At 32.1% G+C, this 72,089-nt stretch overlaps 4 protein-coding genes across 12 annotated transcripts; 1 reads left to right on the top strand and 3 right to left on the bottom strand.

Annotated features, from left to right (window-relative positions):
- Positions 1–20,265: 20,265 nt before the first annotated feature.
- LOC130801910 (uncharacterized protein At5g39865) lies at positions 20,266–23,041 on the bottom strand. Its single transcript, XM_057665847.1, has one exon. It carries the CDS (start codon positions 22,179–22,181, stop codon positions 20,700–20,702), a length of 1,482 nt encoding a protein of 493 aa, XP_057521830.1. The 5' UTR covers positions 22,182–23,041; the 3' UTR covers positions 20,266–20,699.
- A 7,254-nt stretch (positions 23,042–30,295) lies between these two features.
- Positions 30,296–41,958, bottom strand: LOC130801911 (putative F-box protein At1g65770). 7 transcript variants are annotated; one of them, XR_009039679.1, is made up of 3 exons: positions 40,628–41,937; positions 36,230–36,318; positions 30,296–31,542 (listed from the first exon to the last, which is right to left on the bottom strand). XR_009039679.1 is itself a non-coding variant. In XM_057665848.1 (2 exons), exon 1 carries the CDS (start codon positions 41,716–41,718, stop codon positions 40,633–40,635), a length of 1,086 nt encoding a protein of 361 aa, XP_057521831.1. In that variant the 5' UTR covers positions 41,719–41,958; the 3' UTR covers positions 30,297–31,542; positions 40,628–40,632. The 7 variants fall into 7 exon arrangements, 3 of the variants coding, with proteins under 3 accessions (XP_057521831.1, XP_057521832.1, XP_057521833.1); XR_009039681.1 differs by lacking the exon at positions 30,296–31,542 and adding an exon at positions 31,556–32,307; XR_009039678.1 differs by lacking the exon at positions 30,296–31,542 and adding an exon at positions 32,314–33,026.
- Positions 41,959–49,266: 7,308 nt separating this feature from the next.
- On the top strand, positions 49,267–51,193 carry LOC130801001 (uncharacterized). Its single transcript, XM_057664749.1, has 5 exons — positions 49,267–49,722; positions 49,818–49,961; positions 50,035–50,593; positions 50,711–50,950; positions 51,051–51,193. The coding sequence occupies exons 1-5, from the start codon at positions 49,267–49,269 to the stop codon at positions 51,191–51,193; spliced, it is 1,542 nt and encodes a 513-aa protein (XP_057520732.1).
- A 644-nt stretch (positions 51,194–51,837) lies between these two features.
- On the bottom strand, positions 51,838–56,250 carry LOC130801912 (F-box protein SKIP23-like). 3 transcript variants are annotated; one of them, XR_009039682.1, is made up of 3 exons: positions 55,081–56,236; positions 54,032–54,263; positions 51,838–52,295 (listed from the first exon to the last, which is right to left on the bottom strand). XR_009039682.1 is itself a non-coding variant. In XM_057665852.1 (2 exons), the coding sequence occupies exon 1, from the start codon at positions 56,169–56,171 to the stop codon at positions 55,086–55,088; it is 1,086 nt and encodes a 361-aa protein (XP_057521835.1). In that variant the 5' UTR covers positions 56,172–56,236; the 3' UTR covers positions 51,838–52,295; positions 55,081–55,085. The 3 variants fall into 3 exon arrangements, 2 of the variants coding, with proteins under 2 accessions (XP_057521835.1, XP_057521834.1); XM_057665852.1 differs by lacking the exon at positions 54,032–54,263; XM_057665851.1 differs by lacking the exon at positions 51,838–52,295 and having other exon boundaries at positions 52,314–54,263; positions 55,081–56,250.
- Positions 56,251–72,089: the final 15,839 nt, after the last annotated feature.

Raw genomic sequence — 72,089 nt, forward strand, 5'->3', positions numbered from 1 at the left:
GATAATTACTCGACCGAAAATGACCCGACAGGAAATCGACCCGTTTTGACAGATTTAATATCAATTTTTAGAGTAAATTCAATGTTAGAATTCATTTCAAATAAAATTTTAATTTTCAAAGTATCTCAACATATTGAGTATATCACTTGAACCCTAAAACTCATCAATAGATCTCAAAAAACACGTATTTAACGTCTTTTTAGACATCGTAATTATTTTTCTTTAAAAACAGGACGTTATAATCATCTTAATTGAATACATGTATCTTGTTAAATCAGTCAAATGAGTTTTTAATTCTTCTACATTTCAGTAAGCAAATCAATATAATTTATACAAACGTTTCGCATGTTTGAATGATCTTTTCAAAAAACGAATGTCGCTACCCTAAATTATTAAACGCGTATCTTATAAGACGAAATAAGTACTTAGTTAGTTGTATATCTTTCCAACATGAAAATTGTGAAGATAATTTTAACGTCATTTTTATCTAACGTTACAATTATAATAAACAAAATAACTTTTATAAAGCGCGTATCTTACAAGTCTTTCAAAATAAGTATTAATTCCCCTATTTTTCTTACACTTAAATGAACCTGATATACCAACTATTTTTTGAAAATCGTACATGTAATTTCTCTAATGATTTTTTTTAGACATTTTAATGATTTTTTTTATGTTGAATTAGTCGATTGGATATTCTAATGTTTTATGGTAACCCGTTGGGTCAATCCGAACCTACCCGAAACCCAGAATGATCCGACCTGAAACTGACCTGATCCGAAACTGACCCGACCCGAAAATGACCCGACCAAAATTGATCCGACCCAAAACCCGACTGACCGACCGTTTTCCCAGGTTTAGTCTCATACAAAGACAAATTGTAACAAATATGCCTTTAAAAGTTTTTTTTTTTAAGGTGGACCGGAATTAGAGTTAACAAGAATCAGACCCAAATCTTTCCTTAAAAAATATTGGTTGACTCCAGAGAAGCAAGACCCAATGGCTTTTTCTCAATAAAGGTCTTCTTATGAAATGCAGAAGTTGGTAATTGTCAAAAAACAGTTGACAAAGCTGACTATTTCATTAAAAAAAATCATATAATTATAATTATATTACTTCTTCTGTTCTGAAATACTTGCTATATTTTAATTATGGGCATTATTTATTGTTTAAGCTTATTTTATATATTGCGGTTAATGTGTAAATAAAAATATAATAAAGTGAGATCTTATTTGAATCGTCTAATCGCATACTTTCATAATATTAACTTTTTATAATTTTTTAATGAGTATAATTTAAATTATTTAATATATCAATGAACAAAATAACATATTAAATTGCGTAAAAAATCAAACATAGCAAGTAAAATGGAACGAGAAAGTATTATTGTACTCCCTCCTATTCTCATTAAGTGTCTCATTTACTTTTGTGACACTATTCATTGACCATTATTAAATTGTATGTTATTATTAATTTATAAGTTAAAATATACTCATGTAGGATCTCATTTGATTCGTTTTAATATAAAGTTTATTAATATCAACTTTTTAAAATTTTTAATTATATATAATTAAATATATTAAAAATTAAATAAGTGTATTAAATAAAATGTATAAAATAAATGAGACACTTAAGACGGGAGGGAGTATTTGTCAACCAACATTTTCAATTTCATTACGCGTTTGTCCTTGCTTCTGGATATTATAATTTAGTATGAGCCAAATTTGACGATTATTTATTGGACTGCCAATGCCATAACACTTTTCAAGATTTCTGAGAACCTCTGACTGTAATAAAGGACTACTACTACTACTACAATACTTAAATTACAACTATTACAATTATTTAAAAAGATAAGGAGTTGGATAGTTGGATAGTTGAGTTAATGGATAACTACACTAGTTAATGATGAGAAAGTTAAAGGTAAAAACGAAAAAGGATGTTAAAATGTACGGATTCAATCACGTGGTTTGAACACTGTTAAAAATTATATTTTGGTAGCAGTAATTCATAAAAATTAAACTTTTCGGTTATAACTAGTAACTCACTCAAACTTTGAGACTATTATTCACAAATTACTCTTTTAAAAAATTAGTCCTTTTTTCTTTTTAGTCTGTCTAATTGAATTTGTTCAGTTTCTATTTTTACCCATCATCGACACTCCTTTTTTAATGTTCATACACATATTTAATTTAAATTTTTATCTCATTTTAGGCAATCCAATGTATGATTTTGATCATTTACATATTAAATTATGCACATATAACAATTATTTTATAGAAAGTTAATATCATGAAAGTATGTGATTAGACGATTCAAATAAGATTCCACTTCACTATATTTTTTCTTATACATTAGCCACAATTTATAAAATAAGCTTGAATGATAAATAGTATCAATAACCATCATGTACCAAGTATTTCAGAATATATTTTTTCAATTTTACTCAATTTTTAAATTTAATTTGATACATATTCTTTTGGGACAATTACTAACTCCATTCCGAACTCCATTCCTCGTAGATCTTGCTCCCATGGTCTTTAGTGCATTATTAACAATTACTAACTCCATTCCTCGTAGATGTCTTTAGTGCATTTATTAACAATTACTAACTCCATTCCTCGTAGATCTTAGAAACTCTATGCTATAGCTGGGATGTCAATTCGGTCCGAAATCGACCCTAGAAAATAATTTGATTCGAGTCCAAGAAAAAAGTTATCCGACTCCGACTCCGACCTTACGATCCGAGTTAGAGACGGACTGGAGTTGGACCTTATTAAAAATCCGACACTCTGACCCGACTCCGACCCTGAAGGAAATCCGACTTTGAATTTGACTTTTACTCTAATATTTTGTTTCCTTTAAAACTCTAGACGTTACTAATTCAAACTCTCTCTCATACTAATTGTAATTTTCAATTTGAAAAACTACTTGGTATTTTTATTTAGGTTAATCAATCAGAATACGACAAATTAGATCAAGAGAAATAAAATACGCCAAATCAAAATGCGAAAAAAGTTTGTTAAATTGTAGTAGTAGGACTATTTCTCTTGTTAAACTTGAAAGTACATATTTTTTTGTTAAATTGTATTTGAAAAATATAATTTGTTAATTTTGTATGCGTTAAAATCATTAGTACAATATCACAACGATAAAGGTTGATAATAATCCGACTCTGCATCCGACACCGTTAGAGGTCCGAGAGTCCGAGTCAGGGCAAACTTGGAGTTTGCATAATCCGACTCCGCGTGGAGGTGGACTGGAAAAAAAAATTCGACTATTATCCGGAGCAAAGTCGGAGTATTTATAATTCGAGCCTACTCCAACCCATTACCATCCTTAGCGCCAGCAAATAATTAGACATGACAGTGTGGGTGCCAATTGCCAAATCATTTCACAATTGATGTGGTATTGTGTTAGTGTCAAGAGGCAGTACTACATGCCTATAGGCCTTGGAAAACAATATCAATATTACTGAAGTATTGGCTTTGATTTTTTGAATTTGCTATCAAATATGATGTTTATTTTTAGTAATAATATTAAGGCGACAAATAAATTTTTTTTAATGATTTTTCTAAATAGATTTCAATAATAAATATGAATTTATCTAATTTTAAACCTAAATAATATGAATTTGCACTATTAGTCTCTATGTATTCAACCTAAATAAATCATACAAAACATAGCCTAAATACAAACTTATGTTAATTTAAAACTTTAAAATATAATTTGAATATATTTTTTTCTTTATATAGCTATTACGGTGTTTTCAAATAAAAAGATTAAAACATAACAAAATTAGAAACTTGGATATTCAAACAAAATTATATTTGAGTTTTGCTAATTCATATTGATATTCAAAAATATCCGTGAAAATATGTTAATTGTTTTTTAAATATATGAAAGAGAAATAAAGAAAAGTGAAAAATAAAATTTTAAGATATTAAAATTAAAAATTTTGAAAAATTTTTGATCCCTGAAATTGATATTTGATAGGCATACTATGTCCGATTAACAAAATAAAATCTAATGGTTCTACTTTAAAAAATATATTTTAACACTATTTAAAAGGTAAGACCTCATAATTTGATATTAAAACGAATTTTGTTATTAATATATTACCCACCCTTTTCAAATATCTGAAAAAAAATATATTATATTAAATGCTATGGAATTCTGAATGAAAAAGCCTAATTAGCATCTCTTTTGGAATTTTACTCTTTCTATATTTGAAATTATTTTAATTATGAATATATAAGTAGAATGAACTTCTTTGAGAAAATAGTAGAATGAACTTCTTTGAGAAAATACTTGGCAAAATGAAACTTTTAACAAAGTTAATATGTTATTGACTTATTATTGTAGGGATTATTCTTTATTAACTAACGTTGATAACAAATTTGATCAATAGAATTTTTTGAACGGAAATTTAACCTATAATTAACGTAATGTTTTTCTCTTCACTTTGTACCATTATATTATAGGAAAATTTATAAGAAACTACCTAATCTATAGGTCTATTTGCAAAACACTACCTTATGTGTTTTTTTTCAAAAAACTATCTAATGTGATATATTTTTTTGCAAATGACTATCACTTAACGGAAAACGTTAATTAACCGTTAAGTTTGAGGGTTTGACCAATTTGAGAGGTTAAGTTATCTATGTGGCAGTATCTCATTGGTCCTCGTATATTTAAATAAGTACTTGTTTCGACCGAATTTTTGAAAATGTTACCCCATAAAGGTAACCGCGATGTCCGTTTTTGAAAAAATATCATTATGATGGGTAAAAACGACGTTAAATATTTTTTCGGTTTACATATCGGAAAATAGGCGAATAAATACTTGTTTCGACCGGATTTTCAAAAGAGTTACCCCATAAAGATAATTGTGACGTTCTTTTTTTTGAAAAAATATCATTATGATGGGTAAAAACGACGTTAAATATATTTTCGGTTTACGTGTCGGAAAATAGGCGAATAAATACTTGTTTCGACTAGATTTTAGATAAAGTTACCCCATAAGGATAATCGCGACGTCTATTTTTTGAAAAAAAAAACGTTATGATGGGTAAAAATGACGTCAAATATCTTTTATTTTTATTTTGTTAATTTATGTGTTTTAATTTTTAATAATTTAAAAATACGAGGACTAATGAAATGCAGCCACATAGACAACTTAACCTCTCAAATTGGTCATAATTTTTAAGTAGTAGTCATTTGCAGAGAAATATATCTAATTTTTTGCAAAAAGAAAAAAAACATATAAAATAGTTTTTTACAAATAGACTTATAAATTAAGTAGTTTTTTATAATTCATGTTCAGGTCACTACATTTGATGGGTATTTTTAATATCCTTTTATGATAATTGTAATGTCTCCTTTCTTTGACGGAGAGAGAAAGGAAAATATAACTCCTTAAAAGATGACTTAATTTGATGTTTAAATTTGCTCAAAATAAAATGGAAAAAATAGCTGGGTTATGTCGATCTTATGATTTCTTAGTCATGGAAGAACTAGTGTCACCATTTCCAATTGTCATTACGCAATTCAACTTAGAACTTATTATTTATTCTTATTAAAATCAGATTAAATCAAATCAAATCAGATCAGATCAGATCAGATCAGACTAGATTAAAATTGTTCAGATCAGATCAGTATGTTTCAGATCAGACCAGACTGGATAGATCAAATCATAATTACTTATTATTATTATTATTATTATTATTGTAGCCTTTGTAGATGTTATAATTATAATAATAATAATAACAACAATTTATTTAATCAACTAATATTAATATTAAATAATTTATTTAATAAACTAGTAATGTATAAATAAATAATAATTCTAATAATAATAATAATAATAACACTAACTATATAAAAGCAAATAAGATTATACCAGATCAGATCAGACTAGACCAGACCAAACCAGATCAAATCAGATCATAACAGTTCATATCAGATCAAATCAGATCATAAGAATTTAAATCAGATCAGATCAAATTAGACCTTATTAAATTTAAATCAGATTCAATTAGATCAGACGAAAAAAAGATGACTTAAATATAAATAATGGTTGAATAAATGTATTCCAAATTCATAAATCAATTTCCATAAATCAAGGCATTAATTTTATATTGTACTAAATGCTTATTTTAGTCCTTTTCAACTATTTAAGGCTTTTGTAATTTGTATGTAGTATCAATTGATTGTAGGGGTCTATTAGGGACCATTGTATATCAGTAAAAAAAATATCTAGGACACGGTGTCCCTAATTTTTTTATTGGGATTAGATTAAAATTTGTTCAACTGAACTCAAATTTGTTAGGATTATCTTAAGTTTATTACTCATTGTATGTAGTATTTATTGAGTTTGAACTTATTAAAATTAAATTAAAATTGATTACAATTATAGAAACACTTATGAGAAACAGATCAAATTTAATGGTACTATTATAAATGTATTTTAACATAACTGAGTGGAATTAGGCTTCACTCATTTGAACTTATAGAACTATATGTATAAATTGAATATAAATTTGAACCAACAACATTTTCTTTTAGTTGATCAATTTTTTTAATACCTCTACAATCCTATTAATCGTCATTTGTCCCTTAGATTGAGACTCTCATATGCTTCCTTTCTTTTATTATACTTGCTATATTTGATTTTTTGCGAAATTTAATGTGTTACTTTGATAATTTATTATTATATTAATCGTATCGAAAAAATATAAAAAATTAATTTTATGAAAGTACACGATTAGACAATTCAAATAAGATTCTACTTGACTATATTTTTTCTTACACATTAGCCGCACCGCAATGTATAAAATAAGTTTAAACGATAAATAATGCCAATAACTATAATATAACAAATATTTAAGAACAGAAGAAGTGACAATTTAAGTTGTCTTGATGAGTATATGCCTCATTGGCTAAGAGGATAGAAATCCCTACAATCTTAACTTTTAATTAATCATAAATATTTGAGCTTTAAAGAGTGTTTGGCAAAAACATCACTCTTTGAAATAACAATATGCTACAGCGGGAAGAAAAAAATGAAAAAGCAAAATGGAAAAATAAAATATAAAAATCTGATTTCCTTCCTTCCCCTTCCCCCACTGTAGTTGTAACAGATCGTTTTTCTTAATCTTAAATATTTTGACAAATTCAATAATCATTTCGTTTTATTTTGTTTTTAATGTCGTTTCGAAATTTTATTCGAATTGTTTTTAAGCTCTTGATTTTCTTTTATATATAATTTATTTCTCTTAAAATAAATTATCTAAATATTAAGTCTAGCTAAATTACCTACAATAACTTAATCTTTTTATATCCTATATAAAATTATGATTAAAATAAAAATATATATATAATAATAATAAAACTATAAAAAAAATGTAAAAATGTAAAAAAAAGTGGGCGGCAAGCTAAAGCTAGGTGACAAAAAAAATTTAATATAGTCTTATCTTAAAGATAAACCCAAGAGTAAATATCTTGGAGTAAATCATTAATACTTGCACATGAAGGAAGATTAAAGTAATAAAAAAAATTTTAATCTTAGCCTATTTATACACAAGAACCGTGGGTAAAGAAAAAGGGAGGAGAAGGAAAAAAAAAAATTATTATTATTAATTCATAAGAGTTAATTCCTAAATAAATTCTAAAAATCCTAGAAAATTCCTAAAAATCCTCAAAAATTTCCTAATAATAGTATTTAGTATTAATTATAGAAATTCAAAGGGAGGAAGCTAATTTTGTGGCTAAAATTTCTACAACAAAGGAATTGAATTAATAGTGAATTTATTGAAGGTATAAATTCTTACATATATTTATTTACATGAATTTATGCCCATAAATTTTTATATGTGTTTATTATATTTAAATTTCATTTTCTGCAAATTTTGGTGAATTAATTCGTTGTAATTTAATTTATATGATTTATTCTTTGAAATTGCAAAAAACCGCAAAATCTGAAATAATTTAAATTAAAATAGTAAATATTAATATTTTTAAACGAAATTTTTTCTGTACATATATATATATGAGATATAAATTGTGTATTAATTTCGTGAAATACTGTTGAGTATAAATATTATTATTAATTTTTTCTAAAAAAACAAACCGCATAATCTGAAATAATTTTAATTATAATAGTAAATATTAATATTTTTAAATTGAAATTTTTCTGTACATATATATATATATGAAATATAAGTTTTGTATTAATTTCGTGAATTATAGTGAAGTATAAATATTATTATTAATTTTTGCTAAAAAACGCATAAAATAAGGAAATTCATAAATTTGTGTTAAAAATAATTAATTCTGGAAAAAAATAATTTATTTTAGTGTTACTGTATTTTCATTTCATTTAAATTAATTTTTGTAAAATTTTGCGATATTTAAATTTTAAAGAAATAAATTAATAATCTAAATTGTTATTATAGGCAAAAAGAAAGAAAAAATGAAAATAATAATTAAAATTTATTTATTTTGAGGAATAAGAATATATGCCAACTCATTAAATAAATTACTTATTTTAAAATATTTCGTGTCGATTTTTGATCTTAAGGAAATTTTATATTCATGTACTAAATCTAAAAAAATAAGCTATTAAGAAATTAATTAAATGAAATAAAATTTTATTTTCTAAAAAAATTGGATAAATGAGTTAGGATCTATAATAAACCCAATATGTCCTTTTTAAGAAATTTTTAGTATTTATTTATAATGGAACTATTTATTTTAACATTTAAAATAAATAGTCATTTAAGAAATTGGTTATTAAGAAATTAATTAAGCTTAATTAAAAATTTATCTACAAATAAATACTAAATACCCATTTCAGTTAAATAATAAATGATTATTTATATGTAAGTTGTTATAAATAAATTTCTATTATATGTTATTGTGATGTTGCATTTATATGAAAACAGTAACATGATAATAAAAAGGCTTGATAGTAAGGAAATGCCGAACCATGCTTCCGGCATGTAAAAAACGTGGGACGTGTTTTCCGGCACGTAAAATACGGCGAACACAGTAAGGTTGTTTAACCTTACCTGTGGCTCGAGCAATATTGTATTGGAGGAGTGACGACTCCCACTAAGTTAGGGGTTTTGGTTTACCTCACCCTAACAGGCCCTTACATATATCAAACAAAGATCATATGTGTTGCATTCATTAAATAAATAATCGGATTCCATGCCCTAACACTCAAGCAGAAGTGTTAGTAAATCACGCCCTGGTACTCAAGCAGAAGGACCAGAAGTTTAATATATATAAATGAATCTAATATAAAAATGAATTCCTTATAATACATAAGATACCTTGCATATTATTTATTGTGATGCACTTATTTTTGCATATTACTTGTTGCAATACATATATTCTCTATACTTGTATAATTACGGTAAGTTTTTATACTCGATTTTTTTTAAAGCTGACCGATTTCCATCGGCTATTCCCATATTTCGGGAGCAGATTCTGCAGGTAACTTTACATGAAGTTATTAAGAAGCTATTGTTTTGTTTATGTGAGATTAGGATATAATATGTATGCAGTTTATATTATGAACGATAATTATGTATTAAAGAAAGATGTAATACGTAAATTATTTTTTAATGATTTAAGTTTTCTTTGTTTTTTTCAAAAATTCTGTTTTGTTTTATTTCTTTTTTCGCAATAATCACGGTACGATAGACTTCCGCTTAGCATTACCTACTATTATATTATAATAAACCTATATTAGAAAAGAACGATCCGTTACACTTGGTATCAGAGCCAACGTTTTTCGAACGGTCGGATCTTCTTATCCGATACTAGGAAACACCGTGATAAATTACGTTTTGAAAAAAAAATTGTATTTTAAATGAAATTTTTTTTATGTGTTTTTTGTGCTAAAAAAAAGTGTGATTTGCGATTTAAAATATGGCTTACGCAACACTTCCCTACCTTATTAAAAGATGCTACGAGGTGGTAGTAGAGGGCATATCGTAAGAGGTGAACCTTTGAAGATCATTATGATGGTTTACACCAGGAGTTTGAAGTTGAAGGTAAAGTAATTTCTGGAAAATTTCCTATTGGTAATTTAACCGCAAATGTTTTGTTTGATTGTGGAGCGGATAGGTCTTTTATTTCTAGTGCTTTTCTCCACATATCTTCTACTTCTTTGAAACCTCAAAAATCCCATTTGTGTATCAATTTACCTGATGGTACACCTTACCTGTGTGACCGTATCTTTTATGATTTTCCATTGGAGATTTGTGGGAATCTTTTACCAGCTGACTTAATTCAATTCGATTTGGGAACATTTGATATTATCTTGGGTATGGATTGGTTGGAGAGATATTCAGCGGAGATTTTGTGTAAGGAAAAGGTTGTTAGAATAGAAACTCTCGAGGGAACGAAGTATATTCGGAAGAACTCAGGATCTCAACTAGAGACAATTTCTGTAACTCAAGCATCACAAATGATAAGACAAGGAGATGAAGGGTTCTTATGTTATGTTACTACTGAAGAAGTAAAACCTAAACCTAGTTTGCAAGAAACCCCGATCATTCAAGAATATTCTGATGTGTTTCCTGAAGAATTACCCGGTATACCTCCAAAAAGAGAAGTAGACTTCCATATTGACCTTATTCCTGATATCATCCCTAATTCTAAAACTCCTTACCGTTTTGCTCCAGCTGAATTGGCTGAGCTGAAGAAGCAGCTAGATGAATTGCTGGAAAAAGGTTTCATTCGACCTAGTGTTTCACCATAGGGAGCTTCGGTTCTCTTTGTCAGAAAGAAAGATGGGAGTATGAGGCTATGCATTGATTATAGAGAGATCAATAAGATTACGTCAAGAATCGTTATCCTTTGCTAAGGATAGACGACCTTTTTGATCAGTTGAGGGGAAATTCTATAAGAGATTGTCTAGTCATCAACCTCCAAAATATGATGGAGAACCTGATCCAGTTCGCTTTGAGGATTGGATTGCAGAAATGGAGAAACTGTTGGAGGCTATAAACTGCCCGTCAAGGATGAAAGTGAAATTAGCCGCATTCTACTTAACAGGCACTGCTAAATTATGGTGGAGGACTGTAAAACAAGCCGCCATAGATTCTACATGGGAAGAATTTATAAAGAAGCTTTGTGATCAATTTTACCCACCCTCGCTTCAGAGAAAGAAAGAGAATGAATTCTTGAGTCTGAGGCAAGGAACTATGTCAGTGATCGAGTACGCAAGTAAGTTCAGAGAGTTGGCTAGATTCGCTACCGAAATAGTGATCTCTGATCGGGGCAAGGGGATTAGATTTTTCGAAGGTCTGAACCTCAGGATCCAAAAAGGCACTCCTAGATATCAAGACTTTGATGTTGACATAAATTATCATCCTGGAAAAGCAAACAAAGTGGCAGATGCATTGAGTAGAAGGCCGAGGATATCTGTAAATGATATAATGACGGTATCTTGGGAACTATACCGAGAAATTCAGAAGTTAGATCTAGAAATTGTTCATCACTATCAAGTTGTTGAGTATTTGGGAGCAATGACTATACAACCGACTTCGTTCGAAAGAATTATAGAAGCACAACAAGAAGATCCCGAGGTAATCGAGTTAATCATTCGAGTTCAAAGAAAAGAGACAGAAGCATTCGAAGTGGGTGAGAAAGGTGAACTAAGAATGAACGGGAGATTATGTATACCAGACAACACAGAGCTGAAAGAAGAGATTTTGAAAGAAGGACACCAAGGAATGTTTCACTTACACCCTGGTAGAGATAAGATGATTGAAGAATTAAGGAAATTATTTTGGTGGAAAGGTATGAGAAAAGATATAGCTGAATTTGTATCCCGGTGTTTGATTTGCCAGAAGGTGAAATTTGAAAGGCAGAAGAGTCCTGGACTACTTCAACCACTAGAAATTCCGGAATGGAAATGGGATTCCATATCAATGGATTTTGTAGTTGGATTAACAAGAACGCAACGAGGAAATGACACAATTTGGGTAATAGTTGACAGATTGACCAAAATTGCAAGATTCCTGCCAATGAAGGGAACATGGTCAGTAAAACAATTGGCTGATGCTTATGTTCGAGAAGTTATAAGGTTACATGGATTACCGAGAACAATTGTGTCTGACAGAGACCCAAAATTTTTGTCACGATTTTGGGAAAAGTTGCAAGAAGCATTCGGATCGAAGCTATGTTTAAGTACTGCATTTCATCCGGCTACTGATGGCCAAACCGAAAGAACCATCCAGACATTAGAGGATCTTTTGAGATGTTGTATTCTTGAATTTGGTGGTTCATGGGAGCAGAAATTGCCTTTGATAGAGTTTTCGTACAACAACAGCTATCAAACCAGCATTAAGATGGCACCAAACGAAGCCTTATACGGAAGAAAATGTCGAGTGTCGTTATGTTGGGATTAGATGGACCGAAATGTGCCTGAAGGACCAGATCTTATCCAAGACTCTATTGATAGCTTGAGGGTAGTGCAAGAGAATATGAAGGCAGCACAAAGTAGACAAAAGAGTTATGCAGACAACCGTCGTAGAGCTTTGCAGTTTGATGAAGGTGATAAAGTATTTCTAAAGATTTCACCAACAAAAGGGGTCCAACGCTTTGGGATAAAAGGGAAATTAAGCCCTAAATGTATCGGACCTTTTGAAATTTTTAAAAGAGTAGGAGAGGTGGCATACGAACTAGCTTTACCCCCGGGTTTAGCTAGAGTTCATAATGTATTCCATGTTTCTCAGTTGAGAAAGTATATCCACGACCCATCACATGTGTTAGTTCACGAACCCCTCCAGATTGATGAAAACCTAGCTTATGAAGAAAGACCAATTAGAATTTTGGATCGACAAGTGAAAGAATTGAGGAATAAAAGAATACCTCAAGTTAGAGTGCTATGGTCGAACCATCATGTCGAAGAAGCAACCTGGGAAAGCGAAACTGATATGAGAAAACGCTATCCTCAGTTGTTCATTTAGGTTTAAGTTTCGGGACGAAACTATGTTAAGGGGGGAAGAGTTGTAACAGATCGTTTTTCTTAATCTTAAATATTTTGACAAATTCAATAATCATTTCGTTTTATTTTGTTTTTAATGTCGTTTCGAAATTTTATTCGAATTGTTTTTAAGCTCTTGATTTTCTTTTATATATAATTTATTTCTCTTAAAATAAATTATCTAAATATTAAGTCTAGCTAAATTACCTACAATAACTTAATCTTTTTATATCCTATATAAAATTATGATTAAAATAAAAATATATATATAATAATAATAAAACTATAAAAAAAAATGTAAAAATGTAAAAAAAAGTGGGCGGCAAGCTAAAGCTAGGTGACAAAAAAAATTTAATATAGTCTTATCTTAAAGATAAACCCAAGAGTAAATATCTTGGAGTAAATCATTAATACTTGCACATGAAGGAAGATTAAAGTAATAAAAAAAATTTTAATCTTAGCCTATTTATACACAAGAACCGTGGGTAAAGAAAAAGGGAGGAGAAGGAAAAAAAAAAATTATTATTATTAATTCATAAGAGTTAATTCCTAAATAAATTCTAAAAATCCTAGAAAATTCCTAAAAATCCTCAAAAATTTCCTAATAATAGTATTTAGTATTAATTATAGAAATTCAAAGGGAGGAAGCTAATTTTGTGGCTAAAATTTCTACAACAAAGGAATTGAATTAATAGTGAATTTATTGAAGGTATAAATTCTTACATATATTTATTTACATGAATTTATGCCCATAAATTTTTATATGTGTTTATTATATTTAAATTTCATTTTCTGCAAATTTTGGTGAATTAATTCGTTGTAATTTAATTTATATGATTTATTCTTTGAAATTGCAAAAAACCGCAAAATCTGAAATAATTTAAATTAAAATAGTAAATATTAATATTTTTAAACGAAATTTTTTCTGTACATATATATATATGAGATATAAATTGTGTATTAATTTCGTGAAATACTGTTGAGTATAAATATTATTATTAATTTTTTCTAAAAAAACAAACCGCATAATCTGAAATAATTTTAATTATAATAGTAAATATTAATATTTTTAAATTGAAATTTTTCTGTACATATATATATATATATGAAATATAAGTTTTGTATTAATTTCGTGAATTATAGTGAAGTATAAATATTATTATTAATTTTTGCTAAAAAACGCATAAAATAAGGAAATTCATAAATTTGTGTTAAAAATAATTAATTCTGGAAAAAAATAATTTATTTTAGTGTTACTGTATTTTCATTTCATTTAAATTAATTTTTGTAAAATTTTGCGATATTTAAATTTTAAAGAAATAAATTAATAATCTAAATTGTTATTATAGGCAAAAAGAAAGAAAAAATGAAAATAATAATTAAAATTTATTTATTTTGAGGAATAAGAATATATGCCAACTCATTAAATAAATTACTTATTTTAAAATATTTCGTGTCGATTTTTGATCTTAAGGAAATTTTATATTCATGTACTAAATCTAAAAAAATAAGCTATTAAGAAATTAATTAAATGAAATAAAATTTTATTTTCTAAAAAAATTGGATAAATGAGTTAGGATCTATAATAAACCCAATATGTCCTTTTTAAGAAATTTTTAGTATTTATTTATAATGGAACTATTTATTTTAACATTTAAAATAAATAGTCATTTAAGAAATTGGTTATTAAGAAATTAATTAAGCTTAATTAAAAATTTATCTACAAATAAATACTAAATACCCATTTCAGTTAAATAATAAATGATTATTTATATGTAAGTTGTTATAAATAAATTTCTATTATATGTTATTGTGATGTTGCATTTATATGAAAACAGTAACATGATAATAAAAAGGCTTGATAGTAAGGAAATGCCGAACCATGCTTCCGGCATGTAAAAAACGTGGGACGTGTTTTCCGGCACGTAAAATACGGCGAACACAGTAAGGTTGTTTAACCTTACCTGTGGCTCGAGCAATATTGTATTGGAGGAGTGACGACTCCCACTAAGTTAGGGGTTTTGGTTTACCTCACCCTAACAGGCCCTTACATATATCAAACAAAGATCATATGTGTTGCATTCATTAAATAAATAATCGGATTCCATGCCCTAACACTCAAGCAGAAGTGTTAGTAAATCACGCCCTGGTACTCAAGCAGAAGGACCAGAAGTTTAATATATATAAATGAATCTAATATAAAAATGAATTCCTTATAATACATAAGATACCTTGCATATTATTTATTGTGATGCACTTATTTTTGCATATTACTTGTTGCAATACATATATTCTCTATACTTGTATAATTACGGTAAGTTTTTATACTCGATTTTTTTTAAAGCTGACCGATTTCCATCGGCTATTCCCATATTTCGGGAGCAGATTCTGCAGGTAACTTTACATGAAGTTATTAAGAAGCTATTGTTTTGTTTATGTGAGATTAGGATATAATATGTATGCAGTTTATATTATGAACGATAATTATGTATTAAAGAAAGATGTAATACGTAAATTATTTTTTAATGATTTAAGTTTTCTTTGTTTTTTTCAAAAATTCTGTTTTGTTTTATTTCTTTTTTCGCAATAATCACGGTACGATAGACTTCCGCTTAGCATTACCTACTATTATATTATAATAAACCTATATTAGAAAAGAACGATCCGTTACAGTAGTCCACCTCCTGTCATGCTCGGTTCTCAATCACCTTCACTTTCCCTAGCACTGCAAGTTGTCCTATCTCGATTCTCGTCTCTAATTTCATGGTCCATTCAAATTATAACTCACTAGATCTTATTAGAGTTAAACACCACAATTCAATATTTATCTCCTAACTTAATTTTAACTGACTTTAAAATAAATTTTATAATTATGTAAAATTTAATATGAACACAAAATCCCATTTTAAATTGATCTAAAATACCTCATTAAAATGGACTAACCACCTGAATGAACACCTTTACAAAATAAGTGTTGTGTTATATAGAATCAGACTATTCCATCATTATTGAGTACTATATTTAGAAAATTGTTGGGGACAAATGGGGAGAGTTTCAAAACCAAAGAGTTTGCGATGTTTGAAAAACCGGGAAACCTTATTTACTCCAACCAAATTCATTACCAACTACATTTGTGATGTTTTCTTGATTCTACCACATAAGAGAGCTTTACTCAAAAGATTAGTCTATTAGTTAAAAGAGTTTATTTGCTTATAAATCCCTCATCAATCGCATACACAATTGATGTGGACAAATGTGGGACAAGTCTTATACCTTGCAATGGACCATAACAGATTTGGGAATGATTAATCTCTTAATTTCTTTTCAATTAGTTTTTCAAATTTAATTTTATTTCGTTATAATAAGTTATTATGTTTTACGGGTCATAAGTTTCTACTTATTTGGTGAATTCTTAGCAAATACTAACCACTTCAAGTAACTTCTAAAGTCACAAGAAATCCTAATGATGAGAAATCAAGCAATGACTTAAACTTTAGATTGCATTAGGATTAATTTGGCTCCCTTGAACATGGAGTGACCCTTGGTGGTGCACCATGCCCATTTGACATTAACATTGAGACATTTTCAATTAGTAGTACTCAAATCATAAATTTTCAACTAAATATACTCCCAATTAGAGGGAATTGTACTCATTCATCATAGAGTACGCAAATAAAACAACTAAATTACGTACTACAACAACTACGATAATAATCATATTTTTAAACCTTTCAAATAACAACAATAAGAGTAACATAAATAATCAAAATTGACAATCTCACTACCAAATATGAATTTCTAGTATCAAATCAACAGAGAAAGCATCAACTAAAGTACTTCAATAGTCAAGCAAACTATCAAGCATAAATAAGATCAATAAGAAAAAAAAACTTACTACCACCCTTGAAGAAATTCTGACGTAAATTTTGGTAATACTATAAAATTTTTAAGGCTATAAAACTATGAAATTTTGGGTTGTCGCAATCTTTCTCTCTATAGACCTTAACCATAGTTCTTATAGACGGAAAACACTGGATATAATAATAATGATTTCATATCCTTGGACAAAAAACTGATACCACCAAAAACCTTGGACAAAATGGGCTAAACTACATGCAGGCATTAGATCACAGACCTAAAATGGTGGTCCCCCATGAGCCATGGATTAATCCAAGACCAAGCATCTATGTTTGACCATAATTACTCTTGCCCCATAATTCTGCACATAATCAATAATCTAATTATAAAAAAATTCAAATTTGTTGTTAAAAAAAATAATCAATAATTTCAAAACTACACAACAAATAAATAACCCTAAGTACAATTACATATTATAAGACACACATAGAATTACAAGTTACATTCGAAAAATAAAGCTTACCCACGAAAAAAAAAAAGCAAAACCCACAAAAATAAGTATAAGCATAAATTTTCAGTATCTACAATGAAATTGAACAAGATTATAGTAAATAGAAACAAGAGAGCTAAATAAACTAGAATTTTGAGAACTATCACAAAATGAAGGCATATACCCATGATAAATACTTATAAACACAATATTTCAAGTATCTACAAAGAAAATCAACTAGATTTTACTAGATATAAGCCAAAAAATGAAAACAAACTTAAATTTCAAGCATAACACAAATATGTCGTGTGTGTTAGAGGCCATAAGAACAAGAAAAAGCATAGAGAAGACAAAATGTACCTTTGTAAAAATTGTAGTAAAGATTTCAAACTTTACTTTTATAAACAATCAAAGTTAGATTTTCATTAAATTTTAGAGTTACGTGAAGTTTTCTCTTCAAAACTGAATATAGATTATGGTGTTTGTAGTAAAAGCACTACTTTTGGGTAATGGATCAATGGAAAAATAAAACTTAAATATAGTCATAGTCATAGTTATAGTCATCAATTATGTATTTCTGCACAAAGTCTATGTCTCAGGGTAGATAGTGGATAAACCATACACGTACCCTCGAAAGAAAGGAAAAAAAGAATGTGGGCAGCCAAATATACCCTAAATAAAGAGAGCCCTGCAAAGAGAGAAATGTATGACACCAATACCACATGAGAAAAGTTACATGCAAATCACAACACATGATGGGCTAGGATGAGCCATTAAAATAGAAATTATGTAAAAAGTAACAAATTTAATTCAAGTAAATAATATAAATAGCTAACTGAGACCGAAACACGTAAGTGGAAGAAAACAATTAGAAGTCTAAGACACAGATACGACATCTCCAAATACTCATATCCCTCGTTAGGTTCGCAAAGAGTTTCAACTCACGCAAGTCAATCTTCATTTGCTCCTCCCACGTTTTCTTAGGTATACCTCGACTGCTTCTGCCTCCACTATTAGGCTTTCCACTATCCTCTCTGGTGCATTGATGATATTTCTCTTCACATGTCCAAACTATCTAAACATATATTTATGCAACTTTGTCGGTGTAGGGCAACCTCTAACCACTTTCTCATTGTTCCTAATTTTGTCCATTCTTGTGTGCCTTCGCATCCAACTCATCATTTACATCTTTACTACATCTATTTTTAGTTCATATTAGAGTTTTTCATGGGAGGGTTACCTGCTAGGCTTGAAAAATAAGTGGGATTGGACAATATTTCTCTAAAAAGTTTAAAATTTGGATGGATAATACCTACCTGCTAAGATAAATAGGCGGATAACATCAGAAATTTTTTTAAATATATAATATTTTAATGTTTTTATTTTAAAAGTATATGAGAAAATATAATATTTCAAGAGCTCAAACTCTAAGTGGCTTATGCCTTGGTTGGATTAATTCACTGTTTAGGATTACTTCACTGTTTTATGTGCCCCTTTTAGACTTTTGAGAATATTTTTGTATTTAGAGTATTGGGCAATCTGTAGTATTATTGTATTATTTTCATTGATGTTAAGACGTAATATTAGACTTTATATTATGATTCTATTTTTTGTGTAAGAATGTTTTTTTTAAAATTTTTAAAATTATATATGACTTTAAACTTTAGACTTTTATTCTTTAAGGTTATATGTTTGGATTTGAAAATTTTTCATATGTCATTGTAAGGTTTATAAAATTAGGCCACTTAAAATTACAATTATTAATTTTAATAATTTCAATTTCTTCTTATTTATGTGGAAAGGCTTACAATTCAAGAACAATATTTCATAATTTCAATATATAGTGTTGTAAATAACTTATTTAATTTGTTTTATCTATTTTATAAAGAATAAAATTCGATTAGAGTCAATATGTTTAGATAAATCTAATGAATTCATATAAAATCTTATAAAATCCAATAATTTTAGATAAATCAGAAAAGTGGTGACTAAGATGATCATACATTGACTTATTCAAAAAGTTAAGTTCAAATAATATCCAATAAAATGACATTAATTCAATTAAGTTTAGAATTTTAAAGAAAAAACAAAAAAAATCAGTTAAGCAACACATGAAACCTAAAAAGGTTATAGAAGTATTTATAATAGGAATAATAACAAAAGTTAAAATGTACAAAAAAGTTCAATGTTTTATTAGCCTTATTATGACCAATTGACCATCCAGAAAAGATGCCTACTCAACGAAATTCTTGGTGCATGTAAGAAGTGGCCATCAAGAAAAAGACATTTGTCCTTGTTCTAGATATTACTACTATCATTTAGTTTTAGCCAAATTTAACATTATTTTTCAGGATTTCTGTGAACCTCAATTATTCCTAGCAATTCATGGATCATACCTAGAACAAAATAAGTAAGAGATCAAGTTTTAATACATTTTGATTTCGATCAGTTTCACGTGATTTGTTTTGCGAATCAAAAAAATAAATTATGATCTATTTTAGGCTTTTTCAACAATTTTGAGCTAATTTCAAATTCAAAAGATTAATTAACTAGCAAATTAAGTTATATTGATTCAGATAGTACACCTTGCTTAAGGGCTAAGAACTTAATATACACCCTGGAACGTATCATTGAGTTTAGACTTTAAACCCAAATCAATCATTTAAATACCTATAAAATACTTCATTTGACCTTTTAAATTTGCTACATAACATACAAAAAGCTCTCACCTCAATTTGCATTACTTCCCAAATTCAAAAGGACAAACGTTGAAACCAATCTGCTTTCATCAGTTAGCTATATATATTCACCACAGAAAAAGAACAAAAGCAATGCAGCATTGTCATATTTCCTTTTTCTTTGATGGTTTGTATTATATGAAACACAATCTATACAACCTTAAAACAAGATCTGATAACTGATCTTTTATAGATCATAGATACAAACATACAGTTCAGTAATAGAAGTATTACAATCTATGACAGACAAATCAAAATGACTAGGGGTTGTAATTACCCTTGTAAAAAGACACTAGTCAGCATATTATCTTCATTCATCTTTAATTCACCTTGTTATGGCATATCACACTCTTCCTACTATACAACAAACATCTCATCAACACAACAAAATTTTTTGATTTTTGAACAATAACAAGAAATGGTAAATCCATCTTTACCAAATGTAGTACTCCTACGTTCTTCTTCACCATCATTATCATACCCAATATCCCGGTCGAAAGCAGTGTTTGGGTGAGAGGATGTGACAGACAATCCATACCCGTATTCCCTTCAATGGACGGACTAGAAGAATTCGGTCGATTTTACCTCAAACATTAGTACTCCTAGCTTAATAGCAACAAATCGGGCATCGAACGAGGCCATTTTCATTGCAATCAGGACATCTTTGAAATCCATACTCATCTTCTTCATACTCTTCCTCCTCTTCCTCACATTCATAGTAAATTTTACAGCTTCCTGAGCATGTTTCACACGGAACGAACCTAATATCACCACAAGCTTCACAAACATCTACTAGATTACCACCATCATCATCTAACCTTTCACAATGTTCTACAATTTTTTCGAGTTCTCCATCTTCGTGCATTTTTCGTATCTCCTCAACTCCGCCAATGTACCTTTCACCAATGAAAACCTTAGGCAATCCATCCTTAAACGCTTGATCACCTAATAGCTCCCTCAACTCTTCCTTAAAACCCGAGTGCATCGATACATCCCTTTCGTCTACCCTAACACCCAACCCTTTAAGGACTAATCTAACATAACAACAATTCTCATATGTTCTCCTCACCCCTCTCAGACTAGTGAAGTAAAAAATCACTCTCTCCTTTGTAGGACAATCCACATTTCCTTCCTCTATAGTTTGCGTGTCTCCATTATCAGATACACTGAAACTATCGTCCTTCTCAGAAATTATCCTGTCCACAAAACCATTAACATCAACAAACCCATTAAGCAACTTTTCATCTGTTAAATACCCATTAATCTTCTTTTCTTCTCCATTGTAATGATTTTGAATCACTTGTTGGTTTTCATTATCTCGAACGACATCACTAGGTTTTAGATGAAATGGGTTTGTAGGAGACAATTCTTCAAGTGCTTTCCTAAATACAGCAATAACTTCTGGATCAAAATCAGAAGCTAAAGCTTTTGAAATTGGATTTTCATTACTCAAATCATCATCTTTCTCAGCACAATCAAACCAAGGCTTTACATTCTTAGGGCATTCTAACATATTTTGCTGAAATCCATCAATTCTTGGAGAATCAACAAGAGGGTGTATTGAATCAGCTGAAACATGAAATGAAAAGCTCCTAAGATGATGTTGTCCTAACCTAAGAGGACTACTATCATCAAGACCTTCCATTAATTCATGAACATTGATGGTTTCAGGTTCACCAGGAGGTGTTCTAATTGGGGTTTTAGGAACAACCCTAATAATTTTTTCATCAATCATCTTAGACCAAGCTTTTGCTTCAATCATCCCCAATTCAAATTCTTTGTTTTTTTCAATACCCACTTCTTGATTTCTTCTAATATCATCATCAATTTGACTTTTCTTATCAAGATCAACATGATTTAATTCCTGTTCATCAGAATTATCCCAATTTTCCATCCCATAAATCAAATCAATTGGTTGGTCAAGCTTGATTGAGCCTAAAGTGGAGGAAGTAAGAGCAACAACATGATAGCTATCCCCTTTCTTCTCTGGTGGATGATGAACATTCATTGAAAAACTTCTTCTTGTCATTGGAGAATATTGTGTTTTGCAATGCTTACATCTTGATTGCTTTGAACTAGCACAACCCATTTCACCAAACAATTTCAGAATTAAAAAAATTAAAACTTTCAAGAAAAGTAGGTGATATGATCAAAAAGGGAGAGATGAACAATTAAAGATACATAAATCAATGAGAGAGTTTATGACATGAAATAAAAAGGGGGAATTTTGTTTATTGAGATTGAGAAACAGATAAGAAAACATTCCCCAGATTTAGGGATTGCTTAATACCCTACTCCAAAAATCAATTTTTTACTCCAAAAAATTAAATTTTTTTGTAAACAAGAATGATTATTGAGGATAAAAAATTAAAATTTGAACAAATGGGTATTATCCTAAAAATTAATTATTTGACACTAAGATGATAAGATCAAACTAATGACAGCAAAATTTAGATGAAAATCAAAAAGAAAACTGATAAAATTTAGTATGTAAAGTGTATAAACGAAAAAAAAATGAAAGGGACATGAATTAGAAGTAAGTTAGATTGAAATGCATTAAATTTGCAACCAAAAAAGAACGTACACGTTTTAAATTAAGTTGGAAAATGCATAATTGAAATTAAACGGGGAAAGTTTGTGGAGAAAATGAGGAGATTACAGAAATAGAATTAATTGGGTGATTTGGTATAATCTGGAAAATTTAAGTGAAGGGTTATAGAGTTAGGTGTAAAATTGGAACAGTTTCTATGAATATGCAGAGAAGAGAGAAAGAAAGAGACAGAAAAAGAATAGAAGAAGAAGGAGAAGAAAATGTCAATTGTCAAGATTGGGTGGTAGTGGTCATATGGTATAGAAGTGCGGAAAATCTTCGTTGGAAAAGTTCACAGGTGGAAGTTGAAGATGAATTATGAAATAGTATGCTTTTGCTGTCGACTTAAATTGATAGGAGTAGATTTTTTTAAAAAAACTATAGATAGAAATATAGAATTATAGAAATCGTGTAGGAAAATAGAGTTACGTGAGATTTGTTAGAGAATATTGTTTAAAAGAGACGGTATTTGCTTTAGGAGAGCTTCTTGCATGACGACATAAAACTGTATCATCTTGAGAAGAATCAATTCAAAAGGTTTAATATATTAAAAATTTTTATTATTGGGCTATTTAACTTATTTATGGGGGCACATTTCACAATGAGACCGTTTCATACAAGAATTTATGTTGCTTTGACTGAGATTAAATACAATTTTAATAGGAGTAGATTGTAATGGGGTTGGGGAATTTGTTTTTTTATTCTTTTGTTGTTAAATAGTAAAAAAACTATGTAGTAAATAACTTTTAAACTTATGTTTAAGCTAAAATCAAAAAGTTACTCATAATAGCTTCTTTTGGGGGCTTATGACTTTTTATATACTTTTTTCTCTAATAAAGTAGGCAACGAGCAAAGAATTTTTATCAAACAACTCTTTTGTCAATACTTTCAGTTTGTCAAATTTGTCAATCGTTTCGGTCAATAATTCTAACTAACAACTATTTGCCAAATAAGTCAAATATATTATAAAAAATTGTAGTAAAAAATTAATAAAGAGCACTATTTACTCCTTTTCCTCTCCTTGTTATTTTGCCCCAATTAGCAATGATAGGGAATTTAAAAAGCCGAGTATAGTGGGTTTAAAATGGACTATTTTAGAAATATTAGTGATAATATAAAGAATAATGTCCCATAAATGAAAATGGAGCAAAATGAATGAGACCGAATAAATTATATAATGGGGCAAATTGATTAGGACCAAACATGTATAGGGGTGCACACGGTCCAGTTTGGTCTGGTTTGACACTAAAATTAGACCAAACTAAACCGTTTAAATCATCAGACCGGAGTGGAACGAACCATTCTACAACAATCTGGTCTAGTTTAGTCTGTGATTTTTTATTTTTAGATTTTCCCAAATTAATATATGTATTTATACAACTATTTTGCACCTATAATTTCCAAATATAATAATTTGTAATTAGTTGATTACATTAACATTATTTGAGTATATATTACCATATAAAACTAACTACATCTCGGAATATCTAGGTAGCAACATATTTTTTTAAAAAAATTATGATTTTTGGTCGTAGTACGGTTTGCGGTCTGGTTTAGTCTGAAAAATAAAAAATCGGGACCAAATTGTAAATTGTACTTTTTTTTGAGAAAAAATAAAACCAGACTATTTAGACCGTAGAGACCAAATATTAAAATTATGGTTTGATCGGATTTGATTTGCGTTTTAGACTAAATTTTATTCAACCCTAAACATGTATATTCCAATTGAGATTGAGCTAGGAGTATTTGGAGAATAAGACAAAAGATTTTTGTTTACCTTGCTGGGAGATGTACCATTGAGACAATAAGCCAAAAAGAGTAATTAGAAAACAACCATTAATTAGAAAACAACTAGTTGCTTGGTAATTAGTAATTAGTAATTAATAATTAATAGCTGATTAAAATTTGAACCTGATACATTAGATGTAGCATATCATCATCATCATCATATTCAGTGTATCCCACTCACAGAAAACTATGATCAGGGTATGGGAGGGAATAACAACGGCAACTCATACCCATAGAGTAGAGTATGGTCAAAGAGTAGAGTATGGTCAAAGAGTCACTCGGCTCGAGAAAGGTCTTTAAAGAGAAAGAAACCTTCAACTTACAAAAAGAATAAATAGAATACGTACAAATAACTATAAACAAAGATAAAAGTAAAGAAGGAGGTAAAGAGCGATAACTAAAGGCAATGAACAATAACAAACGATGAGTAAACGGGACATGTTTAGTAATCTAAGAAGTAGATAAGGCGCTGCCAACTGCCCCCTATCCCTGGTCAAGTCCTTGGAGAGGTGGAGTTCATACATGTCACTTTTAATTAGTTCCTCCCACGTTCTCCTAGGTCTTCCTCGACTTCTTTTGCCCTCCACTATGATGCATTCGATTCTTCTTACTGGGTCGTCATGTTCTTTCTCTGCACATGCCCAAACCATCTCAACTTGTTCTCCGCATCATTGCGGAGAGAGGTGCAACCCCTAACTTCTCCATGAACTCCTGGTTTCTTATCCTATCCATCATAGTATTACCACACATCCACCTCAGCATACGCATCTCTGTTACTTTCATCCTCTGTTCAAAAACCTTCTTTATGGGCCAACATTCTGTCCCATATAACAACGCCGGCCTAATCGCAATGCGGTAAAATTTACCTTTTAATCTCCTCGGGAACTTTTTATCACAAAGCACCCCGGTTGCTGCTCGCCACTTAAGCCAACCCGCTTGTATACGATTAGTAATGTCTCCATTAATATCCCCATTACTCTGAATCACCCATTTCAAATATTTGAACTTGGACGTACATGCAACAACTTCTCCCCCTATGGTCACCTCTAACTTCCCTATCGATACCCACTGAAATTGCATCGCAAGTATTTTGTCTTTGTATGGCTTATGGGCAACCCCTTACCCTCCAAGGCGTCCCTCCACTCATCCAGTTTACTATTAGCCTCCTCCTTGGTTTCTGTGACCAAAACTATATCGTTCGTGAAAAGCATGCACCATGGTACGGTTTTTCAGATGGATTTAGAGATTTCCTCTATAATGACCGTAAAAATGAAAGGACTTAGTGCTGATCCCTGATGTAATCTCACTTTAATTGGGAAAAACTCTATCATACCCACCGGTGTATTAGATGTTATGTTACATACTCTATAAATAGAGATGTTGATTATCATTTCAAATCATATGGAAGTTTAATGTGATCATTTTTTTCTCACACAAATTCTATTGCAAGTTTCTAGCTAATTCTCTCTCTGGTGTTTATGATTTCTTATTGAGGACATACAAGGCAAATATGATAAAGCCACAACTAGTATCCAAACACGAGTTGGAATGATTGAGCCTTTCTCGGTAAAAGTGGAATTACATCAAGGATCAACACATAGTCATTTCATTTTTGACATCATTATAGATGAGCTCTCAAGATCTATTTGGGAATCTATACTATGGTGCATGCTATTTGATAATGATATTTTGCTCTTAGAAGAAACTAGTGAGGAGCTCAATACAAAATTAATGGAGTAAAAGGCGGTCCTAAAAGACAAAAGACTGTGTATAAGTAGTACAAAAATTAAATATATGAGCTGCAAGTTCAGTGAGATAGAGCAGAAAAATGACCTTGGTAAGTGTCTATTGGGCAGAATATTATCGTTTATACAACAAAATTTAAGTATTTAGGGTCGATTATACAGAGTAATTGGGAGATTGATGGTGAGTAACACATCAAAAATTCTAGCGGCTTAGAGAGTAGCTACTAGGGTGCTATGTGATAAGAAGTTTCTCAATATACTAAAAGGTAAATTCAATCGAGTTGCCCTTAAGCCTGAGCTATTGTATGGGTTAGAATGATGACCTGTAAGGAAATCACTTGAACATAAGATGGCTATAGTGGAGATGAAAATGTTGAGTTGGATTTGTGGGGCACATAAAGATGGATAGAATTAGGAACCAGGAGCTGAGAGAGAGGGTAGGGGTTGCCCATTTGTCTGCAAAATTGCCCGAAAATAGGTTAAGATGATTTGGACATGTGAAAAGGAAGACTCTAGATGCCCCTAGTGAAAATGGTGGAAAACTTATAGTAAAGGGTAAGAGAAATTGTGAAATATCCAAAAGAACATGGGAGGAGAAAATAAAATTGACTTGCAGGAGATGCACCTCTCTGAGAACCTAACTAGTTATAGAAGTAGTTGGAGGTGTCGTATCCATGTTTTAGACTTTTAATATTTTTGGCCTAATTTTCCTTTTCTTCCATAGTATTATCAATTATTTATTTACTTTTTGTGCATCTCCTTTACTTTTGCTATCATGGCTCAATTACATTTTTATTGTGTTGTATGTTACAGACTTATAGGTGTGTTTTCAGGCGCGCTATGTATCACTCACTATTCTCTTTGCAGGACCATATCTATTTGGGGATAAATTGAGTGCGCACATTTCTCCTTACCCTTTCCTTGGAGGGGGCAGGAGTATTCCGCTACCCTCTCATCCCTTCGGACCCTGACTTATGAGGGATACTAAATTGATAACACTAACTCTGACTCCAACTATTACTCTGACTCCGAGTGACTACAACTCGAAAAAAAAAACTTTGCAAGCATAATTACTAAATGACCTAAAATTTATAATTTATGCATGATTCTTAATTATTTTTTTTAACATTTGTAAAAAACATTCCCAACAAATTAGTAAAATCATTAGAAAAGATAGCAATTTGAGAAGGGTAAATATTTAAGGAGGAAATATAAGTCAAAGTATACAAATAAAGATAAGTATAGGAGGATTTAAAAGGGAAAGTGAAGGATAAAGAAAATAAAGACATGAGAAAGATAATGAAAAAGAAAAACCAATAACATTATTTTGGGGAAGGAAAAAGATTACCTGAAAATAAGGAGATTAAGTTTTTCTATTTCTTTTCCCGATCCTTAAATTTCGCCACCCTTTTCATTTTATCGTCACCCCCCCCTCCAAATGAAATTACGAATTTGCCCCTGATTTTTAAAAAATTACAATTTTGCCACTCATTTCAAATTTCTTATTTATAATAATAATAATAATAATAATAATAATAATTAACTTTTTATATTCTTAAAAAAATATAAATAAAATTAATAATAATAACAGTAGTAATAATAATAATAATAATAATAATAATAATAATAATAATAATAATAATAACAATAATAAAATTAAAATTAATAATTAAAAAAAAAAAATTGAGTCGCTCAGAATTGGGCGCCTGAACCATGGTTCAGCCGCCCAGAATCGGGCGACTGGACCCCGGTTCAGGCGCCCAATTTTGGGCGACTCAATTTTTTTTTTTTTTTTTTTTTTTTTTTTGCTTTTTGGAAAATAATAATAATAATATTAATACTAATACTAATAACTTATAGATTAATGTGGCCTATTAACTCAGTTGGTTAGAGCGTTGTACTAATAACATAAAGGTCACAGGTTCGAGACCTATACAAGTCATTATTTTATAAAATTAATAATTACTAAATAATGACTTGTACAAGTCTCGAACCTGTGACCTTTATGTTATTAGTACAACGCTCTAACCAACTGAGCTAATAGGCCACATTAATTTATAAGTTATTATTATTATTATTAGTATTATTATTATTATTTTCCAAAAAGCAAAAAAAAAAAAAAAAAAAAATTGAGTCGCCCAAAATTGGGCGCCTGAACCGGGGTCCAGTCGCTCGGTTCTGGGCGACTCAATTTTTTTTTTTAATTATTAATTTTAATTTTATTATTGTTATTATTATTATTATTATTATTATTATTATAATAATAATAATAATAATAATAATAATAATAATAATAATAATAATAATAATTATTATTATTATTATTATTACTGTTATTATTATTAATTTTATTTATATTTTTTTTAAGAATATAAAAAGTTAATTATTATTATTATTATTATTATTATTATAAATAAGAAATTTGTAAGGAGTGGCAATTTTGTAATTTTTTAAACTTCAGGGGCAAATACGTAATTTCGTGAGAAGGGGGGGTGGCGATAAAATGAAAAGGGTGGCAAAATTTAATTACTCCCTTTCTTTTTATCCATCATGTTACAACAAATATTTACTCAGTAGAATTATGATCTTAGCCAATTCTCAATTTTAACTTACAAGTACACAGGAAATAGTAAGACTGCAAAGGCTAAGACGACAGATGCGACAATTACTAGGGCCCCACTACGTATTTCAGGGACAAATATATAACCAATGTATACTGCCGTATGATCATCTCACACAACAATTTATACGGTAAAGATTATTACAAGAAGATATACTTTATAGGAAGACGGTACATGCATCCTAATCCTAATAAGGTAATTCCTCATATTATTTCTTTTGGTTTAAATTATTTGTTACAAATTTATTTTGCTATGTACTACTATGTTTTATATTATAGGTATTCTTCGTGCATATGATTAAAAAATATAAAATATAAATACAATAAAAATGTTTTAATTGAATATTGAATAGTAAGATAGTCGTAGCCACTATGCTGTTTCAGTTTAAAATTGATAGACGTAAAGAAGTCCGTGAAATTTATGTTATTCAATCTCATGTTTATTTTTCGATCTAAAATCACGATTCACAACTATATAATATAATTCATTGTAGTACTCACCCTCATGTGTTAGATTGTTTTCAAAAAACTATAAACCAAAACACCATTTCTTTTGTACTCGCCAGTTATCAATTAAATCGCTTACATCACATGAAAACTTAATATCACCATTTCTTTTGTGTTATTCATCGCCACTTTTGAGAGATTGTCTTTATAAGAGATGGCTCTCCAGATCCAGGCCTAAAAATTAAAAAAAAAGAGAAAACTAAAAACTGACGCGCGCGTTTGACCCTATATAGAGTTTGTGTTATAACCTATTAAAGTTGGTATCATAACCTATTAAAATTGGTATTATAACCTATTAAAGTTGGTATTATAACCTATTTGGAGATACCAACTTTAATAGGTTATAATACCAACTCTAACAGGTTATAATACCAACTTTAATAGGTTATAATACCAACTTCAAATAGGATTACATAGCGCACGTTTTTTGATAGTTATTTTTTTTATCAATAATGAGCCGGCTCATTCGAAACGCGTATTTTATAAAGACGGTTTCAAGTAAGGATTTGTGTTCTTCTTAATACTTGACGCCGCTCCAATCAACCGTCCTAATATCACATAAAACTTAATTAGCCCTACAGAAAAGGCTTAGATTAAAAGAGATTCGAGTACACATAAGTCGAGTTGGATTTCTTTCTAAAACTAATCTATAGTCGCCTATAAAATATGTATCCTCAACTGCATAACAAAGCTTCTCATTTAGTTTAGTAAAAATTAAAAATAATAAATCAGCATTTACTTGATTCGCTGAAAATACAATCACATATTCTTTATTTTTAAGAAAAACTAACCAATTTATATTTTCTAAAATCTTTGTTTGTCAAACAATTAAGAATAAACAATAATTAAATTTATTTTTAACAATAACACTGAATATGTACATTTAATAAAAAATAAAAAAAAAAGTCAAATTTATTTTTAACAGTAAAAGTTGATTTTGTGATTATAATTTTGTAGTGGGGCAAATCGGTGGTGAGTGGTAAGTGGTGTTGAGTTAGGAAGTGTGAAAGATATCTGAGCGTGGCTGCTCAACTTAGAAAATGACGTGCTGCCATTTCCATTAGCCGAATATTAGGGGAAAGTAACCCAACTACTGCCCACTTGTTTTATAATCTGGTCTAAGCCTTAGGATTAATCTAATCATTAATTTAATTTATATTAAAAAAATACAGCTAATATGACCTTAACAACTAAGGGTGTCCTGTAAAGATGGATGGTTATATAGTGAGTATATTGGATGGAAGGTTTGTCTGCTCAATGTTCCTAATTCCCATGTTTGTGCTTTCCACTACTTACTAGGTACAAATGCCATTCCTCAATTATATGCAATAAATAAATAAATAAATAAATAAATAAATAAATTGTTAGAATATGATTATCATGTAGAGTTCTTGTTTGGTTAGTTTCCCAAAGTTGGATATTGGATGGCTTAGGTCTAGGGATATGCTTTATTGCTTCATGTGGGAAAATATATCCAACACTTCAAATAACACCAAAGTTTGCTCAAGTGGGGCACCAGGTGCTTTGTGCTAAGAAATTTTCAATTAGATTAAAATGAAAATTTTACCGAATTGCAATTAGATCAAATTAATTATATGGGACAAAGTGTATAATCTTAATGTTTAATTTCCTGCAATGATGCTTATTTCTTTGTTGTATAATTATGGCATAAACTTGATTTAATACGGCAAATCACGTCTAACATTTGGTCATAAGTAAATCTAAGTCCGTGTAAAGTGTCAAACTACACATAAATCTCAAAAAAATCAGGGGTTTCAAATATCATATTACATTAATACTACAATAATGTTGTTAACTTAATTTCCCTCTTAATTATTAAAAAAAAAAATAAAAAATATAAAATAAACAAGACAATAAATTATTATGTATTTTTACTTCGCTTGTGCGAGTACCGTACAAGTACAGTCTCGGTCCAAGGCAACCAATAACTACCAGAATTGAAAAGACAATTAACAAGAAATTAAAAATAAATAATTATGAAAGCGAAGAAGCAACAATCTAAAAGGCATCAAAATCATGAACTAACAATGGTATGATGGAGTTATCAACAATGAACTAATGATATGGTTGGCCCAACACTAACAATAAGTAATTCTTACTCCATTTAATTGCTTTTTAACACCTGAAAATCCCCATTAGCCAATTCATCTTAACTTGCAGCAAACTTCAGAAATCAAATCTGTAAAGAAAAAGATATACAAACACCCCTGAAATAAATGTTTACATTCTGATTTAATTGTATATATTAGGAGTTTAAATCATACTCCTTCAAAGTAGAACATGATTAAAATAAACGTCGAATATAGAGTTGGCTATATGAACCAAGATAAATTAACGCAGAAACATGGCAATTCTACCTTGGTTATTTGATAATTATGTGAAATATTTTAGGAAAAATTACTTAGAATAATCCAATTTCTACAATTATCTCACATATTGAACAACTATGAATAATCCCAACTTTAGAGGGTATTTGCCTAGACTAAACTTGAGTAACCCGATGACCTACTATAGTAGGTACCATTCACAAAAAAATTTAACTGAAAATTAATGTATAATTAGAGAAAGATTTTGAAAATTTACATAAAAAATTATGAATAATTAAAAAGTCATAAATTTTTTTTAATGTTATTTCAACATTTTTTTCCACATGTTATTTTTATTTATCTTTTTTATTGAAAAATAAAACTTGTTATAGCAAGTCATCGGTACCAGATTTACTCTAGGAAAATGCCCCTCAAAGTTAGTATTATTCATGGTAAATTAATAGATGGGATTATTGTAGGATTTATCAAGCGATTAAACCATTGAGCATATAAATCCACCCAGCACTCTGGATTACAAGAAACTCTGATCAGAAAGCAGGCTAGGTGCATGCATAACAAGGAGGTTGCAGCGTTGAAATGAAAATCAGAAGCCACAAGTAAAGATTGCATCAACGAACCTAAACAAACATGCCATCAATACAAATACGATAAGCTTACAAGGAAGAGTGGCAAAAATTAGTTGGGAATTGCGGGAGAAACATATGTCAAGAAAAGAGATAAAATGCACAATTATATAGAGTAAGCAGAGTGCGACAAGCTTAGTGTTGCATCTACTGAGCAAAACCTTCATGATCTTTCTATATCAACCCACATATTCCATGATTGTAATTCCAAGTCCATCTCATCCTATTATACCCGTGGACCCAAGCAAAGCAAAGGATGAAAAATGTGTAGCATAAAGCAATGGCTGGCAGGGAAGAGATGCCCGAACAAGCAACTCTCATTCTCGGATGATTATTTTGACGAAGGAAGACAGTAGTTTGTTGATGGGACATGAGTGCTCAACGAGCAATACAAGTACTAAGATGCGCGACATTGGTGCTCGAGATATCAGCAGTCAGCACACGCACTCGCATGAGAAGCGTATGAGCTTGAAAGAGCAATACAAGAGCTCAGGCAGCAACACAGTTTCGGACAAGCTGTAACTCGTTTGAATTAGCATAAAGAGGAGCTTTGAATGGAGTCTTGCTTGGTCTTGCTAAGACAAGGTAAGGTGGTACTCAGACGAGTACAATATTTTCTTGAACGATCATTCTGTTTTTTGGAGAAAGCGTACAATCCGACATTTGGAGAACTCGAGGAAGGATTCCTCTGAGGCTTTTTAATGTTCATCAACCTTCAAGAGAAGCTTTAAGAGTTAAAGTGAGAGCAATATTACATGGAACGCAAAATGTTTGACCTTTTTCGATCAGAAGCGTCCGACCCAAAATGCGGAACGACACCGCACCAAATCGCCTTGGGACGCATACCAAATCGTCAAAGAGTGCGACCCATAAATTTAATCTGCTATTGTTAAATTAGTTGAGAAGAAGACAAGATGAGAAAAATCAATGGAAAATAAAGACCGTTTTGCCAAGTTGCTCGTGCAGTCATCTTTTGTGTTACTGTTAGATTAGAGGATGATAGGAGGTGTAACTTTATTGTTTAGGCTTGGCTGGTTTTGTTGTTGCCTTGTTTGCTGTTAGCTTTTGCTTTTGGTGTTTGGTTGTCGCTTCCCTTTCGTGTTCAGGAAAGTGTTCTTTTTATAGCCTAGATTGTTAAAAGGGTTATTTTAGAGTTAATAAAAGGACGAGAAGAAGATTCACATTCGCTGTCCAATTATTCTTTTGCCTCCCAAGCTCCTAGAAGTACAGTGCTACTCCCAACATCTCAAATTTTTACTTTTTGTTCGTTTTTTCTTTTTCTTTCTTTTTATTTTTCACAAATTAATGTATGTTAATATTTTATTGGATTGGAAACAAAACTTTATTTTTGAAAATTTTCAAGTTATTCTATAAATATTTATCTATTTATGCTAATCTTTACTTTAAAATCTTTTTAGAATAAAGTATAATAAAATAATTTAAATTTTATATGTTAATCACACCCATCGTTCCGAAGGCACCCTAGATAGCATTCCGTGTTCCCATTTCCGTCCCACGTCTCAAACCGTATTGCGTTCCAGGTAATATAGACTGAGAAGGAACACCAGCGTTAGGAGGGAGAAACTTGTTGAAGAATAGCAATTTTGTTAAGTGAAGGAAGCTCGTGTTGTGAGCAAGTTATAGCTATAATTAAGTCCCCAAAAATTTATTAGACATTGCAAATACAAGCTAGATAGAGAAAGAGCTTAGAGTTCTTGTACTCCATGTATGTGAGCAAACACCATCAAAGGTGTTTGAGTCGGTTGAGTAGCAAACACTTAGTGAATTCTCATGTGTGTTGTATAAATTTTTTCAATGTGCACATACTTGTAGAAATACAATTCAATGATTAAAACGGTATCCTAAGATACCCATTATAATTACTTTTCTTCCTTAATTTTTCTATTTTTTCTGTATTCTAAATAATACCATTGCCATGGACTATTACCATTAGTTTTTCCTCTTGATCCTTTAGCCTAGTAATCTAGATTCCACAACAGGCCATGTCGAGCTAGTATACCAAATGCATGGTATCAGAGCATGCTTTAAACTTTTCATGCCAACAAAACAAGACTATCAAGCTCAACAATCCATACAAGTTTGCATAGTACAAACTCAATAATAACTACATGTTTGCATATCCAAAACTCAATAAAATCAAAAAATGTTTGCATATAACAAACTCATTTCTATCAATATATCAGATTTAGCAGTCCAATATACTTTCTAGCATGCTCCTCAACTATAGACAAAAATTCTTACACCAAAAAACAATAGCTTTAATAATTTAGACTCTATTGTCTTCACCTTATTCAAAAGGAGGAGTTGATTTTGTACTAATAAATCAACATTCAAAATCATTTTGGTCAAGCCATTTTATCATATCAAAGCATTAGTTAGTGATCTTGGAAATTTTATCATTAGAGTAAACTTATTCCCTATTATTGTTTTTCATTGTAGTTAGTGATTTTTTTTATGAAGTGAATTATTTGTACTATAGTGACGGTTGACACCGAATTAATATCTAATTTTAATATAACTAAACCATGGTGCTAAATTGTGGCTTTGGTTACCATTTGTAGTAATAGTTAACAGTGATTAGTAGTGGTGATGCAAATGTTATACCACCAAATATTGAATTAGACCATGAGCACTGGCTAAAACGTATGTTATTCACACCTTTAAAGCCAAGACTATCAATTCATTAGATTTGAAAACTTTTCCAACTTATTAGTTGACATAACAATGCGGCCAACTTGAACTCAACGTATTTTTACTAAACATAACTAAGTTTTATTGAAGATTAATTCCTTCGATTTTGAAATCTTCTAATATTGGCATAGTACTTACTACTCTGCTATCAATGCGTGCTCTTATGATATCGATTTTTATAATTTTTACTTATTATAATTACAAGTGTTAAGAATTAAAGTAGCATGTTAGAAAGCACACAAGATGAAAGTTACAGAAATGCGTATGTTGAGGTGGATGTGTGGGCACACACTGATGGATCAAATTAGAAACCAAAAGTTTAGGGACAAACTAGGGGTAGCCCTCTATTTTTGGAAAAATGCACGAAAATAAATTGAGGTGGTTTGGACATGTGGAGAGAAAGACTTTCGACGCTCTGTGAGGAGGGTAGAAAGCATTATAGTAGAGGGTAAGAGGAGTCAAGGAAGACCTAGGAGAACGTGGGATGAGCAAATAAAAGTTGACTTGCATGAGTTAAACCTCTCTGCGGACCTAACTAGGGATAGGGGTAGTTGGAGGCGCCATATCCATGTTTTAGATTACTGATGTCTTCTTAGATTACCTTTTAGTGTTCTTGCCCTCTTACTTTTCTCGTTTCCTTTTTATTAGTTTTTTATTTTCTATATTTTGTAGTTGGTTCTACTTATTTATTTTATTTATAGGCATTTAAGTTATCTTTCCCGTATAGTTACGTCTCTTTATCTTCCTCGAGCCGGGGGAGTGGCCGCGCTCTCCTTTAAGGGTATGAGTTGTTGTCATCCTTTCCTCCCCAAACCCTGTCCTTAGTTTTTCTATGAGCGGGATACACTGGGTAAGATGATGATGATGACGATGATGTTAGAAAGCACACAAGGTGAAAATGCTGTAATTGTTCAAATTCGGTAATGTTATGTTTGGAAACGATGATTTTATTTGGAAATTTGAAATTGGCTCAAATTAATTATTTGGCAAATAAAAAATTTTCAAATTTGGATTTGGATTAAATTCCACCATTATTTTAAAAGTAATTCAAGTTAGAATTTGAAAATGACCGGCCAAATCTGATTTCATAATTGAAATCCATAATTTCAAATGAAATACTTGTTCCCAAACACTACATAAAGGTATTTTAATGAATTGTAGAGAATAGGGTCTTACATAAACTAGGGTAAGGGTCTAAACTAACCTTTAATTTGTCTAAGTGCCCAAATTGGTTACTTCAGGAAGAATGTATGACTTTGGTTTTAAATGTGGTACCAAAATAGCTTGCCATGCCTGTATAATACAAGTAATTGAGATTAAAGTAGAGCATATAAGATTCATAAATCTTCTCCATAGTATGGGTCAATAAAATTATTCCTCCTTTGAACCACTTTACATTAGGGTTAATAAATTCATGAGAGATATGAAACCAAATATAGACTAGAGATAAATAAATGATAATAGTTCCCTAATCTTATCTTTTATTTACATTACTTATACTTCATCTTCTTTCTGGTGTAGCTTTTCACTAATCCAATAATTGCCTTAGTGTGTAAGAATTTGAATAAGTTTAACAAAGATGTTTAAGAGACTCTAAAATTAATCACCATCGTTAATGCAAAAAACTCACATTCAAGTTACGTTCCCTTTCCTCCTAAACTATATTCTAAAGAAAAACATATCTATGGGATAATGACATTGGTGTAGTAAAGTGTATTAAGGATAAGGATAAGAATAAGAACTTTATAGTTCAGGACTTAAACACCAATAATCAATGACTAGAGTATTTAAACGAGTTTTTTTTATGGAGAATAATGAAATGTTAATTGGAGACACAACCATCAACTCCCATGGAAGAAGATTGAGGATTTATGCAAAAATACAAAAATTAAAAAGACCACGCTTTAAAGAAAATGAGGTTGTGGTTGGGTACTTGGGTTAGATGATATACCTATTGAAGTCCAAATATACCTTGAAAAGAAAAAAATCTATCTAAGTGGATGCTTCAAATACCTTGGACCCATATTTTACAATTGATAGGTAATCCAACAGGGATTAAGAGCGGGTAGAAAAAATATAAGCGAGCATTGGGGTATTGTGTGATCGAGATGTGCCCAAATAGCTAAAGTGAAATTTTATCGAAGGTCCATTAGATTAACGCTACTATATGGATCAAAATGTTGAACTTTAAGAAAGAATTACTATAAGAAGATCAGAGTAGCAAAAATCTATCTAAGTGGATGCTTTAAATACCTTGGACCCATATTTTAGAATTGATAGGTAATCCAACAGGGACTAAGAGCGGGTAGAAAAAATATAAGAGATCATTGGGGTATTGTGTGATCGAGGTGTGCCCAAATAGCTAAAGTGAAATTTTATCGAAGTTCCATTAGATTAGCGCTACTATATAAATCAAAATGTTGAACTTTAAGAAAGAATTACTATAATAAGAAGATCAGAGTAGTAAAAATTCAAATGCTTAATGGACAAGTGAACATACTATAAAGGACAGCATTAGAAACAAAGACATAAGAAGGTTCGGTTTCACTAACTACTAAGGATAAGATGAAAGGAAACCACTTCAGATATTTTGAGCAAGTGTAACGACGAACTATTGGAGAATCGCTAAGAAAAATAAAAGTTGAAACTTGGGAGATATAAAATGAGGGTGAGTAAAAACCAAAGATGACTCGAAGGGAGAAGTGAAAAGTGATACGAAATTGGAGAAAGAATTTATGTGAATAACCGTTAGAACTGATATATTAATTCATGTAGACGATCCCAAAATTTTGGAATTAAATTTTTGGCATTGTGTTGTTAAACTCTTAATGCTATGATAATTATAGGTTCTAAATACCCTTGTTAGCATTTTTGTTTCACAGTTGTATCCATGAAACGCAAGATCAACAAACTAGGTATGCAAATCTAGCCCTCCAAAAATGAATAGCAAAAGCTTTTTGTTATATTCAATATTGTCTTTAATATGCTACAATAAAAATGCCTTTTCAGTAATATGCTAATTTTAAATAAAATATTGAGAGTTTGATTTACATCGAAAAAGTATGGATAAAAGGGACGCATTGATTATTTGGGTTTGTAGAAAAGAGTTAGGAATATTTCAAAATGCTCGGTGATTCAACAAGACAATAGGAAAGGGAAATAGAGCATCATTCTCAAGATAAGTGAGTCTTGATGGAAAATACCACTTATATCATAACCTAGAGCCGAAACACATATTCAATTGGTTACGATTGCAATAGATGAGAATTATGTTACTCAAACTCTTCATTTGCTTCACATACCTATGTATGATCCTTGATGCTCGAACATTGATATGACACTTAGACACTTCATTTTAGGTGTCAAATTGAATATTTAGACGTATTCGACACTTGGACACATACTAGTATCCGATATTAATACCCGAGTCCAAGTAACATAGGATGAGAATGCTATGCCTTACCACAAGGAAAAAAGCTGGATTACCTACCAGAGGAGGCGCACAAGGAATTAAAAGCCCACAATAGCAAATGATGACGTGGCACTTACACTACAAATAGTCATATTTTGTTATAACAGAAAAGGGAATAATTTAGAAGGAAAGAAGCTGCTTGATTGTATGAGGTGGCAAGTATAATTTAGCATTATATATAGCTGAGCTATTTAGTAGTAATGCATGCAAAATTAAGAGGTAAGAAATACTCTTGTGGTAGGAGTCACTGTTGCTCAAAAACAACTCATTGTAATCTTTCCTTTTATCTTTCTTTTCTAAATAGCCAACAACCCTCTTCTTCTATTTTCTTAATTTTGTGTTGAATCATTCAGACCATAGCATAGAGTTACTAAACTAACCTGAATTTGTGGTAAGTTCTTTTGAAAAGACACCAAAAAGTTATTACTTCCCCGTAATAACTTTTAGGTAATCAATTAATCAAAAGCTTGAAGGAGTGCAAGATTTCCAATGCCTTGCAAGAAGAGGCAAGAACAATAGACCAGTCATGTATAACTAGGTTCACTCAGAAGCCTCTAATGAAAATGATTTTTTGAACTCTTGATATAATTGTGTTCCCAGATTTGTTTTGTGTTGAGTTTTTGTCATGATTATTACTCTTAGTATTAGAAAAGCCCATGCTAAAGACCAAAGTACAACCAATACGTAAGATGTCAGAGATGTTTCCAACACACGAAGGCCGATAGTCAGAAACGAGATGAAAATGGGTAAAATATGTAGTATTACCAAAGTCAACATGATCACCCAAATGAGCTTTGGAAGTATTAAATTCACTATTTGAGAGATCCCATATACAGAAGTAGGTATTTTGGGAGAAATTACAAGAGTTGATAAGACACGAAAACACAAAATGGTCAAATTTCACATACAATATGCCATTAGATGGATACTTTAAATCTCATTTGCTAAAAGTTTGGTATCACTTGCTAGTTGCTATAATTGCACAAATGGGTATGTAGGCTGATACAAATTCACCATGCAATGTTTCAATATCTGGAATCAAAATATACTATCTACTAGATATTATAGGATATGTTCGTATTTGAGATTATTGATCTAGATTTAAGTACAAATCTAGAGAAAGCAAATACGTTAGTATTATTGAGATTATTAAAATTGTGAGCAATGTTAGACTACGGACTATTTTGGGTTGTATTATAACTGGTATAGTCAAATTACTTTTAGTAGGCTATTAAAGTGCAATTATTAAGAGATACACAAAAGGCTATGTTTCATTTTAATTGATGAACTTATATGTGTAATTGTACTCAAGAAACAAATGTGCATGTTGTGCTCAATTGATCAAACGACATTGGCATTTGTACCCAATAGCAATAGAGGACATCGAGATAATTAAAATTAAGGTCCCCTTCTCAATAAGGCGTGGCAATGCCACATTTTCTTATCAATGTAATTCAGTGATATTTCTATATTTGAGATAACTGATGTGATATGTTGTTGTATATTGTTTTGAGGTAAGTTATTATTTAGATATTCGCTAACCTTGCTTAGAGAGCTACATAGCCTTATAGCTATAGAGTTATCGTGTGAACGAAGTACTTAGTGCACATGAAGGTCTAGGTTTTGGTTTTTACTAGGATGTGTGCATCTCTTCATTCTACTTACGAAAACTGTAGTACACAAAGCACTACAATTACATTATCTAGAGTACATACTATGAAGTCACACAATATACTATTTGTACATGTTCTTACCGGAAAGGTGCACCTTCTTACTTAGCTCGGGAATGGTCACAATCAATATGGATGGATGATTTTGCGGTCAATACGGCCTATATTTCTGTTGCGGTAAACTAAAAGCATTTAGGATATGGCAATGTGGCCTTGTCTTTACATTATGTTTGTTAGTACCAGTATGGTATTGATAAATTTGGAAATCTTTAGTCTTATACTCCTAATATGGTTCTAATGTCCAAGACTTGTTCTTGCTACAAAATGTATAGTCAAAACAGCAACACAGGGATATCAAACAAGCATCATGGGATAAGCAAGTAAAAGCATATGCACAAGAACTAGCTAGCAAAGCAATAACATTCCAAAAGCAAATATAAGCTGAAACAACATGACTTACCCCAATCATCGAGATCGAAATAAGTCATCAAACCAACTCCGGGGAGGCCAGTATAGTCTGCAAAAATCCTCAGCATCTTCCAAAACACTAGTATTACTTGTATTCATTTCGAAAACTCGAGTCAGTCCATCAAATTCATCATCCTTGAAGTAAATTACATTTCTTACACATCCATTATAATGATTCATAGACAATGAAAAATTTGCATCATCACCCAGAAAGAACACACAATCGTTCAAATTCAGCTCATAATCCCAAAACCTACCCTTATCATCTAACTTAAAGACCCCAAATCCTGACCCTCCATTTTCAAGATCACGATCAACTAAATACAAATTGCCATCACATTCAACCAAACTTGTAGAACTACCATTACCATACATTAGTCTTGAAACTAGATCAATAGGTTTCAAATTAGAATCAATCATCACAAGTCTCCCTTTCCTATCAGCAGTCGCGTAAAACTTTCCTTTAAAACTTATAATATCATCAAAACAACGCCCAGAAGCAGCAATTTCAGTCCAACATTCATCCCCAAATCTCCATATTAACAAATTCCCACTAAATTTCAAACCCAAAACAACAAAATCACCTTTTTCGAAAAAATTCTTCGCGACGACTACTTTTTTAATCGGAATGTTTATAGATTCATCATTTGAATGAATAAAATACGAATTACAAACATGGGTAAGTCTGTGATCAAGGATATTTAGAGGGGAATTGGGTTGAGAAGGTTTAGGATGAGCAGAAAGTGGGTTGCAAAGAGAAAAGGTTTTGTGGGTGTTTTGTATTTGCTCAAGTTTAATGATGAAACCTTCATTGATTGGGGTTTTAAGAGGAAGAAAATAAATAGTACGTTGATGAAGAAAGAGAAAATTTGGGGATGGATGAGAAGAGGAGAGTGGTATAGGGAGCTTGAGAGGGAAATTAATGGTGGAGTGAATGGTGGGGAATGAGGAACGCCATGAACGGCAAACAGAATGAAGTCGAATTATGCCAATTTCTGGGTCAAGACGATCGGCGATCGATGCTAATACGTCTGATGGAAGATTGGACCATTTTGAGATCGGTTTCATGGTGATCGTCGCCATTGTTGCACTATCCTCGACTTTCTGTCACTGTCAGTTTTTGGGAAAAAAAATTTATGAAAAGCGATATACATTTTATTTTTGATTTTTGTTTCCGGTCGATATCATTGGCTTGTGTATAATTTTAGGGTTTCGTTCGGGTTATCGGGTTGATTTTGGGTTTGTTGTTTTAGATTTGTTAATATTGCGTTTTGTGTTTATATTGTTTATTATATAAATGTAAATCATTTTCAAAGTCGGATTAAATCTGTTCGATTACAACTTCGTCTCCGTAACATTCTTGTAAAAAACTTTGTAATATTTCAATAATACAATTTTTTAAACTTTTATTCAACTATAATACTATTAATTATTAATGAACTATGAAGAATGAAAACATAGAACTTGTTTTGTCACAATAACTATTTTTAACCATTACCCATAAAACATGTCATTTGTTTTTAAAAAAAAAATATTTTTTAATTAAAAATAAATTTCATCCCGTCCTCAACCTATGCACCACCTATCCCCACCTTACCCCCACCTAAACCCCACTATCAGCGCCGACAGCTTTCTTGCCACCTTACCCTCCAGTCCAGCAACAGCTGACAAGTCTTCTTCACCTCTTATTTTGCCACCCTTACAGCTACTACACCAAATCGCTTTAATATAACAAACTTTCCCCTCTCACACATAATTATATTTCGTGTAACTACTCTCAAATCAATTTTTTGACAACCCTAATTTACACAAATTTCGTATAAAACACAAAAAATTTACGAAAAAATCCAATCAAATCATTAAGGAGGAATAAAATAGAAGGATTTATGCTTTAATTTGATAAGTATACATCTCAAAGTCAATCCAAAAACATTACAAACAAATCAAAGGTATATAATTTTCTATTGTTGCTTCATATATTTGAATTAAAATCTAATAAAATATTCTTTGAAATTAAGCAGTTTCATCTATTGACCAATTTATGATAGAGTTTGATGATGAAAATATAATTATTCATAAAGAAAACAATAATATTTACTTGTATGAAGGCACCGAAAAACTCCTATTTTAATACTACAAAATACATATTATAAGTTGATAAAATGCCTACCAATTCTATTAAAAAATAAATGTATTGAAAACTCATTCTTTAATAAGTAAAAAACATGCACCTAATATGAGTTGTTAAAATGCGAAATAAAGGTGTTACGTGCTCTTACTTTAATACTACAAATACACCTACTATGAGTAGTTAAAATGCCTACTTCTAATCATATTTCAAAATGAATGATCAAAAAGGAAACTTATTGCTTAGGTTTTATATGCTTAGTTTTTTTTATGTATATTTATTTTTTAATTATTGTTATAGGTCAAACTTATGGTGCAAGTCGGCGAGTAAAAAGGGGAAGAACTTCTTCGGAGGACCAATTTTGAGCCAGGGGACTCTTTGAACTCATCCCTTATATGGGTATGGGTTTTCGTCTTCCTTCCCTCCCCAAACCGTGCTCATAGACTCTATGAGCGAGATGCACTGAGTCTGATGATAATAATAAAGATGATGATGATGACTTATTATTTTGCAAAAGGAGTGTATTAAAAATTTCTACTTTAATAAGTAAAAACACCTATTATTAAGTAGTAAACAAAACCTACTTATTGTCTTGCTCATGACAAGTGTAAATTTTGTGTGAAAAGATATAATAGTTTGAAAATTAAAAATGACATGAATTTAAATACCTACTTAAAATACTATAAAACCTACTATAAGTGGATTATATACCTACTATTTATCTTGAAAACTAATATGAGTTCAATTTGTGTGAAAAACATGTACTAATTTAAATATTTTTTACTTATAACAATATGATTATTTATAAGAGATTATGAGCAACATATGGCATCAATGATAATATTGATAATGCAGTGATCAACTATGAAAGACCCTTAATTAAAGTAATAAAAGACAATTTTTTTGGATCACTTAAAGAAGTTACGACTTAAAATCGGCAAGGCGTTAAATAATTATACCTATCACAGGTAAAAGGTCTTAGGATCAAAAATTAAACTCAATGATTTGAGTAAAAACAAAATTTATTGGAAAGTACTTAGTTTTGTTTTGTTTGAAGGGACAACTCATCATCTAACTCTTACAAAAGAACTATAGCTATATTCTAGACTTTAAATGATCAAACTTACCAACAACTAGAATTGATTACATGGCAAGGGTTATAATAAAGTTAGATACTGCTAGCGGCTTATATCAACCAGTATATAATCTAGCACTTGTATAAGTCTGAGAGACATGTATCCATTAAAGAGAAATTTGATACTCTTGAGTCTTTTGAAGAAGCAAACATAATAAACATTATACCGCGTATGACTTATAAATGTTGGTCACAACATGCAGGGGAGCTTTGTCTGTTGACATATTCAATCAGATCACATAAACTTTGTTAACAGGTAATCTAACAATACCTACAATTAATTTTAAAAACACCTAATGTTCATCTTAAAAACACCTATTGTTGACCTTAAAAATACTTACTATAAATGATATAATTGTTGACTTTAATAGTTTATTATCGTATTCTTTATGATTTGAAATAATAATAGGCTAAGGATAAAGGGCAGATGCAAAAATAGTGAGTGAGCAACTAATAGAGAAGGCAGAGAAGGATTCTAAATTTGTCTACCCTGTAAAGCTAAACAGACAAGGCCAATTCACGACCTTATTTTGGTATGGTCATATGATGAGGGAAGACTATAACATTTATGGAGAAGCTGTAATATTTGATAAAACTTATCCAACAAATCTATACAATCTCATATGTGGACCAATACATTTATAACTGAAAAGAAGGTGAAATCATTTAAATTAGGAAAAATTACCGTGAATAATACAATATTTCGTCAATTTCCCAATAATAATACAAACTTTTGATTAACCATGAATAATACCAACTTATGGAGTTTTTTTTTTCTAGAACAATACAAACTTTATTTTATTAACTAATTTACCAATTTTTTTGTCATATAATCTCCTATAGTTTGATTTTTAACATGTTAGTAATATTCTAGGAAAACACCCCTCTAAGTTGGTATTATTCATAATTAATTAAAAGTTGGTATTATTATAAGAAAATGAGTAAAAAGTAGTTTTATTCCTAATACTTCAAGAAATTAATGCATAATAAGACTCCAAACTCAATATTCATTGATAAAGATATAGCAAAGGCAATGGATTAATTAAGATTAAATACCTTTATTATCTAACTCTTTAAAACTCCTGCTTTATAGAGTGAAAACATCAATTGTATCTAGTTATAACACCTATTTCTCTTCTTTGAACATATCTTTCTAGCTAGTTATAAGCACAAATTATGCTTATGGCTCTTACTAAAAAAATATAGTTTCTCGTTTCGAATCATTATAGTCAAACGCTAATTAATTTTAAGGATGTTTTTCACAAGTATTTAATGAGGTGTAATAGTGAAGAAGAGTTTCAATAATATTGGGATAACATAGTTAATGCTTATAAAATGAAAGACAACAATGAATTTTACAAATGGCGTGGTCGTTTATATAATATATGATACAAGTGATGTATTGGATCAAGCAAAGGATTTTTATATTGTCATTTTAACTTTACAAAGTCGTGAATCAAAAAAACAATAGGAAAAAAATCACAAGTTTAGTGCGAATTTACAAAAATTTTCAAAATATGGTGGAGAAATGGAGAAAAAAAAAAGGAGATCGATTTGGAATTTTATTACTCAAAAGCAAAACCAGTTTCAACCTTCGAATCAATCATTTGTAGAAGCATGAATCTAAAATCTACACTACTACGCTTTTTAGAGACTTTAAAGAGGAGTTCAAGACAACTATAGCATATTCTGTTTCCCAGGTGACTCAAGTTAGAGGTTTAAATGCGTACATGTATATTTATAAAAGTATTTACTTCCAAACTTAAAAAACACGTACTTTTACCGCTTAAAACTGATGTGCTCATTTGTAGAGCACATTTATCTCCTCATTGTAGTGTCGAGTCTCGCGTTTTAAATGCGTTACCTTGTTTTTGTCTCCATGGTGTTTTGAGGTAATTTCAGGTATTTTCGGAGATTTCAAGGTATTTTACGTTGCGTACGAGACTTAGATGCTTTAATCGAAGATTAGACACGTGCACCGAAGCTTTCCCAAGCATTCCAAGTCTTCCTCAAGGTCTCCGCAAAGTTCGGAAGGCATCCAAAGCTTCAAAAGACGAAAATAGGCCAAGTAAAGAAACCATTCGGCCGAATCAAAGCTACATTCGGGCGAATGGGCTTAGAACTTCAAGGAGATGTGCTGAAACATGCTGGAAATGGCGAATGAAGCCCCATTCGGTCGAATGACACTTCAATTTGGCCAAATGGGGGTCTTTTTCTGCGCGACTTGTTTTCTTCGCAAGTTTATTCCCGAGGGCTTTTTACCTCTTTTGTTCCTTAGCTTATAAATACCCCTTGTATCTGAATAAACCTCATGCCTAGTTTGAGTGCCTTTATGCCTCATTTTAGAACATCAACCCCTTTAATGCTTTCTCTAGTTTTTGCCCTAATATGGATTTGTAGTTCTTCATTCATGCTTTCATCTACATTCTCATTTATGTAAGTTTATTTCTTTAATGCTTTGATATCTTTATTGCTTTCCTTTATTGCTTTCTTCTATTACTTTCCTTTAATGCTTTTATTTAATGCTTTCTTAGTTTAGATTTAATGCTTTCATGTTTTTCAATTCCTTTAATGCTTTCCTTGTTTATTGCTTTTACCTCTAGTATGTTAGAGTAGTTTCTTTAGGGGTTTTAGGTTAGAGAAACCCTAGGTTTTGTCTTGTCTTCAATGTTTAGGATTAAGGTTGAGATTGATGATGGTTGTTGATAGATATTCGATTCGAATCTTGTCCTGCCACTCCTAGAGAGACATAGGGCTATTATAGGTTGTTCGTGTGGGTTATAGGGTCACAACCTTTCTCTCGATATCTAGAGTGTCTTGATTGATTATCGTTCGAACTCCCTTGACCTAGCTTATCTTTATTTCCAATAGTCCATCCTAGGGTGAACATAGTCTAGTCCCCACTCGTCTTTCATTGTTGAGTTTCCTTTTTTTTTTATACTTGTTATTAGTTAAGTTCACCTACCAACCAACCTTCCATATAACCTTCTCACACCAAGTCTTTAGTCTAACATCCCTTGTCCTTGTGGTTCGACCCCCGACTTACCGTTACGCTCGTTGTAGTAGTATCAGGGTGAATCTAAATATTGTTTGTATAACTTGATTCTTAGTATTAACGACGTGCTAGAAACCGATTATCAAAAACCTACAACTATTACTAAAACACCAAGTTTACTTAATAACATTTATTATTATCCATTGTGTAGGATATGTCTGGATGATTATCTGTACTTTGCATAAATAGTAATTTACCTCAACTTGCAAGGTGAAATCAATGAGAAATGAACATGCAATAACTTTGAAGCTAGTAGGTGGTTGTGTTGTCATTGTTTGCAAATTCTACATAAACATTATGTTGCAAAAATACCCAAAAAATACATACTACCATGACGGACAATATTTGATACAAAAGGAAGTATGGGAAAGGTTGTTTCACGATCAATGCGAACCTCACAATGAAGAAAATGATACACGACAAAAGTTGGTGATACTATGATGAAGGAGAATATACGTAAGTTCTATAATCTTTCTCTACAATCACTACATAATGAAGATGCTAGAAAGTTTTTGTAGGACATATATGGAAAAGCATACAAAATTGTTACAAAAATAACAATGTAAGATGATACTGTCCAAGAAGAGCAAGTACAAACAACAGTTAATTTGTTATCCTTGATCTAAAAAAAACCAATCACATTCGGAAACAAAATTAAAAGGCACTTTGAGTAAAAAAAATCAAGCATTTACAAGAATAAGAAGTTTGGTTTTAAAACACCAAAGAAACATATTATATAATGGAGAAAATTATTTTAAACTACCTTTTCTATACACTAGTTTGCAAAAAACTACCTTATGTAAATTTTTTTGCAAAAAACTACCTTATATAATACATTTCTTTGCAAAAGACTACCTTTTAACGGTTTCTTAGGGTTTGACCGTTGAAACTAACAGTTGACCATCACGTGCAAGTCACGTGATGTTTTAAGACTTTCCTTCTTCTTCATTTCAGCGATTTCTGAGTTAAACGCTTCTCCTTCTTCATTCGAAAAACTCACTTCTCTAACTTCTTGAATTTGCTGCTCTCTTCCTTGCGACATCTTGTTGGTGAAGCTTCTAACATTTAGAGGTATGTAGTACTACTCAATTACGGTTCTTTTCTTCGTTGTTGTTTTTTATTTTTAAAATTGAATTCCTTCTTCAAATCTGCTTCGTTTTGGCTGCGGTTTTTTGTGTTGAATTTCTTGTTATTTATCGTGTAATTTGTAAATTGATTGTTGTTGTCTCTGAATAATTTATTAGGGTTTTTAAAATTAGATAAATCAATAACATGAAGAAATTGAAAATCTGGAAAAAAGCAAGTACTTCGAAAAAGATGCATTCTGAGTTGGCAACTGAGTTGTGTAATGCTAGGGTAGATGATGTGGAGCTCGAAACATCTGATGTGGCACACGAGGTTGTGGATGAGTTGGAAAGAGCAAATGTAGATGTTGTTGTTGGGCAAATGGGACCACCAAACACATATACGGGTTATAAAGAATGTGTAAGTGCTAACCCTAGATTTAAAACAACTACCTCAGCTGCTATTTCTGCCCTAAACCTTACACCAAATGAGAGAGCCCACATAGAGCAACAAATTTCTGATATTGAGGATAACACTGATGATGATTACAATTGTAGTGATGAGGATGAATATGAGGATGATTCTGATTTGTTTGCAGAAAATGTAGTATATGGTCTCGATGATGTGTTTATTGGTGAGGATGAAATTAGGTTGATAGTAGATAAGGAGATTGATGAAGAAAACAACTGAGACATATACGTTAATGATGATGAACTGGAGTCTGATGATGATGATTTGGGTGCATTGAATGTTGATAAGGAAGGTATAGGCAGTTGTACTACATTTAATCCCGAGGTTGATTTCAAGGGTAAGATCAATTTGTCGTTAGGCCTTAAGTTTCCTTCGATATATGTCTTTAGAAAAACATTAAGGTACCATGCTATTGAATGTGGTTACAATTATTATTACTTGCATAATGGTAGAAGTAGGATAAGTGTGTATTGCTACAATAGATGCGATTATCTGAAATTGAAAGCTAGAATTGTGAATTGTGTTTGTGGGAAGGATAAGAAGTGTTATTTTAAGGTTCATGCTGTGAAGTTGAAAGATGAGGAGACACTTCAAATAAGAAGTTATATTCCCGAGCACACTTGTGGTCACCAACACCAAAATAACAAAGTCACTGCTTTGTATTTAGCTGAGAAATACATAGATGATTGGAGGGAAAATCCAAATTGGGATTTAAGGGCATTTAAGAAACGGGTTAACAGAGAGTTAGGTTGTGAAGTGAAGTATTCTAAGTGTTACATGGCTAAAAGAATTGCTAAGAAAATGATCGTTGGTGATGCTAGTGAAGAGTATAGTAGGGTGTGGGATTATGCTGAAGCGATAAGGAGGTTTAACCCAGGAAGCACTGCAATCGTGAAATGCATTGGAATAGACACACCTCCACCCTTGTTTCAAAGGATGTATATATGTTTGCCAGCATGTAAGGAGGGTTTTGTTGCTGGATATAGGCCTATTATAGGTGTGGATGGGGCACATTTGAAGGGAGAATTCCCTGGGGTTTTGCTGACTGCTGTAGGTAAGGATGGGAACAATAACATCTTCCCTGTTGCATGGGCTGTGGTTGAAACCGAAAATGTAGAAACCTGGACTTGGTTTCTAAATCTCCTCGTAGAAGACCTGAAGTCGGTTAGTCCATCGAGTAGTTGTGCGCGAGCTGGATGTGAAGATTTTACCTTCATGAGCGATAGGCAAAAGGTATGAACGTAATTAGTTGTTAACACATATCTTGTTTCATATGTGACTAAAGTTATAAACCTAATACTAATGTTATACCTTCATGGGCATTGCAGGGTTTGATTGAAGCTTTGAATTCAGTAGTTCATGAAGCTAAAATTAGGTTCTGCTGTAGGCATATTTGGGCTAACTTCAAGATCAAGTTTCCTGGAGAGTTGTACAAACAACACTTTTGGAGAGCAGCAAGAGCTTACAACAAGGTATGAAATCATGTGTAGAATTAAATATTTGACTGTAATGTTGTACTAATTTGTATAACATCTTCTTGTACAGTTTCATTTTCATAAGGAAATGATTGCAATAAAGAATATTTTTGTTGAGGCACATGCATATCTATCTGCTATTCCTGCTAAACATTGGTCTAGGCATGCCTTTTGTAGTAGGAGTAAGTCTGGAATGTTGTTAAATAATTGTTGTGAGTCATTCAACAACGTGTTAGTAGAAGCTAGGGGGAAGCCCATTATTTCTCTTATGGAGTGGATTAGGAGATATGTGATGCAAAGGAGTGCAGCCAAACGAGAAGGGTTGGATAAATTTAAAGGTGTGTTGATGCCAACTATCACCAAAATGATTGAAAAAAATTCAAAGGAAATATATGGTTTGAGGGTAATCCCAGTAGATGTGTCTGAGTTTGAGGTGGATGATGATGAAAAAAGTTACGTTGTAAACTTGACCAATAAGACTTGCCTTTGTGGAAGTTGGAATCTTCTGGGGATCCCTTGCAAACATGCCATGGCTTGTATTCTTTGTAGAAAATTAGATGCTAGTGATTTTGTCCATGAGGCGTATCTTGTAGAAACGTATGCCAAGACGTATGCTCCTAAGTTTTATGGTATGCCAGGACGCGAAATGTGGCCGACAACTACTTTAACCCAACCTCTTCCTCCACCATTTCGAAAGATGCCTGGAAGGCCTAAAATAAGGAAAAGGAAAAAGGAAACTGATGAAGGTAAAGGAGGTAAGAAGCCTGCAACTGGTGTTCGAGAATACAAGCAACGGAGATGTGGTCATTGTGGTGAGTTAGGTCACTACAAAAAGGGATGCGAGAATCCAACCAAACCACAACCAACAAAGATGAAGTCAAAGGGTGGAAGGCCTAAAACGGGATCTTCTTGTACTCAACTGTTCACACCAAATGACATGCCTTGCTCCAGTAGTGAACAACTAATGCTAAGTGCAACAGATGCATGTACTACATATGTAATGGATGAACAAAGTCAAATATAGAGCTTCATAAGTATATGTTGAATGTAATTTGTCGATTTAATGTAAGAAATGTATTAGTGCAGCAAATGAACTCAGAATGTGCTATCTTGAACTAGATGTAATCAAATCAGTAATTGAACTGAGATATGTGTTTGAATTCAATGTTCAATGGTCAATGTTCAATGTATTAGTGCAGCAATGTTCAATGTTCAATGAACTGATATAATGTAAGCCAAAAAATTCAGTGTTCATAACTGAGACTGAACTGAGATATGTGTTTGAATTAGTTCCTGAGTATGTACTGTGTTTGAATTCTTTGAATTCAATGTTCAATGTTCAATGAACTGATATAATGTAAGCAAAAGAATTCAATGTTCATGAACCTTGTATGTACTGTGTTGTGCATGTTCATCAGTGTACATGTGTTGTGCATTGTGTTGTGCAGCATGTAGTGGCCTTATGTATGCAAGTGAGCCATCTGATTAGCAGCTACACAGCAAACAGTAAACAATCAATGTTCATATAATGTACACACACAAACACAGCATTATTGAAACCATCTGTATTGTTTAGTGTTGAAAATCAGTTTTCAATCACTTTTGAGTATGCAAGAAATCAGTTCATCAGTGCAGCAAGCATTGGTGCAAGTTGCATTGTCTTGGATCAGTGCTGAAAATGTGTTTACAGCAAACACAGCAAATACATTTTATGTTTGGGTGCTGCAGACACAGCAAACATACCAAAACCACATCATACACAACATCATACACACCAAACACATCATACACAGCAAGCACAACACAATACCTGCAAAGAAATTAAGTGGAAAAAATAAAAACTTAATTCATTCATTGATCATGATCATGTTACAATATCCAAATCCATGTTACAATTACTCTTAACTAGGTCCTAAACTTCAATTAGTACCCTTGATTAATACAAGAAACACCAACAGAAAACAAAACAAAAACCCTAATACAAAGCTTTTAATCTGATTTCCATGCTCCCTCTCATTCAACCATTTCTTCTTAATCATTTTAATTTCTGAAAATGCTTGTTCCTTTTCATGTTCCAAGCAACAAATCCTTGATGTCAAAACCTTGATTTCGGTTGCCAATTGTCGCTTCTCCTTCACAAGTTTGTTAGTGACTTCTCTTTGCCAAACAGTCATTTCAGGTTGATCAACCCATTTAAACTTTTTGCATCCCCTCCAATTTGGATCATAAAATACGCAAGTCTTGAACCTTCTTCCGGGATTTTCCTTGGTCCAAGAAACCCTCCTTGCAAAGGGAACTCCACACCCACATTTTTCAGATTTCGAATTTTCGCTACAAGAAGAAGAAGACATTCCAAATTAATTGCAAAAAAATTGGGTACTTTTACTGATTTACTGATTCGAAATCAAGGAGAAAGAAAGAAGGGAGAAGCAACAATGAAGAACAATGAATTTGGTTTTTCGAAGGGAAAATGAGCAGCTCATGAATTAGGGATTGAAACCAACGGTCAAACCCTAAGAAATCGTTAAAAGGTAGTCTTTTGCAAAGAAATGTATTACATAAGGTAGTTTTTTGCAAAAAAATTTACATAAGGTAGTTTTTTGCAAACAAGTGTATAGAAAAGGTAGTTTAAAATAATTTTCTCTATATAATGTATACTTTTTCATTTTAGATACCTTTTTCTTGTTTTTCCTTTAAATAAATCAATTAATGATACGAATATCATACATTGTTTGTTATAAGGGATATTTCTAGTGGTAGATTCCAACCTTGTTGTAAGGCCAGTGGCAGTACAAATATTTTAAAAATCCACAAAATAACATCAAAATAAAATTTGTTCATACAATAGCAAGAAATGATAAAAAAAAATCTGTTACTTTGTGAAGTTTTGAAAATTATGGTGTGAATAAAAATAATGGTATTTTTGTCATTTTTGTTATAATATGAATAAATTTCAGTTTTGATGCTATTTGTGAATTTTGAAAACTGTTATGCAACCACTAGCATTTTAGCAAAATGGGGAGCTATCATGTAAAATATACCTTGTTATAGTCAACTTATTTTATCTACTTAAGATATATACTTTGAATTCTATAGAGACTTACTTCGAATTATATAAAGATTTACTTTGAATACTAGAAACACATATTTTGAATATAATAACACGTATTGTAAGTACTATTAACACCTCTTTGAATACTATAAATACCGACTTTGAATGATATAAACACCTACTTTAAATACTATAAACACTTACTTTCAAGATATTTACATGTGTTTTGAGAACTATAAACACGTATTATATAAGTACTCTAAACACCTACTTTAAATACTATAAACAACTATTCAATTTGAAATACCATAAACATTTACTTTATATAGTATAAACATTCGCTATAAAGTCTTAATGAAATTTATAACTTTCAATGTGTGATGTTTACAAAATCCATTAATGCCTATATTTATAATTAAACACATACTTTATTGATAACTAAAAAAAAAAATCTAAATCCATCATCATATAGACACATTGAAAATATCATTAGTTTGAATATTTAAAACTAAAAAAAATGATTCCATATGTTTAATCAATGAAAAAATAACTAAGGTATATATTAGATAACCAAAATGAACTTGTGCATCATATTGTTTATTAAAAAATTACTTTCTTTTCTTCACAACACACTTCTTTGCTCTACTCTTGTGTTTTTCTTCTCTTATTTTCTAGGCATATATTGTTTTCTCGTCAATAAGTAAAGGAATCTTGGACACCTACTATAATTAATATAACACCTACTATAAATACTACAAATACTTAATTTGAAAATCATAAACACCTACTATAAATACCTATTGTAAATCAAGCCATACTATATATCGGACAATATCAGTAGCTTATTCTTTCCATGAAGAAATAAGCTTATATTTTTGGTCAAATTAGAGGTAACATATGAATTGGGATTGAGAAGTCTAGCAAGGTGAAACTATTAAACAAAGACATAAAATATGTTAAAAACTGTTAAATAAATGACAAAAAGATTTTGAAAGAAAATCACAAAAATAAATACTTCTTTTGTTTGAGTTTGCTGTCAAATGCTTCTTCTCTGAAGCATTTAGAACATGAACAGCTATTAAGCACATTGGATGCGATTTCTTCATGAACTCATCATTTGGATCCAAGAATTGCAACATCTCATAAGCACATATACCTCACCATACCAATTAAAATGTTGATATGCCGTACATAATCCTCATTTGTTTGTCTTTCCAACATTGATTTGATTTCTTGTATAATACTCCCTGCGTTTTTTTATCCTTTTATTTGAAATTTGGAAAGAAACTAATACACATAATAATTACAAACTAAATACTATTACATATGTTTAAAATAATGTCAAAATAAAGATTTTATAAATAACAGTGTAAGTGTAATTATATCATATAAAGTCTCAAACAACAAATTTGGTAAAGTTTCTACTCGTTATTAATATTTTTTACATATATTTTGTAACGTCTTGCCTAATTAAGTAGAAATTAAGAGGGGTGTAACATGTGTAGTATCAAAAATTCTAGTCGTTTAGTATACATAACTTCCTGGCGGAAGCCACTTAGTGGCATTGGAGTTCTAGAATGATTGTGTAAATGTTATTGTTGTTACTGTAGTACACAAAGCACTACAATTACATTATCTAGAGTACATACTATGAAGTCACACAATATACTATTTGTACATGTTCTTACCGGAAAGGTGCACCTTCTTACTTAGCTCGGGAATGGTCACAATCAATATGGATGGATGATTTTGCGGTCAATACGGCCTATATTTCTGTTGCGGTAAACTAAAAGCATTTAGGATATGGCAATGTGGCCTTGTCTTTACATTATGTTTGTTAGTACCAGTATGGTATTGATAAATTTGGAAATCTTTAGTCTTATACTCCTAATATGGTTCTAATGTCCAAGACTTGTTCTTGCTACAAAATGTATAGTCAAAACAGCAACACAGGGATATCAAACAAGCATCATGGGATAAGCAAGTAAAAGCATATGCACAAGAACTAGCTAGCTAAGCAATAACATTCCAAAAGCAAATATAAGCTGAAACAACATGACTTACCCCAATCATCGAGATCGAAATAAGTCATCAAACCAACTCCGGGGAGGCCAGTATAGTCTGCAAAACTCCTCAGCATCTTCCAAAACACTAGTATTACTTGTATTCATTTCGAAAACTCGAGTCAGTCCATCAAATTCATCATCCTTGAAGTAAATTACATTTCTTACACATCCATTATAATGATTCATAGACAATGAAAAATTTGCATCATCACCCAGAAAGAACACACAATCGTTCAAATTCAGCTCATAATCCCAAAACCTACCCTTATCATCTAACTTAAAGACCCCAAATCCTGACCCTCCATTTTCAAGATCACGATCAACTAAATACAAATTGCCATCACATTCAACCAAACTTGTAGAACTACCATTACCATACATTAGTCTTGAAACTAGATCAATAGGTTTCAAATTAGAATCAATCATCACAAGTCTCCCTTTCCTATCAGCAGTCGCGTAAAACTTTCCTTTAAAACTTATAATATCATCAAAACAACGCCCAGAAGCAGCAATTTCAGTCCAACATTCATCCCCAAATCTCCATATTAACAAATTCCCACTAAATTTCAAACCCAAAACAACAAAATCACCTTTTTCGAAAAAATTCTTCGCGACGACTACTTTTCTAATCGGAATGTTTATAGATTCATCATTTGAATGAATAAAATACGAATTACAAACATGGGTAAGTCTGTGATCAAGGATATTTAGAGGGGAATTGGGTTGAGAAGGTTTAGGATGAGCAGAAAGTGGGTTGCAAAGAGAAAAGGTTTTGTGGGTGTTTTGTATTTGCTCAAGTTTAATGATGAAACCTTCATTGATTGGGATTTTAAGAGGAAGAAAATAAATAGTTCGTTGATGAAGAAAGAGAAAATTTGGGGATGGATGAGAAGAGGTGAGTGGTATAGGGAGCTTGAGAGGGAAATTAATGGTGGAGTGAATGGTGGGGAATGAGGAACGCCATGAACGGCAAACAGAACGAAGTCGAATTATGCCAATTTCTGGGTCAAGACGATCGGCGATCGATGCTAATACGTCTGATGGAAGATTGGACCATTTTGAGATCGGTTTCATGGTGATCGTCGCCATTGTAGCACTATCCTTGACTTTCTGTCACTGTCAGTTTTTGGGAAAAAGATTTATGAAAAGGAGTCTATTCCCAAAATATGGGTTAAAAGAAAAATAATTCCCACGGGAAAGTATTTCTCACAATATCGTCCACGTGGAAAATTTAATTTTTTTTTTCAGATAAAACCGTCATCTGAAGTGGCGGTTTGCCTTAACCACAAAAACGCCATCTGAAGTGGCGGTTTGGTCTAGGAAAACCGCCACTTCATGTGGCGGTTTGCTTGTGACTTGATTTTTTTTTTCTTTGCCCTTATTTTTTTTTCTTTCATTTTAAAATAATGAACGCAACATGCATTAAACTAGTTCAATACCATCTATTCCATAATAATCAATTACGAACCGGCTTGTTTTGAAAAAAATAATTATGAAACTAATGCAAAGATATATTACAATTATGGAAACTCATACAAGAAGTTCAAGTCATATAAGAATATACAAAGCTTGTTAAACTACAACCCCCGACCCCTTTTGTTTTGCACACCGGTCGATGAGATGGTGTGAACTCGTCAACCTCCGCTACTGGGCCCGGCATCGCCATGATCGCTGAAACATACATAAGTGTTATAAAAATCATTTAAATATTATCAGATTCAACATGTTGTTACAAAATTTTAAAAAAAAACATACTTTGTTGACCTTCGAGGGCATGTTTTCTTATTATGACCACTACATCCACAAAAGGTACACGAGTTACGAGGACGCGTCAACGGTGCATCCATTTCGTTCCGTATACGAGTTGATCGCGGACGACCCTTTGCACGCTTCGTTGAGGGATATGGAACAACTGTAGGATCATTCCAAGGATCGCAAGTGAACATGTCTGAAACGGGCATGAAAGACTTCTTATATGTCGATACGTATTTTGTAGTGCGAAATGAAGGGTCCACAAAAGCATCGTACGATATGTTACGAGCTCGACATACTGCAAGAACATGTGAGCACGGTAACTTGAAGATGGTTGGTTTCTGACATGTGCATGATGTTGCTGTGAGGTCAACCATGTAGGATTTTCCACCTTTTCCTGCTATCCTATTGCCACAACCAGTGGTGACCTCGAATATCCCACGCACTGTGTCATATATCCTAACATCATGAAAGCGTGCTTTTTCAGCATTCTTATCAATCGTATCACTTGGTTTCTTCGCATACACTTGTCCACTGTCTAATCTGCTTCTCCCTAAATCCCTCCTTGTGGCAAAGTATTCGTTTACCCGGTAGAATGTCATCCTAAACTAATGAAGTGATTGGGAGTGACCTGGCCCCTTTCATAACGTCGTTGAACGCTTCAGACATGTTTGTAGTTCTCACTCCATATCGATGCCCACCGTCATGAATCAAAGTCCATTGGCGCTCGGGAATAGAACCATCCACTAAGTACTTGTACGCGTCCTCATTAAGCTCTTTAAGGCGATTCATGTAGAAATTATACTTCCGAATCTTTGTCTGTTCAGAAGCTTTTCCAAATAAGTTCTTAATTGCTATGTTTTTAAACTTCTTATGCACGTTTGAAGCTAGATGACGTTTACAAAACCGATGGAATGCATATGGTTCTTCCCAACCTTTTCCAACACTTTTGTTATAGCCTTATTTTTGGCCAACCAAGCTCTCTTATATGTTATAACAAATCCGTATTTATTTTTTACAAAATTAACGATTGACTTCACCTTAAACGCTGGATCAACTCTAATCATATCCAGGATAAGATCAGCAACAAATTCAGAAGTAAGGAGGGGATGGTCGTCACTGTAATGTACTGAGCAATCTTGATTATGACCCTTATATCGCACAATCTTAAATGATCCCGTTGCGGTCATAACAGCTCGCATCCTCCATTCACAACCTATATCCTCCGCATTAGTGCATTGGATAACGTACTTTGAAGGCTCCGACTCAATTACACGGAAGTTTCTATTATTAGAAATCGCCCATGCTTTAACATTCTTCTTAAGGTGGTCTAAGGAGCTAAACTCTTGCCCTATTCGAAAGTCTCCATTTTCATTCATGGAGTTGTCATCGTTCCAGGTCATCCATGCATCAATCAATCTTTGATCAACCTCATCAATTCTAAGCCAATCTTGAGATGGAGCACCATCTCTAATTGCTGCATCTAGAGCTTCTCTTCTTTCATCGTCCTCTTCTGAATCAGAATCAATATGCTCATCCTCCTGATCTAAAGAGTCAACCTCGTTCGCATTAAGGCTACCCAAGTGACTCGTGGAAAAGGTGTTCATTACACTACCACCAATGCCACGTGAATGAGTTGGAGAGGTAATCTCATCCAAGTGCTCATTAATGTAATTTGGGTTACTTAACATTTATGTGAATGTATCATGGCGTACACTAGGACCTGATTCTGGAAGTTCCATGCTAGTCATGACTTCCCTCGCATTATCCAAATTTGCAACCAATTCAACATAAACCTCCATTGCCGTTCCAGGGGCTTGTGATGCCGCATAAGCAAGAGCACTTATGCTTTCATCATTCTTAATCGGGACTAACACATTTTTCCCAGTCACCGGATATTTCATCTCCAATTTTAACATAAAAGAGTTGCGATCACAACCAATTACATCATAGACTTTGCTAACAAACACCTCAAAAGTCGTATTTTGACGATGGATAAACATCACTGTATTTAATCCTCCATTATACCCAACATCGGATCCAGTATAACTTACTTCCCCACCCCAATACACTATAACGGGATAATGATCCATATTCTGCAAATACAAAGTAATAAACTTTCATTGAAGCATATCATCAAACACTTTATATGCATACAAACCAAATCCTAAAATTCAACTACAAATGTGTAAAATGTAAGCTTATATCATGAAAACAAGAGAATATAAATTACCAACAACGTATTTATAACTTCAATTGACAACAATAATGAACAAAAAAACAATTTGCATATTGAAAAAAAATTAGGGTTGTTATTCATACCTTAAATGAGGTTGAAAATGATCTACTACACAAGGAAAGGATGGGAATGTAGTTGATTATTTTAGTTGAATGAGAGGAATTGTATATTTGAAGTAAATGAGAGTGAATAAATTTTTTTTTAAGCAAAAACAAGAGCAGCAGCCACGAAGATGCAAAGAGGAATAAGAAATGCAGTGAACAACTCGAAGCTGATGTTTTGTACTGCTACAAAACCGCCACTTCAAGTGGCGGTTTACCCAATTTTTTTTAAAAAAAAAAAAAATTACCAAACCGCCATTTTATCTGGCGATTTTCTTCAATTCCCTAAATAAAACCGCTACCTCAAGTAGCGGTTATATTAAAAATAAAAAAAAAAAATTTCAAAATAATCCTACGTGGACGGTAAAGTGGGAATTACTTTCCCATTTTAAGGAAAGTGGGAATTATTTTTTTATTTTGCAATATTGTGGGAATTTCTTCTATGAAAAGCGATATACATTTTATTTTTGATTTTTGTTTCCGGTCGATATTATTGGCTTGTGTATAATTCTGTGGGTTTTAGTTCGGGTTATCGGGTTGGTTTTGAGTTTGTTGTTTTAGGTCGGTTGAAATTGCGTTTTGTGTTTATATTGTTTTTTATATAATTGTAAATCATTTTTAAAGTCGGATTAAACTGTTCGATTACAACTTTGTCTCCGTAACATTTTTTTTAAAAACTTTGTAATATTTTAATAATACAATTTTTTTAACTTTTATTCAACTATAATACTATTAATTATTAATGAACTACGAAGAATGAAAACATAGAATTTGTTTTGTCACAATAACTATTTTTAGCCATTACCCTTAAAACATGTCATTTGTTTTAAATAAAAAATATTTTAATTAAAAATAAATTTCACCCCGTCCTCAACCTGTGCACCACCTACCCCCACCTTAGCCAGCACCTAAACCCTCACTATTAGCGCCGACAGCTCTCTTGCCACCTTACCCTCCAGCCCAACAACAGCTGACAAGTCTCCTTTACCTCTCATTTTGCCACCCTTACAGCATCACTCTAATATAACAAATTTTCCCCTCTCACACATAATTATATTTCGTGTAACTACTCTCAAATCAATTTTTTGACAACCGTAAACACAAATTTCGTGTAAAATAAAAAATTTACGAAAAAATCCAATCAAATCATTAAGGAGGAATAAAATAGAAGGATTTATGCTTTAATTTGATAAGTATACATCTCAAAGTCAATCCAAAAACATTACAAACAAATCAAAGGTATATAATTTTTTATTTTTATTGAATGTTTTTATTAATTTCTATTGTTGCTTCATATATTTGAATTAAAATCTAATAAAATATTCTTTGAAATTAAGCAGTTTCATCTATTGACCAATTTATGATAGAGTTTGATGATGAAAATATAATTATTCATAAAGAAAACAATAATATTTACTTGTATGAAGGCACCGAAAAACTCCTATTTTAATACTACAAAATACATATTATAAGTTGATAAAATGCCTACCAATTCTATTAAAAAATAAATGTATTGAAAACTCGTTCTTTAATAAGTAAAAAACATGCACCTAATATGAGTTGTTAAAATGCGAAATAAAGGTGTTACGTGCTCTTACTTTAATACTACAAATACACCTACTATGAGTAGTTAAAATGCCTACTTCTAATCATATTTCAAAATGAATGATAAAAAGGAAACTTACATGTTGATGTCCTTGTTCCTTGCCTTTTATATATCGCTATTTTACTCTTTTTACTTAGTTCTTATTTTTCCTTTATTTATTTGCTTAGGTTTTATATGCTTATTTTTTTTATGTATATTTATTTTTTAATTATTGTTATAGGTCAAACTTATGGTGCAAATCGGCGAGTAAAAAGGGGAAGAACTTCTTCGGAGGACCAATTTTGAGCCAGGGGACTCTTTGAACTCATCCCCTTATATGGGTAATTGGGTATGAGTTTTCGTCTTCCTTCCCTCCCCAAACCGTGCTCATAGACTCTATGAGCGAGATGCACTGAGTCTGATGATAATAATAAAGATGATGATGATGATGACTTATTATTTTGCAAAAGGAGTGTATTAAAAATTTCTAATTTAATAAGTAAAAACACCTATTATTAAGTAGTAAACAAAACCTACTTATTGTCTTGGCTCATGACAAGTGTAAATTTTGTGTGAAAAGATATAATAGTTTGAAAATTAAAAATGACATGAATTTAAATACCTACTTAAAATACTATAAAAACCTACTATAAGTGGATTGTATACCTACTATTTATCTTGAAAACTAATATGAGTTCAATTTGTGTGAAGAACATGTACTAATTTAAACATTTTTTACTTATAACAATATGATTATTTATAAGAGATTATGAGCAACATATGGCATCAATGATAATATTGATAATGTAGTGATCAACTATGAAAGACACTTAATTAAATTAACAAAAGATAATATTTTTGAATCACTTAAAGAAGTTACAACTCAAAATCGACAAGGCGTTAACTAATTATACCTATCACAGGTAAAAGGTCTTAGGATCAAAAATTAAACTCAATGATTTGAGTAAATACCAAATTTATTAAAAAGTACTTAGTTTTTTTTTTGTTTAAAGGGAAAACTCATCATCTAACTCTTACAAAAGATCTACAGCTATATTCTAGACTTTAAATGATCAAACTTACCAACAACTAGAATTGATTACATAGCAACGGTTATAATAAAGTTGGATACTGCTAGCGGCCTATATCAACCAGCATATAATCTAGCACTTATATAAGTTTGAGAGACATGTATCCATTAAAGAGAAATTTGATACTCTTAAGTTTTTTGAAGACGCAAACATAATAAACATTATACCACGTACGACTTATAAATGTTGGATGGCTTATAGATTTATAGTCAACTAAAAATTATAATAGTTTTATATTATAAAAATAATATCTTACATGACTATGTTTTTTTCTCGTATAATAGTCACAATATGTAAAGTACCATAAAATAATAAATAGTATAAAAATTAATCTAGATGCAAGTAAAAAAAAAAAGAAAGTACTTTTAACAATTTCAAATCTCAAAAATAACTACTAATTTTAAACGTCTATAACGTTAAAGGCTATTGAACTCTAATAAGGAAGGTTGCACACTTTATAGAAAGCGTAAGTAGTAGTAGGCTAGCAAGGGATACAATTCCAACAACTACCAAAATGGATAGAGTCCCTACTAGTACAACTTAGCCATAAGCACTTAAAGCAGAGCCATGTGATGTGAAGAAATGCTAATAGAGATATTTTGCCAAACTATGGAGTAGGCCCCATTCAACCCATACTTCCCACTTACTCTCTCCCTCTTATGAAATTTGTCCTATTTTTTTATTAATTTAAACCACTAAATTTATCTACTTTAGCTTGTGTTGTAGAGGTGCTTATTCGGGTCATCAGGTCGGTTTTAGATGGGTGTCATTCGGTTCAGTCGAATATTAAATCGGTAAGTTTTCGATTGTATGTTGCGACGGGTCATACTCGGGTCAAAGCGGTTAGTTACGGGTCAATTTAACAACCGTTATTCGCGTTATCGGGTCTGTAATTGTACGTTACCTGTTGAAATTCGAGTCAAGTGTCAATCAAATTTGAACTATCATCGGTCTATATTTAGTTTAGTTTTTCCGGGCACAAATTGGATTTAGACTTTATTTTTCAAATAGGAGTCACTTACAGAGCACTATTGTTCAGGTTAATATTGGATTTAGTTGATAGTTGGTTTTTAATTGATATAGGCTTATTTACTTACGATGAAATTAATTATCAAATGTTTTATCATATGTATCAAATCAATTCATTTTAATTGTTTTAATTGGGAACATAATTGTTATACTTCAAAGTTCAATAACTTAATTCAATCTATTAGAGTATGTTTTTTCAATAAATAAATTCACACATAAATTATTTGATAAATTAAATTAGTTATAAATTTGCTAAATAGTCAATAAATTGATAATAATTTGATAACTAAAATGAATCATAAAGAAATCTAGTGTGTTGACTTTTTTTAATTAAAAATCGATTTTGGTTTACGTCAGCTCGCTAAAAATTGGTTTAGGTTTACAAAAGTTGTACTAAAAATCGATTCGGGTTAAGTTAGTTTTAGCTGGATAGAATTCAGTTTGGTGCATAATTTGGGTCGGATAACACTGGATTCGGTCACTATTAGGTTCGGGTAATCTCGATTATTAGTTATATATCGGTTATAAAAATCGGTTGCAAAACGGATTAAGTTTTCTAATTTTCGGTTATCAACCGTTTCGAGTACAACTTCGGTTCGAGTAATGTCGGTTCAATAAACCTAAAAAAGTAACATATTTATGGGTCGGTTAATTTTCGATTTCGGATCGTGTTTCGGGTCGAGTCAAATTTGAACATCTCTAGTGTCTTGTATGCAATCGTCTCATCATTAGATAAACTCATATAATTAGTCTATATTTTGAGTGATTATTTTAAGATTGTAAATGATTATTTTAAAATAATATGTAATCACTTTATTACAATATTAAATCAATTTAATAGAAATAGTCTCATTATGAAACCGTTTCATTTGAAAATTAATATTCTACAAAAGATATCATTTTTTTTTATTTTATATAAATTTTTTTTTTACAATTGCGTTTACAGTTGGGTGATGCTATTTTTCGCCACCCCTTTTCATTTTATCGCCACCCCCCTGTAAAATTACATTTTTGCCCCTGTATTTAAAAAAATTACAAAATTGCCACTATACTTAAAAATTAATTAATAAATGTAAATCACGCTTAATAACACTAATAAGAATTTAATGCGTAAGATTTGTCTATATATATGGAATTCTGAGATGCGTATGAAGTACGAATTCAAACACGATACTATCTCTCTAAAAACTGGTATTATCTCTCTAAAAAGTGTTAAAGAAGTGGTAACCCGTAATTGGTTAAATATGGCTAACGAAAGCGAATATGAGTCGGATGCGGTACGTAAAGTTGTCGTTGGAAAATTAAAAAAAAAAAAAAAAAAAAAGGCGCACAAATCTGGGCGGCTGAACCATGGTTCAGGCGCACAGATCTGGGCGGCTGAACCATGGTTCAGGCGCACAAATCTGGGCGACTGTGAATTTTTTTTTTTTTCCGTATAAAATTTTTTTTTTTTATTATTATTATTGTTAGTACTATTTTTTATTTTCCGTATTAATTTTTTTTATTTTCCGTATAAATTTTTATTGTTGATAAATTTAAATTTTTAAGATTTTTTTATTTACGTAATGTTTTTAATTTGTTGTTGTTGTTGTCATTATTATTATTATTATTATTATTATTATTATTGTAGTCATTAATGTACTTAATTTACACGTGGTTCTTATATGAGACAACGTACTTAATTTATTATTATTATTATTATTATTATTGGAGACAACGTAGACTACTCCGGTAGCTTTGTTACGGATAGGGAATTTATCTCCTTAGATGAGTTACATAGTTGGGCCGATGCGATAGCAATAACAATCGGTTTTCAATTTACACGTGCTTCTTATAAAAAGAAAGAAGGACGTTCTAGAGTTAGTGTCTATTTAAGATGTCACCGCTATGGTAATATTAGGGGTGATGTACAGAATCTAGATAATACTGCCCGACCTGGTTCTAAAAGTAGAAGTTGCGGGTGTAAATTTATGATTGTAGGAAGTAGTCGTAAACCACCAGAAAGACCTTGGACGGTAAGGGTGTGTCCTGGTGAAAAGGGAAAACATAACCACCCGTTCTTGGTGTACAGAGATGGTCATGTAAGGGCAAATAGGATTAATGTAGACATTCGGGAGCACATACGACAGCTTAGTGCAACCGGAATGCAACCGGCCTTTATTATGAATTCTATTAGAGATAATTTTCCTGGTTTTTATGCTAGTATGAATCAGATATATAATATTAGACAATCAATAAGGAGAGAAGAGATGGAGGGTAGGACTCCCCTTCAACACTGTCTTCATATGGCCACAGAACTTAATTATGTGGTCTGGACAGACTTGGATAACGAAGGGCAATTGAGCAGACTATTAATTGCAAATCCTACCTCTATCCAAATGATACGTATGTGGCCGTATGTTGTGCTGATAGATACAACGTACAAAACGAACAAACAAAAGTGGCCACTATGTGAAGTGATCGGAATGACGCCAACCAATCACAATTTCTTGGTTGCGTTTTGTTTGATGCGAGATGAGGCGGCTGTGTCGTATTCGTGGGTGCTGCAGGGATTGAGAGATATTTTCGGCACTGCTCAGACTCCTAGCGTCATTGTAACCGATCGAGACGAAGGTTTATCTGCAGCTATTCGTGACGTCTTCCCAGGTAAAAAGGCTTTGCTGATTCATTATTGTGGTTATATCTAATGATAATGTCTTAATTACGTTCAATGTTTTGTTTAATGTAGATGTGCGGCATTTGTTATGCATCTGGCATATTGGCAACGACGTTGAGAACATGGTGGACAAGTTGTGTGGTGGCAAGAAAAATCAACAAGGGCAGGTATTCAGGAAAAGTAGATGGAACCCCTTGGTTGAAAGTTCTACGATCGAGGAATATGAAGATAAATGGCAAGTGATCATCAGTACGTGGTCGGTTAGGAACAAAAAGGTCGTTCGGTATTTGACTGGAACATGGATTCCACTGAGAGAGAAATTTGTCCGTGCGTGGACGAATGATTGTTTACACTTGGGTAACCGGACTATCAGCAGAGTTGAAAGCCAACACTCGTCTTTTAAGTATTACCTTGGTAGCGGTAATAGCTCATTCGATACCCTTTTCAAAAGGGCGCACGCACAGATTACAAATCAGCAAGCTACAATCCGACAAGCGCTACAGGATTCCATGTCTTCTGTACCAAGATCGATGCGACAGCATTACTTTAGACCTCTATATCGCCACGTATCTCTCTATGCCTTGGAGCAGCTCCAGCTTGAGTATAACCGCATGTTAGAACTCGGTGATTTTGTGTTTAACAAATGTGGTTGTGTACTTCAACAAACCCATGGATTTCCGTGTGCATGTTATTTACATATGTCCATCGGATCACATGGTGCTTTGTATTTGGATGACATTCATGAATTCTGGAGTACTTTGAGGTACACAGAGGTAGGAGACGAAACCGATGAAGGAGTACGATACCCGAACGCCAATGACAAAGAGTACTTTCAATCTCTGGTCGATGAAGTCCTCAAATCTGATCCCGCTGTTGTTCGCCGAATGTCTCAGTTACTTGAATATGAACTACACCCAGATGGCGCGGAAATACCTGAGCCTTACGCTAGTCCACCGAGAAAGGGAAGACCAAGCACAAGTAAAAACATGAGAAGGAAAAAAAGTTCATTTGAATATAGCAGATCATCTTCTCGCGGTCGAGGGTCTAGATCTTCTTCCCGCGGGAGATCTAGTGGCAGATCTAGTGGTCGAGAGACGCAATCCTCAGTAGGAATTAAGTTCAGTTTCAACTTATTCGGTACTTGACTATATTTTTCGTTTTTTGCATTAATTCGTCTCAGTTTACGCATATTAACTTTATTTACATTTATTGTAGATGATCCTGGAGGTCGAGATTTTTCACACTTTCCATGGCCTAATAACATCCCATTTATCCTTCCTCCTTACTTGTTCGACTGGATTGATGTGTTAGGTGATGGTAACTGTGGATTTAGAGCAATTGCTGTCATAGAGCTGGGAGGCGAGGAAGCATGGCCTCTTTTAAGGCGTGCTATGAGTATGGAAATGCAAATGAATAGAGCGCAATACCTAACTTTGTATCTATCCCAGGAGTCACTAGACGAGTCTATATTCAGAATAGGTTCACACGCAAACGGACCTGCTCCTTTCATGCACTGGATGGATGCACCGATGGCTTTGTCCTCTGCAGCAACATTTCTAAACATTGCCATTGCTTATTATGGTTCTGCTGACTGTGATTCGCAATACAACTGTTTGATTCTCCCGTTAAGGAAAGCATCGGGCGTGAATAGTGTAAATAAAGTAATACATATATGTTGGGTTAATAGAAATCATTTTGTTCAACTTTTAATGAACAACGATTCGTCCCCTCTACCGCCGATCCATCCAAGTTGGAAACAAGCAGCTGACAATTTCACCAAACATCTTGACACACATTTCAGTATGAGGATTATGCTCTGGAATAATCTACGCGGGCCACGTTCACAACCAACTAATACCACCGCTGACGATGCTGTAAATTTAGATACCCCATAGAATTTATACACGACATTCATTATAAATTGTATATAATCCATAATTATACTATTGTGTATACGAATGACATTCATTGACGAAAAGAAATGCAATAATTAATGTAAAATAGTTTCAGTACATACTATGCAGGGTCATGCCCTTTAAAAATTTGTCATTCTTCAAATAAATCTCTACAATCATTAAGGTATATTTCTAAAGCATGTCGTTGACAGGGGTTCAAATCCGCAACCTTAGCAGGTAGTCTTGCCAGTGGAGCGAATCGACTGGGCCATTCATTCAGGAACTGAAAACACAAAAGGATAATGTCTGTTATTAATTCATTAAAAAAAAAATCTGAAAAAAAAACTCACATATTCAGATCTGCTCTGAGAAGGACCAAGACCGGAAGTAGGCCCTTCGTCCGGGGCTATGTACGGGTGTGAGCACACTTTGAACCAATCAACGTAATTAGGTTCAGCCTCAAAAGGAACAGAAGCCCGACGAAGTCCCTGCTCAACAAGGCGGGCACTATAGGGGAACCTACTCCATGCCTCCAAATATACAGCAGAAGAAGGAAAGGTCACGTAGTAGGTACCGTGTGCCGGTCGGACAGCCTTGGCTGGTCTAATAGGAGCGGGAGGAATAGCCTGCACGAACCCAATCTGTCGCAATGTCCGCTCCGGCAAATACACCTCCACAACATCAAAGCACGTGATACCCCCGATTACGGTGGTGCGTGGGTGATCATTCAGCAACGCACCAGCAGCAGAATTGTAGGGAGTCCATTCAACCTGCATACAAGCGAAGTTCACAAAAAAATACTATAAATTGAAAACAACATGCATGACAAAATGTAATGTACAGTACCTGAGTCTCCGTCATTGAATCAAGAACCTTGCGGCAGTCCCTCAACCTATCCAGCTCACGACATGGTTTTTTCGGTGTCCACATCTCCGCCCTAGTCATGTTTGGCACATCTTCTCAGCGAGCATGAGGGCGGAAACCGGGAAAGTACTCATAGATACATGTCTGGAGCAATGTGAGGCATCCAGCAATGGTCTTGCAACCAGCCCTAGATGCCATTCCGAGCTGCCTGTACAAGAACGCCAAGGTCACCGCCTAGGTTGCACTAAAACAGACACGGACACGGACACGGACACGACACGGGTACGGGAAAACGCCAACTTAAAAATGGCGGACACGGGGACACGAAAATGGTAATATAATAAATATATCAAATTAAAGATATTTTTACAATCTTTCATTTGATATATGTAAATAAACACTTTAAAAACATAAAACACACATAAAATGCAAATAAGTACCAAATAAACAACATGAGTATTTAAAAATAGTCATACAAACCAAATCAAAGAAAACCAAATAAATAGGTAAATTTAAGATTTAAAAATAAAGATTAACAAATAACACATTAACAATTTAACATTAACAAATAACAATTAACAAATATTCAAAGAGGATATACAAAAAAATCATGAACAATATTTCAACTTTTCAAAATTCAAATTACAAACACATGAACAATTTAACATTAACAAATAACAATTAACAAATATTCAAAGAGGATATACAAAAAAATCAAAAACAACATTTCAACTTTTCAAAATTCAAATTACAAACACTAAGATTAAGAATTTAAGATTAACAAATAACACATTAACAATTTAACCTTAACAAATAGCAATTAACAAATATTCAAAGAGGATATACAAAAAAAATCAAAAACAACATTTCAACTTTTATTTTTATTTTTTTTTCCAAAAAAAGTGTCCTTGACTGCTTGTCGTGTCCCTTGCCGTGTCCATGCCGTGTCCGCGTGTCCTAAAAAATATTAAAATATTGGACACTTCATTTGGCGTGTCGGACACGGATTTTCGCGTGTCCGTCGCGTGTCCGTGTCCGACACGTGTCCGACACGGGACACGCCAGTCTAGAGAAGTGTCCGTGTATTCTAGGTCACCGCACCCCAGGCCACGTCCTGCTGATCGTCGTTCACGGCAAGTATCGGGTGAGGTCGCATGCCAATTCTGGACTTATCCGTTAACAAGGTAGAGCCGATGACAGCCATGTAGTACGCTGTCTTCTGGGTATCCATGGCCTGCGACCTATGACAGAGCCGCATCAATTCAGCAACGGTTATGCATCCGCCGGTGAATGAACCTTTACGCCGAAGCTCAGACAGAGGCTCCCCGAACAGATTGGTGATACCAACCTCCCACTCCGCCTCCGAAGGCTCAGCCGGCAGAGAACCTTCAATAGAAATACCCAATATGCGTTGCACGTCGTGCAACATAATCGTCATCTCTCCCCAGGGCATATGGAAGGTGTTCGTATTCGGCTGCCACCTCTCGACGAACGCAGATATCAAAGCACAATCGATGTGCTGGTGCATAATGACCGGTAGTCGGCCGAGGGAAGTGGCAGGTAGAACATCGTTTAGCGCATCGGACATATCCTTCAGTCCGATGATGGACTCCACCGGTCTCTTCCTAATACGGCATTCTAGAATCGGAGGCGTACGCTCGGAGCCGTCATAAATAAGTTTAGCTATGTGCCCGCCATAGCTAGGGATCAGTCGCGTATCTGTCGGCCTACCGGGCTGGGGTGATGTCACTAACCAGTCCGTGTTAGTGGACTGTGAGGGTCTGCTCTCCTGTGGCGGCTGATTATCGACAAAACTACGTCCTGCGCGCTCAGATGCGGCAGAAGAACTCGGGCTGCCCCGGGCAAATCTGCCGTCGTGGCCGCGAACAACAGCCCAGTCCACTTGGCGACACTCAGTACCTTGGAACTGAACATCATCAGCATCATTATCATCATCACTATAAACCCCCCAACTACTCTGGAGGCTGTCAGCCTGGTCATCAATAGGAGTACACACTTGGTTCAGCGTACTCGACCTTTGGGCCTCACTGTGTCTGACAGCCTCTTCATGCCTAGCCCTCCTAGCAGAACCCGTCACCCCCCCTCTCATGCGGGTCCCCTCTAAGTAAAGTAGGCCTTGAACTATTACCTCTCAACAATTGCCTAAAAAAACCTTTTTCTTTTCCTTGATTACCAGCCATTTTCTACAATTTTTACAGTTTTATTCAAAGATAAATAATAATTTAACAACAAAAAAATTAACATACAAATTTACACTAATAATTTATAAAACAACACATGAACATATTTATAATAATAAAACAAATAACAATCACATTAATAATAACATAATTAATTATAATAACATTAACATATATTTAATAAAAAATAAATACAATCACCATAATAATAAAAATAAAATTAATAATAATAACATTAACAGCAATAATAACATACTTCAAAATTTAAATTAATTATTCCTAAATATAACGAAAAAAAAAATTAAAAAGGGAGGCGCCCAGATCTGGGCGCCTCCCTTTTATTTATTTTTTTTTCTTTTGCATTCAAAACAATATATAAAATTTACTAAAAATATAAAAATTACACATTACAACATACAAATTTACAATAATAATTCAAAATTTATATTAATTAATCCTAAATACACAAAAAAAAAAAAAATTTCAAAACAGTCGCCCAGATCTGGGCGGCTGTACCCCGGTTCAGGCGCTTAATTTGGGCGCTTGAACCGGGGTCCAGCCGCCCAGATCTGTGCGCCTCCTTTTGATTTTTTTTTTCTTTTGCATTCAAAACAATATATAAAATTTACTAAAAAATATAAAAATTACAAATTACAACATACAAATTTACAATAATAATTCAAAATTTATATTAATTAATCCTAAATACACGAAAAAAAAAAATTCAAAACGAGGCGCCCAGATCTGGGCGCCTCGTTTTGAAATTTTTTTTTTTTCCTTTTATAACTAATTAAATTAAAAATAACTTACCTCGATTAATAATTTGGGGATTGTACTTAATTTTTGCTCCGAGATTTAGCTTTAGTGAGTTGTATTTAGTTGTAGTGAGAATAATTTTAGGTGGAGTGTGGTATATATAGGAATTTTACCCTTAATGGTAATGTTGTTAATTTTTTATAAAGTAAGGGTAAAATGGTAATTTACTCAGGGGGTGGCGATAAAATGAAAAGGGTGGCAGAATATAGGGATTGGGTTACAGTTTTAGGTAAAATAGGTACGACGACGTATATCCATTACAGAAATTGAGGTGAGTCTTAATCTTCTAGAGCTTTGTGTCCTATCAATTCTATAAATATCTGAGACTCAGGCTCTCAACTCTATTTTTGCCGGCGAAACTTTAGTTCTTCTAAATTTCCACCCAATTTACCTTGGTGAAAAAATTAAACAAAAAAATTAAAAATAATTATGATGGAATAATTGAAAAAAATGTGTGGATGAATGAAAATGTAAATTAAATGCGAATAAGAATTGAAAAAATCTCTCTCATTTAATTCTCTCTCTACAAACCTTCTGTTTTGGGCGATTTGCTGGGCCGCCATTGGCGTTTCATCTTGTTGCTATTGCTATGGTACGAAACATAGGAAGACCTATGAAGAATGTAGTGACAAAGCTACGCCAGCATAGGGCTACCATTGTGACCTCAAAGAGCACTCTCGTTGCGGTTTCTCTAGTGGTTCTCAATCCGCCGCAACAACAGTCATCTACTTGGGCAGCGGTGGTTCAGGGAAAGGATGTGTCTGGTTCAGGTGGTTCT

This window comes from Amaranthus tricolor, chromosome 15 (genome assembly GCF_026212465.1).
Source record: "Amaranthus tricolor cultivar Red isolate AtriRed21 chromosome 15, ASM2621246v1, whole genome shotgun sequence".
In the NCBI taxonomy this organism is placed as follows: domain Eukaryota; kingdom Viridiplantae; phylum Streptophyta; class Magnoliopsida; order Caryophyllales; family Amaranthaceae; genus Amaranthus; species Amaranthus tricolor.

Coding starts and splice junctions, on each gene's coding strand:
- LOC130801910 (XM_057665847.1), bottom strand. CDS start 22,181: ATGGGTTGTGCTAGTTCAAAGCAATCAAGATGTAAGCATTGCAAAACA.
- LOC130801911 (XM_057665848.1), bottom strand. CDS start 41,718: ATGGCGACGATCACCATGAAACCGATCTCAAAATGGTCCAATCTTCCA.
- LOC130801912 (XM_057665852.1), bottom strand. CDS start 56,171: ATGGCGACGATCACCATGAAACCGATCTCAAAATGGTCCAATCTTCCA.
- LOC130801001 (XM_057664749.1), top strand. CDS start 49,267: ATGGCTAAAAGAATTGCTAAGAAAATGATCGTTGGTGATGCTAGTGAA. Junction 49,962..50,034: donor CAGCAAGAGCTTACAACAAG/GTATGAAATCAT, acceptor CTTCTTGTACAG/TTTCATTTTCATAAGGAAAT. Junction 50,594..50,710: donor GTATGCTCCTAAGTTTTATG/GTATGCCAGGAC, acceptor AAACTGATGAAG/GTAAAGGAGGTAAGAAGCCT.